The 71,189-nt window shown below is 45.7% G+C and overlaps 4 protein-coding genes across 6 annotated transcripts; 1 reads left to right on the plus strand and 3 right to left on the minus strand.

The window, feature by feature from the left end:
• The first annotated feature begins 33,740 nt into the window (after nt 1-33,740).
• Nucleotides 33,741-35,597, plus strand: LOC120660263. Its single transcript, XM_039938684.1, has one exon. The coding sequence runs from the start codon at nt 33,847-33,849 to the stop codon at nt 35,335-35,337; it is 1,491 nt and encodes a 496-aa protein (XP_039794618.1). The 5' UTR covers nt 33,741-33,846; the 3' UTR covers nt 35,338-35,597.
• A 3,722-nt stretch (nt 35,598-39,319) lies between these two features.
• On the minus strand, nt 39,320-40,520 carry LOC120660264 (WAT1-related protein At5g64700-like). Its single transcript, XM_039938685.1, has 3 exons — nt 40,113-40,520; nt 39,843-39,994; nt 39,320-39,714 (listed from the first exon to the last, which is right to left on the minus strand). Exons 1-3 carry the CDS (start codon nt 40,239-40,241, stop codon nt 39,531-39,533), a joined length of 465 nt encoding a protein of 154 aa, XP_039794619.1. The 5' UTR covers nt 40,242-40,520; the 3' UTR covers nt 39,320-39,530.
• A 10,797-nt stretch (nt 40,521-51,317) lies between these two features.
• Nucleotides 51,318-53,014, minus strand: LOC120662549 (WAT1-related protein At5g64700-like). Its single transcript, XM_039941676.1, has 4 exons — nt 52,485-53,014; nt 52,308-52,370; nt 52,100-52,216; nt 51,318-51,984 (listed from the first exon to the last, which is right to left on the minus strand). The coding sequence occupies exons 1-4, from the start codon at nt 52,661-52,663 to the stop codon at nt 51,318-51,320; spliced, it is 1,026 nt and encodes a 341-aa protein (XP_039797610.1). The 5' UTR covers nt 52,664-53,014.
• Nucleotides 53,015-63,260: 10,246 nt separating this feature from the next.
• On the minus strand, nt 63,261-66,196 carry LOC120660265 (WAT1-related protein At5g64700-like). Of its 3 annotated transcripts, none has more exons than XM_039938687.1 (8): nt 66,050-66,196; nt 65,731-65,899; nt 65,572-65,634; nt 65,315-65,431; nt 64,730-64,982; nt 64,496-64,654; nt 63,768-63,919; nt 63,261-63,656 (listed from the first exon to the last, which is right to left on the minus strand). In XM_039938687.1, exons 2-8 carry the CDS (start codon nt 65,844-65,846, stop codon nt 63,464-63,466), a joined length of 1,053 nt encoding a protein of 350 aa, XP_039794621.1. In that variant the 5' UTR covers nt 65,847-65,899; nt 66,050-66,196; the 3' UTR covers nt 63,261-63,463. The 3 variants fall into 3 exon arrangements, with proteins under 3 accessions (XP_039794621.1, XP_039794622.1, XP_039794620.1); XM_039938688.1 differs by having other exon boundaries at nt 65,731-65,861; nt 66,050-66,188; XM_039938686.1 differs by lacking the exon at nt 66,050-66,196 and having other exon boundaries at nt 65,731-66,043.
• Nucleotides 66,197-71,189: the final 4,993 nt, after the last annotated feature.

Consider the following 71,189-nt stretch of genomic DNA (forward strand, 5'->3'; position numbering starts at 1 on the left):
CACTTCTCATAGACTATGACCAATAGTCAGACTCATATAGGTGCATTTCTTATAGATGTTTTGTAGGACAACATCTTTGTTTCAAGAAAACAACTCATTTGTTTTAAAGAAACCACCTGGAACACATTAAGGTATAGGCCAACCTGCCATACAGATAAGAAGAGAAATGCACCTTATATACGGAATGAACCTTTTTACAATGGTTCTCTTCCCTCAGTCAGACATTAGTTTGTTTCACCATCCTACTTCACGGGATCTCCGATTACATAGGACATGTTACCACTATAGAATGACTCACGTGGGTTTCAAGCCCAATTCCATAGATGCATTGTCTATCACATTCCGTGAGAGACCCTTTGTAAACTGATCTGCCAGATTTTTAGCTGTCTCAACATTCCGTGAAAGACCCTTTGTAAACTGATCTGCCAGATTTTTTGACAGATTTCAACCGCTTTTTCACATGCCTTGAAGACTTCATGTTATCCTTTAAACTGTTCACCTTGACAATCACCTTTTGATTGTCACAGTTCATTAAAATTGCTGGTATCATTTTTTCAACTATCGGCAAGTCCATAAGGAGCTCACGAAGCCACTCAGCCTCAACAGTGGCGGTATCTAATGCTATGAGTTCTGCTTCCATAGTTGACCTCATTAAGATGGTCTGCTTGAAAGACTTCTAGGAAACAGCTCCACCACCAAGTGTAAACACATATCCACTTGTGGCCTTTATCTCATCAGCTTCAGAAATCCAGTTCGAATCACTATACCCTTCTAGTACCCTAGGGTACCCTGTGTAGTGAATTTCATAGTCCATTGTGCCTTTTAGATAGCGCATTACTCTTTCAAGAGACTTCCAATGATCATCTCCCGGGTTCGAAACAAACCGGCTCAGTTTGCTCACAGCAAACGCGATGTCAGGTCTTGTTGCACTAGCTAAATACATCAATGATCCAATGATCTGAGAATATCTCAGCTGATCTCGCATTATCCTTTTGTTCTTCCTTAGAATTAAACTGGCATCGTATGGTGTTGAGACAGGTTTATAGCCACTATAACCAAAGCGACTTAATACCTTCTCAACATAGTGAGACTGTGTAAGAATCACCCCACCATTTCTCTCTTTTACCAGCTTTATATTAAGGATAACATCAGCTTCTCCCGATCTTTCATCTCAAAACTTTGAGATAAAAAGTCTTTGACTTCCTTAATCACATTAAGGCTAGTGCCAAAGATCAGTATGTCATCCACATACAAGCACAAAATCACTCCTTCAGCCAAACCAAAGCGATAGTACATACATTTTTCAGCTTCATTCACAACAAAGCCAGCTGACGTCAATGTTCTGCCGAACTTTTCATGCCACTGCTTAGGCGCTTGCTTGAGACCATATAAAAATTTCAACAACTTACAAACCATTCCTTCTTGACCCTTTGTTGACATCTCTTAGCGAAATCACTAGGAACGGGGGTGTCCCTAGCAACGGCGCCAGAAATGTCGGGTTGGTATGTCTTAACGTTTACAGAAAGATCCACAAACGCATGGATAAACCGTTGTCGCATTTCACCCGAAAGTATTTAGGGTATCGTTATTTATATTTTCCCAAGGGAAGGCGGGGTTGTGTAAAGATATTTACTAGTTCCATAACCATGACTTTATGAAATAAGGTGCAGACTACTGATTATGCAGGGGTAAGTGATAAATAAAGAATAATCAGGGGTAATGTGACACACAGAACAGCCAACTCTCATGAATAAAGAATAAACAAGCACACCTAAGGTTAGTGGGAGCATAGGCATAGATCCTAATATACTATTCATGTCAGCAGATAAGTTATGTTATGATGTAGACACGGCCCGATCTTCCGAGAGGTAGGGTAGATTCGATTGATGGAGTACGTGACGTTGGCGATCCGACTTCTAATCAGACACGAATTCGAAGCTTGCAACCGTTACACCACCGCTCCGCTGGTTATCAACCAAGCACAACTTGATTGACCTCACCGAGAAGGCTTTTCCTGCAAGCGAATCGAAGAACACTAGCAAGAAAGGATAAACATGCAATCTGAAATTGCAGATGTGAATGAAGCGAAAATCAAAGTGGGGTTCAAGAACTCGATTCCAAAGGACTAATCGACACAGTGGAGGAGATCAAGAACGGGGGCCCTGGATCAATGTATAAGGACTTGTCGCCACAGATACAACGATGCAATGTCTGTTCCTCAAAGGAAAACTCAAGACTAAACAAAGCCCCACTCTAAAAGGCAGCGGCTACTGAGTTTATATCCTAAGGAAGGTCCTAGGGTTGCTGGTGGAGGCCAAGGGGGCGTCCACCACTTGGGCCAACATGGTACACGGGCCAACAGCCCAAAAGTCGGCGGCGCAGCGCCCTGACAGATTCTGGACGTCATATTGTTTCGGCGATTCCCGTTGACTCCGAATGAATTTGGGCCTCAAACCAGTGCCATTGGAAGCTCCTTGAAATTATATTTCCATCCATATAAAGAGCATCCAAAACGGACTCTGCATGCAGCATGGGCGTTGATTTTGGTGCGGACTGTTCCTGTACTCCGAAGCAGACTCAAACTCGACTTGGATTGGGCCTCCAACTCGGCTTGGCTGCCCTTGCTGGTCCACCATGCCTCCAAACTCCTCCCCAACGTCCTCTTCATCATCTCCATGGTTTCTAATAATAATTAAATCATTAGGTAGTAATTTATTCTCAAATCTAGATGACAAATTTATTTGGAACGAGCTCACCTTATAATCAATGGTCATATCTGAAGGTGTCGTGCTCTCATCATCCTCCCCTTCTTGAAAGAAAAGCCGTCCTCGGCGCCGATTGTACTCGAAACTGATCCTATAGGCTCCTTGATCCGAATCCACATGAGCTTGGTCAATACTATCCTGCAAAAGATTAGTACTAACAAAAGGCAGCATAGGAATACATGGCGTATGAATATCAATAGTGTCGGATCCACTTAGTTGATTACAATCTTGAACAACAAAAGAATAATTCAGATTTGCACAAATGTAAACCCGACGTATCAAATATTGTCCTTTATTGTTATATTTGCCAATAACATGATATGTATGTCTAGACAACCATGGCCAATCAGCACACATAAAAAGTTTCTTCTTTAAATTACTTAGATTACACAAAACATCAAATTCAATATAGCCCAAGGTATGTAAACAAGACAACAATTTCATCTCATCTGTATCACTAGCAACATGAATCACATTTGTAAATTCAGCAAAAATGTGTGGTTCAGTGCTCTCATGTTCATGACCACGTAAGTCATCTTTATCACAGGGAATATGAATCAAATCATGTTGTGACAAAGGTAAATCAAGAGTTGGTCCCACTAATAGTTTCTCTATCATAGCATGATTGGTGGAAGAATTTAACACATCAAAAGAAACCTCACCATCCATGAGTGCAGCACCATGAGCATTACCTTTGCTCTCAATTTCAGCGAGAGTAATAGGTGCATTGTGAAGTGATGGCTCTGAATTTTCACATGAGGATGGGAGCTCCTCGTTTTTGTCCATGTCGTCCTTGTCCTCTTGCTTTTGTTCAGCATCCTGCAAAAGGTTAGGCGTAGCAAGAGAAATAACAATGGACTGGTCCTCTATGTTTTGCACCTCATTATATGAATTCAAAGCAGGAGGTGGATTAACAAAGGTTTCACGCATAAGAAGTTTCATATCTATCCAAGTTTGGGGTTTATCTGAAGAATTTAAAGAATCCCACCAAACTAAAGCTGAGTGTCGCAAAACACTAGCTGCATTTTTTACCTTTCTCCTTGGACACATGCAACGAGTTGCAAATATATTATCTATAGCAATTTCCCACTCCAAGTATGCATCAGCACCCACACCATCATATGTTGGTGGATATGAAGAACCTGTCATTGTTAGAAGACAGCGAAAGACAACACAAAAGTATTATCCCTATCAACTAGCAACTACTAGGTGGTGGTGAAAGTGGAATGCAATATCTCAAGCGGCTTACCACTGTCTTGCAAGTGTTCTTACCAAAGCCAATAGGTGGCACAATCAGTTGTCAAGCTTAGGTGTAACAGTTGCAAGATGAACCTGTGCTGATAGAAGTATATGTGTAGCTTTGGGTAGGCACAATATAGTAGCAAGGAATATCAATATTTCAATTCAGAATTGCAAAACTGAAAATTAGTCCCAAGATTGTCTATGTCGCCGGCCTAAACTCGTCTCGAACCTAGTTCAAGCAAGCAATAATATAACACTGCATAGGGACACAAAGGATGCAAACACTTCTGATTTTCTTTCTCTCTTTTTTTCTTTCTTCTTCTTTTTTTTTGGTGCGGCTCTTTTGTTTTCTTTTTTTTATGCACCTTGCCTTTTACTTGTTTTTTTCAAATACGAGAAGGCACCGCAATGTAGAGATATATATTCTACTGAGATCAACTCAAAGTGACAGACTCGACTGCAGCAAAATAGGAGACCTCGGGGAGATTCACCTGCACGTTTTTTAATTCAACACAAAAGGACCAGGCGAGACTAGCAAATAACACACCCAGCGAGGAATAAAGTACAACAAGAAATTCGTATCTCAACTGGCTGGACGTCTTTAGAAATTGGAGATCAAGATCAAGACTTAGACAGGACGAACACGACGACACGGCGAGGGACAAAAATTCAGAAAAGCAAACTGAAAAGAAACATTGTGGGGCACAAACGGGTTATAGGACAGCGGAAACAAAATTTTTAGGGCTTTTTGTGGACTATGGGTGATGAAAAAAAAGCGAATCTAGAGGGGAAAAAATACGATAATACCTCACGGACAACCTGGAATCCTGATACCACTTGATGTAGACACGGCCCGATCTTCCGAGAGGTAGGGTAGATTCGATTGATGGAGTACGTGACGTTGGCGATCCGACTTCTAATCAGACACGAATTCGAAGCCTGCAACCATTACACCACCGCTCCGCTGGTTATCAACCAAGCACAACTTGATTGACCTCGCCGAGAAGGCTTTTCCTGCAAGCGAATCGAAGAACACTAGCAAGAAAGGATAAACATGCAATCTGAAATTGCAGATGTGAATGAAGCGAAAATCAAAGTGGGGTTCAAGAACTTGATTCCAAAGGACTAATCGACACAGTGGAGGAGATCAAGAACGGGGGCCCTGGATCAATGTATAAGGACTTGTCGCCACAGATACAACGATGCAATGTCCGTTCCTCAAAGGAAAACTCAAGACTAAACAAAACCCCAGTCTAAAAGGTGGCGGCTACTGAGTTTATATCCTAAGGAAGGTTCTAGGGTTGCTGGTGGAGGCCAAGGGGGCATCCACCACTTGGGCCAACATGGTACACGGGCCAACAGCCCAAAAGACGGCGGCGCAGCGCCCTGACAGATTCTGGACGTCATATTGTTTCGGCGATTCCCGTCGACTCCGAATGAATTTGGGCCTGAAACCAGTGCCATTGGAAGCTCCTTGAAATTATCTTTTCATCCATATAAAGAACATCCAAAACGGACTCCGTATGCAGCATGGGCGTTGATTTTGGTGTGGACTGTTCCTGTACTCCGAAGCAGACTCAAACTCGACTTGGATTGGGCCTCCAACTCGGCTTGGCTGCCTTTGCTGGTCCACCACGCCTCCAAACTCCTCCCCAACGTGCTCTTCATCATCTCCATGGTTTCTAATAATAATTAAATTATTAGGTAGTAATTTATTCTCAAATCTAGATGACAAATTTATTTGGAACGAGCTCACCTTATAATCAATGGTCATATCCGAAGGTGTCGTGCTCTCATCATGTTAGCCACATGCTTAGAACTGCATGTGCCAGGAAATTAGGGACATCGGGGAGAATGACCCGCACTGGAGAACATCTAGTCCCATTTCATCTTTGCATGAACTCCAACACGATACCCGAACGTTGGGGAGTACGCTAACCGAGAAGCAGCTTCCTGGCGGACCGACAGGGCTGTCACCACCTGCGGTCTACCCCAGCCAAACCGTGGAGCACCGTCATATCTGAAGGATCCCGAATACCCGGGTACCATGCCCACATATGAGGTCACTACCCTAGAACCTCCGGGTCCCTCACCCTTCGGATGGACAGGTAAAATGCTAAGGCAAGCCCGAAAGCACAACGAACCGATATCCTTACACAGATCATCTGGTCTAAGCAAGCAACTAGTATAACTTGATAAAGCATAGATCAAGGATAAGCAAGCTAAGAACATAGCAAGATAACCAAGAACGAACTCAATATGAATAGCATAACGAAAGTCGGAATACAAAGCCATACCAGAGGTCGAGGATTGCTCGCCGACCCCGAGGACGACTGAATTTGCTAAGAAGATGAAGTACTAGACTAGCTCCACTATCCTAAGGAGTACAAGTCACAAGACAGTGTGAGAGAGAGAGGCCTTCAAGTGGTGTGTGTGGTGAGTGGTATGAGAGGCCCCTTATATAGCTTGTGGAGGTCGGTTCCCGCCATCTTCATACATGGACAAATGCCAAACCGCCATCAGGAGGATAAGATCAGCCTTCCTGCCAAAATGCACCTGGACGGGCTTCAGAGGCGGTTCGGCCGGCCAAACCTTGCCGCCTCTGCCCACCGTCCTTCTCTGGTACACTGCCTGGTGGGCTCTGGTGTTGGTGTGTCGGTGCCGGGGCTTTGTTGGTCTGTTTGGTCTGTCAAGTGGGCCTCTTTTGCATGTGTTACGCATTACGCGATCTTCTGCGACTTTACCTATGTATTCTTCATGTTTTCTTCTTATTCCAGACTTATGCTCCTGAAAAAATAAATCTTCGAAAACAACTGTGGAGCTAGGTTAGTGATACAAATATGCAAGTAAGGGGTATGATTTTTCTTCTTTTATGAGTATAGTTGACGGTCATATTTCGCACTTAACAACCGTCAACACACCCCCAAGCTAGCCTTTTGCTCGTCCCGAGCAAAACAAGGCGCTTGTTGTTGATCAGGAGTTGCTACGATGTTGAATTTTCAACTCATACTTAGGCACAACCAAATGTTTCTTACCTTGATTTTGAATAAGTTGGCCTTTGTTCTTACCTCTTACCTTACTCCTGTGGAGCTTATAGCTTTACCTCATCTTTGGCAGTTGAGAGTCATCATAGAGTGCTCATATTTCTTTCTCCTTAGTTCAACCGTCAATCCGGAGGTTTTGTAAAGTTTTTCAAAAGAAAGTTATAAAGTTCCTCGGATGATCTCTCAGATCGCTCAATGTGTATTATTCCTTACCAAGGTTTTTTATTGTGCCTCTCTTCCTCAACCTATCTCTAATGACTATTTTTGTGGAGCTGTAGGTATGGAGGATTGAAGGCATATCTGCTTCTCATATTTTGCTGAGTCAAAGACTGGATCCAAAGGAGAAACAAGTCATAAACCTTAATCAAAATGTGCAAGTGTGTGGATAAACCTTAATCCAGTTGGGGTAGCTGAGGGAATGGACAAGTTGCGGAGAGTCTTCTCAGCCATGGGTTCGGTGATTGTTGATGGTGCTTGGGAAGCTGGTTCGCTTGTCGACTGCGAGAGCGAAGGAGGGATGATGCGAGGTCGGACCTTTCTCCCGAGCTTCTCGGGATTTTCAACGAAGTTTGTTGGCAAGGAGAAACCAGACATACACTACCCTGTTTTCATCCAATTAGGAGAAAACAAAAAGATAAACATATTAGCCTGTATAAGAAGTAGCTACCTCTTACTCATATTGCAAGGTTTATGTGCTTAGTAAAATCTTTACACCTAGTGTCATCCCCGGCAACGGCGCTAGAAATGCTTGTTGACATTTCTTAGCGCAATCACTAGGAATGGGGGTGTCCCTAGCAATGGCGCCAGAAATGCCAGGTTGGTATGTCTTAATGTTTACAGAAAGATCCGCAAGCACATGGATATACCGTTGTAGCATTTCACCCGGAAGTATTCAGGGTATTGTTATTTATAGTTTTCCAAGGGATGACGAAATTGTGTAAAGATATTTACTAGTTCCATAACCATGACTTTATGAAATAAGGTGCAGACTACTGATTATGCAGAGGTAAGTAATAAAAAAAGAATAATCAGGGGTAATGTGGCACACACAGAACATCAAACTCTCATGAATAAAGAATAAACAAGCACATCTAAGGTTAGTGGGAGCATAGGCACATATCCTAATATACTATTCATGTCAGCAGATAAGTTATGTTAGCCACATGCTTAGAACTGCAGGTGCCAGGAAATTAGGGACATCGGGGAGAATGACCCGCAATGGAGAACATCCAGTCCCATTTCATCTTTGCATGAACTCCTACACGATACCCGAACGCCGGGGAGTACGCTAACCGAGAAGCAGCTTCCCGGCGGACCAATAGGGCTGTCACCACCTACGGTCTACCCCAGTCAAACCGTGGAGCACCGTCATATCCGAAGGATCCCACATACCGGGCACCATGCCCGCATATGAGGTCACTACCCTAGCACCCCCAGTTCCCCCACCCTTCGGATGGACAGGTAAGATGCTAAGGCAAGCTCGAAAGCACAACGAACCGATATCCTTACCCAGATCATCTAGTCTAAGCAAGTAACTAGTATAACTTGATAAAGCATAGATCAAGGCTAAGCAAGCTAAGAACATAGCAAGATAACAAAGAACGAATGCAATATGAATAGCATAACAAAATGGAATACAAAGCCATACCAGAGGCCGAGGATTGCTCGCCGACCCCGAGGATGATTGGATTCGCTAAGAAGATGAAATACTAGCCTAGCTCCACTACCCTAAGGAGTACAAGTCACAAGAGAGTGTGTGTGTGAGAGAGAGAGGCCTTCAAGTGGTGTGTGTGGTGAGTAGTATGAGAGGCCCCTTATATAGCTTGTGGAGGTTGGTTCCCACAATCTTCATACATGTAAACATGCCAAATCGCCATCAGGAGGTTAAGATCAGCCTTCCCGCCAAAATGCACCTGGACAGTCTTCAGGGGGGGTTCGGCCGGCCCCACCTTGCCGCCTCTGCGCACCGTCCTTCTCTGGTACACTGCCTAGTGGGCCCTGTTGTTGGTGTGTTGGTGCTGGGGCTTCGTTGGTCGGTTTGGTCTGTCAAGTGGGCCTCTTTTGCATGTGTTACGCAGGACGCGATCTTCTGCGACTTTGCCTACGTATTATTCATATTTTCTTGTTATTCTAGACTTGTGCTACTGAAAACATAAATCTTCGAAAATTACTATGGAACTAGATTAGTGATACAAATATGCAAGTAAGATGTATGATTTTCCTTCTTTTATGAGTATAGTTGACGGTCATATTTCACACTTAACGACCGTCAACACCCTTTGACACAAACTCATCTGGCTGATCCATATAGATCTCCTCTTCTAACTCTCCATTGAGGAAAGCCGTCTTAACGTCCATCTGATGAACGAGAAGACCATAAGAGGCTGCCAAGGAAAGTAACACTCGAATTGTGGTCAATCGGGCAACCAGTGAATAAGTGTCAAAGAAATCCTCTCCTTCTTTTTGGGTATAATCCTCGGCCACAAGTCTAGTCTTGTACTTTTCAATAGTACCATCTGGTCTAAGTTTTTTTCTTGAACACCCACTTGCATCCAACAGGTTTACATCCATAAGGACGTTCAACAACCACCCAGGCTCCATTAGACATAATAGAATCCATCTCACTTCTTACTGCTTCCTTCCAATAGTGAGCATTAGGAGATGAATATGCCTCTTCGATGGTTCTGGGTGTATCATCCACAAGGCATATAATGAAATCATCACCAAAAGACTTTATAGTCCTTTGTCTCTTGCTATTTCTGAGAGCATCATTGTTATCCTTCTTAGGATTTTCCACAAGTGTAGGTTCATTATGTTCTATCGGCTCAGCAGAGCTATCATCCTCGATAAACTCTTGCCTAGATGAACTTGTTTCATCTCTCATGGGAAAAAAGTTTTCAAAAAATGTAGCATCTCTGGACTCCATTATTGTACCAACATGCATGTCAGGTACTACAGATTTCACTATTAAAAATCTATATGCAACGCTGTGAATAGCATAATCTAGAAAGACACAATCCACAGTTTTAGGTCCAAGCTTACGTTTCTTGGTTATTGGCACACTCATTTTGGCCAAACAATCCCATGTATGTAAGTATGAAAGTGTTGGCCTTTTCTTCTCCCATTCCTCGAATGGTGTTATCTCTTTATTCTTTGTAGGAACACGGTTTAGGACATGACATGCAGTCAATACAGCCTCATCCTACCATTCCTTGGAAAGTCCCGCTGTATCTAATATGGCATTAACCAAATCAGTTAGAGTGCGGTTCTTTCTTTCGGCAACCCCATTTGACTGAGGTAAATAGGGAGGCGTCCTCTCATGAATAATACCATGTTCCTCACAGAATGAAGTGAATAGATTTGAGAAGTACTCGCCACCACGATCTGACCTAACTCTTTTGATCTTTCTCTCAAGTTGGTTTTCTACTTCAGCTTTATAGATTTTAAAGTAATGTAAAGCTTCAACTTTTGACTTCAACAAATAGATGTAAAAAAAACCTAGTGCAGTCATCGATCAAAGTCATGAAATATCTTTTACCACCTTTTGTCAACATGCCATTCATTTCGCACAAATCAGAATGAATTAATTGTAAGGGTGCCAAGCTCCTCACTCCGCGGACTTATGAGGCTTGCGAGTTTGTTTTGATTCAATACATACATAGCACTTAGAATTTTTGACAAAAGTAAACTCTGGAATTAAACTCAAATTAGCTAAGCGCATCATACAACCAAAATTAACGTGACAAAGCTTCGAATGCCAAACATTTTACTCATCAATGTTAATAACAATGTACGCAACTTTATTACAAACATCTGACAAAGAAAGACGGAACAAGCCTCCGCTTTCATAACTTTTTCCAACGAAAGTACCAAACTTAGACAAGATACATTTATTGGACTCAAAGACTAACTTAAAACCATCTCTACACAATAGAGAGCCGCTGACTAGATTCTTCTTGATGGTGGGGACATGCTGCATGTTCTTCAGCTGCCGGTCTTCCCCGAAGTAAACTTCAGATTTACCGTACCAACATCAAGAACACACGTATGCAATCTGTTCCCCATCAGCAAGGAGGAAGTCACTCCGACCTGGTAAGAAGAAAATAAAGAAGCATCAGCACAACATGAGTATTAGCACCTTTGTCAACCCACCACTCGGGTGAATAAAATACTGAAAGAACTGTAGGTAATGAATTACTGTACCCCGATGTTCCTCCAGGCTCGCTAATTACCATGTTGGTGAACTTCTTGCCTTTGCGGTCCAGACACTTTGCAGCAAAGTGATCCGTACTAGCGCACACATAGCAAGCTCCTTTCTTCTTCTTCTTCTTGAATATGGTTGCCTACTTAGCCTTTGATAGGTTCAGTGGTGGCTTTTTCTTTTTCTTGTGGGAGTTGTTCTTTTGAATAAAATTGGCGCTTGAAGCACCGACAACTCTTTTCCCACGTATGTCCTTTGCTCTCGCCTTTTCCTCAACATCAAGAGTCCCAATGAGTCCATCAATCATGAACATCTGTCTCTTGTATTTCAGTGAAGTAGCAATATCCCTCCAAGAAGGTGGCAGCTTAGAGATAATACCTCCAGCCACAAACTTATCGGGTAACACACATGGAGACTCTTTGCTACAATTTCTAAGGTCTTTTGCCAGAGTATGTATTTCATGAGCCTGTTCCACCACAGAACGGTCTTCGACCATCCTATAATCAAGGAACTGCTCTATCACATACAACTCACTGCCAGCATCAGACACTCCATTTTGAGCCTCAAGAGCATCCCACAAATCTTTGCCAGTTGGGAGCCGGATATAGGAATCCACCAGGTTTTTAGCGAGAACACTAATGACGCAGCCTCGAAAGAGGTTATCAGCCTCATCGAATACACTCCCTTCCTCTGGAGTGTACTGTTCGGGATTCCCCTCTTTTACATGCATCATTCTCAGCGCTGTCAACCATAGTATAAGCCGCTCATGCCAACATTTGTAATTGGAACAATCAAAAGGTGGTGGTTTGATTGTTGCAGCAAAGCTAGATACCAAAAGCCTATTAACATGACCAAGTTTTTGGATTATTAGAAAACTAGGCAATTTTCGGTATATTTTAATTCCAAATATTATTATCAATTTCATCGCAGATATTGTGCTAACAAAATATGTGCTCATGTTCATGTTATTCTCACTAATAAACATGAACGAAATAATAAACCATAATTGGTTTAGAGTATACCCCAAGACGGGATCAGTGCCAGAGGCACCGGGTGCGCGGTTCCCATGATTGGACATTGTGTCGGTCAGGACTATTTGATGTAGCCCAACTTAGTCATTGCAGTGCAGATGGCCGTCGGGAAGTAGTCGAAACGATCTTGATGCTCACTTGGGGAACACAGGTACGGCCACCGGGATGTAGAGGACGTAGACGTTCGGCCACAAGAAAGTAGAGGACGTAGACGTTCGGCCACCAGGAAGTAGAGGACGTAGACGTTCAGGAAGCGAGCAGTCGTATCAAGACGCTCCCAAAAAACCTGATTGCCCCGCTATCCGCCTGTCCCGAGCAGGATCTTAATGTTGCAGAGGTTTCGAAGGCCTGCTCTCGCCAGAACTATGCGCACAGTGCTAGCGATGGGAATGCAGAAAACAGCTGAAGAAGAAAAGAGAGGTCTCCTAAGCAGAAGTACCTGAGATTGTTTGAGAGTTGTGTTGGAATGAGAGGGGGCTGGTCTCCTTTTATAGTGATCCTAGAGGAAGGGAGGATGAACATGACATGGAAACCTCTAGGTGTAACAATGGCCATCAATTTGCACCATTAACCAGTCATTAATCCTCTATTTTAATCACTATTTACTACCCAATCATCACTCTCCTCAATTACAACATGGTATTAACATTCTCATGACTCCCTAACATTAGTAGTGAGATTTAATTCTTTTCCATTGAATTATTGAATAATTGGGCTAAAAAGCCTTTATATTCCAACAAAATCATTGTCTAAAAATAAAAAAGGCAACAAATATTACCGATCTGCACTTTGAGACATCGTAGTTTCTCCAAGGCCAGCTAACAACCAATTTCGCTAACTGTTAAGCATTGAGCTTCGTACGAAACTGAGCACCCCTTGAGAATCCACAAGCATCCAAGAACAAAAGGTTATTACTTGATGGTTCTAAAATGGTTCCGTTGTCTGCATAGGGATGTGCTACTTAAGATTACAAGGTCGCTTCATACAGCAATCAACTTAATGACAATATCTGGTAATTGCACTTGCTTGTTGTAACAATCCAAAAATTTGGATTCAAATAAAGAAATTTCCTTACACGTGGACCCCACCTGTCATACACCCACCTCCCTTCTCCCTGTGCTGCACGTCGCAGTAATGGCGCCGAGCTCTCCCGAAGCTCCCCACCGCTGTGCTTGCCGTCGTGGAGGCCGATCCCGGTTTCCCGGCCGTCGGTGGCGTCGCCAAGTCGACCACGCCCCTCTCCCGAGCTCGCCACCTGCCTCGCTCCCTCCTGCGCCTCGCCTGGCTCTCCTTCTCCTTCCTCTGCTCTCCATGGATGGCGTCTGAGCAACTCGCGTTCATCGATCGAATCCGCGAGCTCCGCTCCACGGATTTCAAATCCACCGCAACCGAAGCTTCTTCACCTTCCTAGCTTCCTTCCGAACCCCACCAAACCTATCCCTAGGTCCCCTCTCGCTGGGAATCAGAGGTTCCTCGGCCGCCGGTCACCAGTGAGCTCGAGCTCCGCCTCAACGCCGACAACCCACCTCCGGTCCCCGTTCTCTTCGCCCAGCAGCTCAAATCGACCCTAGGTGATGCACTGAAGCTCATGCTCCCCTTAAATTTCCACGTTCACCAAGTTTCCACGCTCATTCTCGACCACGCTGCCGTCGGCCGAACTGCATCGCCGCCGCCACACGCTGAGCGCCCCGCTCGCGCCGCCTCCCGCCCCATTTGCGCGCGCACCAGGGCCGCCAGAGCCCTCTGCTGCTCACCCCGCGTCGCACCGCCGCCGCCTGACCCCGCCGCCGCCGGCGCAAGCGCGCCGCCGCCTCCCCTGCCCTAGCACCGCCGCTGGCGCGACTGCGCGCCGCCGCCGCCGCCTCTGCGCCACCCCCCGCGCCGCACCGCCACCGCGGGCCTGGGCGCGCGAGCCAAGGACCCCGCCGCCGCCCTGCTCGCCGTCGGCCGGCGCCGCCGCCGCCGCCGCGGCCTCGCCCCAGCGCCGCCGCGAGCCGCGCGCCTGGTCGCATCGCCCCCCCACCCTCTGTTTTGGGTCACTGGCCAAAGGGGCCCATGGGTCAGGGGTTAAGGGGATTTTTCTTTTGTTTGTATTTTATTTCGGCTGTAATTTGTAAATTCCATATAAATTCAAGGAAAAATGCAAAAAATATGAAATAAATTTTGTTGGATTTGTTAGAGTAAGATCTTTAGAGGAAAAATATCCACAGTGGCAAAATGACCTTTTTACCCCTGCAAGAATTTAAAGTGTGTTTAGCCTTGCTTAATTAGTTTCTATAGATCTGTTAATCTAAAAATTGTGAAATTTTTGCAGTAGCTTACTTTAAGCATGTGTGATCCACCATAAAATTTTCATACTCATAGGACCTAGTTAATATATGAATATAATATGTAACCAAACTTAATTATGTGTATAGGTATAATAATATTTATTTTACATGTAGATTTTTATACAAATTATAAGAGGCAAATAATAATGTCTTTGCTATTCATATTTTATTTTATAATAAATCATACTCTAATTGATAATTTGGCTTCTAATTGTTACTAACACTTAGGGTTAAAGTTAATTATCACCATACCTGCGTCATTCTATGTAAATTGTTAATTTGTTTAATGTTTATCTTCTAGTGGCAAAGTCATGTTGGCGTTTACTCATTATCTCATATGCATGGCATTTACGCATTGTCTTATGTGCATACATATAGAATCCGCGACCGAGGAAGTCGTGTACCAGGTGATCGCGGAGCCGCAGGAGCAGACGGAGCAAGCCCCACAGGCGTTTCGTGACAACCCGGCCCAAGGCCCAGTGGACCCTAGCTCTGAGCAGCAGCCCGCAGGCAAGCCCCGGTGCACATCCTATGATTTCAATTTATGACATCTATATATGTTTCTATTATTTGTGCATTAGGTTTATGAATTATTTGGAACTCTAGTTGCATGATCCCTAGGTTCCCTGTAGTTATACTAGTATGTATAGGACGATAGAAATGCTATGCTTAATAAGATCTCGGTAGAAGTCGAGTGATTTCTGGTCACTCGCGAGATATAGGATGTATCGTTGTTTTGAGTATATGAAATAATGGAATAGGTTGGAGAAAGAAAAGAAAATGGAGACCGGGCGGGGAAAGGCTAGCCCGTCTGTGTCGATTAAGGACCGTTCGTTGTCTGGCCCTGTGATCGAGTTTGAATTGTACTAACTGCATGCCGGGAGTAGGAGGTAGTCGAAACCGGTAAGCCGAGTACTGCCTTGGTTTGAAAGTACAGGACTCCAACTCACCTCCTGGGGTAATCGAGTAGTCGCGGAGAAATGGGATTGCATATATTTACTTTTGGTGGTCTCACGTTGAGCTCGGCTGACCATATGATGGTGGGGCGGTCCTGTAGTTCGAGGCGGGGAGGGGAATGGTTGGTATGTATAGTCCGACGGGGCAAATACGTGCCGTGTTGGTTAGGTCCACCTTGCAAGGTTAAATCGGATCGATTCGCCGACAGTCGCTCTCGGATAAGAGCACCTTTATCACAACACTGCATCGTAGTAAGGATATGGAAGAGAATAAGATGATCAGTATAGTTGTACCTAATCAATTATTTTTCCACACTGATTGGTATAGAAATGCAAACCGTAGAAAATAGGTAACCATTCCTAATCTTGAGCTAAAATATTGAAAGTCAGGGCTCACTCTTAAATGCTTTCCGCAAAACAACCCACAGCCAGAAAGCCGTGCATGTCTAGATAGTGGGCTATGTATACCTATAGTCGGGTAAGTCTTGCGGAGTATTAGTATACTCAGGGTTGTGACTCAAACTATTTCAGGTCAGTATGAGGTAGACTTCTGCCCTTGTTGTGCTAAGTTCATCCAGCTTGGCACGGATGGTTGGGAGGTGGCCGGACCAGATGCTTAGTCATTGCTAGTTTCCAAATCACACACCCGTGGGCTGAGTGTGTGATTCGATACGGCACTTCATGTATTATAGACGTCAGGTTTCCTATATCGGGCTTTGTTTTAAAATAAAATCGCCCTTGTATATTGTTTATGTAATTAAACCAGGGTTGTAGAACTTAATGTACTCTACTCGGTATTGTAATCGTATTTTTATGTATTCGTCATATTTGTACTGCCTGCGCTCACCTTCGCGTGGGACTACTGGTGTTTGTTTCGATCGGAATGTCGGTTTCGAAAGGACTGTCAAATTAAACCGTTAAGCCAAATGTGCCTGATGTGTTCAAATGATGGTCATTTAGCTTAATTTGAGTTTTAATTTGGCGTTTCTGTCACACTTGTTTTCACGGTTAACATTACGTGGTTGTAGCTGGTATATGATTCGTTCCTATGCAACCAATTTCTATTTTCAACGGGATCCACATTATCACTGTTTAATGCTGCATTTCCGTCTATAGATCATTTTACAACGTATTAGAAACAACAGGCCATGAAAGGGTAACTCAAAAAACTTTACATATCACCTTTCCTTCTTTTACGGGCTTCACGATGTTTCTTATTTATTTCCATCCTTTTCTCGTTTGACATGGTTGCGTATTGGGCTCTTTCTCTTTCACGTTTACGTTCATTCGCATCTTGGATTTGTGTCTGGAACTTATCACATGATTCCTTAGTGCCCTCACTGTCTACACAAGGTGTTGTGGACATATCTGTATTATATAAAAACAAGCAACATGTGAGGATGGCTTCAATCCGCAACATATGAGGATGCCCTCACTAAAAATGATTGGATGAATCACCATTCTTTCTTTGCCATGATTTACGATGTTTCTTTTTTTTTTCATTCCTCTGGTCGAGAGACATTGACGCATATCGGGCTCGTTCCCTTGCTTGTTTACATTCATTAGGGTCAATGAGTTGGCAACCACTAGTCAAATCTCCCAACGGAGTGTGATCACCACTCGTTTCAAATGTATCCATTTATCAGCCTGATATGTGGAGAAAGGATAAATTAAGTTGCAGGAGACATTTAACCAAGCAATGGGCTCTAGGTAAAAAAAATATGAAAGGAAAGAAATGTAAAAAGAAACTATGGAAAGAAATGTAAAAAGAAACTATCTGCTCCCTAGGCAACAAAGTTAGTCAGCCCATTTGAGTTTAATAATGTTGGCTTGTCTGAAATTTTGATTACAGGCTGCTGGTACATTTGGTGGCAGCGACGACGAGTGGTACATGGGGGCGAAATTCAGATTCCACCAAGAGCAGCCATATCGATAGCGGCAATCCCAACAAATCATGCACTAGCTCCTAAAGCTTCGAATGTGATCAACATCGAATGGAAGAAGCCGACGGAGGGGTTCCTGATGATCAATGTTGATGGATCATTTGCAGAAAATACCGTGGATGGTAGTACTGGTGTAGTCATAAGAGATGCTTCGGGAGGCCTCATCGCCGCTTCTCATAGCTATATATCTCATGTGCTAGACGCAACCATGGCGGAAGCCTCTGCTTTGAGAGATGGACTCTTATTGGCACAACAGATTGGTTCCAATCGAGTGCAAATCCAAGCTGACTGTATAGAAGTGCTTGACACAATGCTTGATGGAGGGTTTTCAGCTACGGCTTCAGCGGCTATCTATGAGGATTGCAATCAACTATGGCTAGGCAAGCAATGTTAGAGAGAAGCTCTTGTGTGTGGATAGATGACCCCCAGCATCTATTCGACAGTTACTGGTAAACAATATAACTATTAGAGTAAAGTCCACCGCCGGTCCCTAAACTTGTGTCGCTGTGTCTTTCTGGTCCCTAAACTCACAAATCGACCATTTAGGTTCTCAAACTTGTCCATCTGTGTCATCTCGGTCCATAAACTTGTTCTACTGTGTCATCCCAGTCCCTAAACTAGAAAATCAAATGTTTATGTCCTCAAATTTGTTCAATCATGTCATTCCGGTCCCTAAACTTGATTTTGAGTCTCATATGGGTCAAAACAAGGCGATCAAAAATCTATATATCAAAAAGTAATTCATAATTTTTTCATATGAACTTGAATGAAGATAAATTTTATATCAAAATGGTAGCCCTCAACGTAATCTATAATTTTGTAGTTGAAATATTTTTGAATTAAAACTATTTAGGGTCTCAAAATATTATTGTAAGTTTATAGATTTTGAAATTTAAAAGTTAAAATTAAAATTTGGAATGCTAAACAATTTTAATTCAAAAACTTTTCAACTGCAAAGTTATAGTTCACGTCGAGAGATACAATTTTGATATAAAGATTGTCCTCATTCGAGTTCATATAAAAAGTTATAAATTATTTTTTAGATTGTATATTTTGGACTTAGATGATACTCAAAATTAAATTTAGGGACTGAGATGATACGTTTGGACAAGTTTGAGAATCTAAACAGATGGTTTATAAGTTTAGGGACCGGAATGAAGCATCCAAACAAGTTTGAGGACCTAAACGATCTATTTACGAGTTTAGGGACCGGGATGATACAGTCGAACAAGTTTAGGGACTGGTGACACACTTTACTCTAACTATTATGTCAAATCAATAAAGCTTGCCGAATGGCACTACATGAGAAACACAGATTTGTAACGGGCACGGATGGCCCTTCCGTAACGGGCCTAGCAACCGTTACTGTTATCGGATTACAAATGACAGTATAAAGGTAACGGGCGCATGCCCGTTACATACAGCACATAATCGTAACATGCTCTAAACCTGGCCCGTTACAAAAAAGCTGTGACCCGTAACACAAACTTGAGTTTTCTGTGGGCCCACAGAGCAAAATTGTAATGGGTGTCTGTCAAACACTGTTACAAGTACTTATATTTTGTAACGCCATGCTAACAAAGACCGTTACCTTTTATAATATAGGTAATGGTAGTTGTACGAAGCCCGTTACAATATGTGGTTACCCATGACCAAAGCGTGTCTTACATGGTCCCACTTGTCATATTTGGTAACGGTCAACTTGTGAAACCCGTAACCATAGATTTATATAGGTAACGCGCATTTAGGAAAGCCCGTTACAAACAGGTGTTACCCATAACCAAAGCGTCTTTTTCTGGTCTCACTGGTCCGATGTGGTAACGGTTGTCAACATAAGCCCGTTACTGAAATAGAATATATGTAACCATTGTTTTGTAATACCCGTTACAAATAGATGTTACCATTGACCATGCATCTCTATCTGGTCCCACTTGTCAGTTTCCGTAACGGTTTATGTTTAACACCCGTTACCATAATATTATATAGGTAACACGTCCTTTTGGTGCCCATTACCTATTATGTTTTAGGTAACAGGTTTTATTTGATGCCCGTTTCAAGCTAGGTGGTGTTTGTAACTCGCTTTAGTTAATGCCAGTTACACATATATCTGCCACCCCAGCATTTGCCGCTTTTCTGGCTGCATCCTGAAACCAATCAGGATTTGGCAGCCACCAGCAGACATCAGAGATCACACAACAAGCACATACACATCAATCACACATATATATACACATCAAGCACATATATAGATACACATGTACACATCATCAAGTTACACATGTACACATGTACACTGCTGGTTACAAGTTACAAGTATCAAGTTTAAAGGACACAGATTCTGAGCATCTAGAATGAACTCACGCGGCGGCATCTGCTGTAGGATCATAGAAGCAGCCCTTTGGGTCGATGATCTCCTTAAGAATGAATTCGGCCAACATCCCTTGGACCATCCTTAGTGCATTTTGATCTGCCTGTTTGCTTGGTTTGTAATCCTGCATAATACAATTATTGAGAATACAATTAAATATCTATTTCTGAATTGAAATGCAGAATGTGAGCATAGACAAGGCTAATCAGTATATATACTTACAGAAGCCTTTTTCACATTGCACATGTCACACAGTAGCTCGTACATGTTAAATGCAACAAAGAATCCACACGTCGTGCTCCCCGACGGCTGCTGAGCGCACTGCATGAAGAAGGTACAAAAATGACAAAGTTAAGGCGGTACAAAACACATATGAAGGCACTTTTAAAGAAAAACCGGGCTGTTACCGGGATATCTGTCTTGTGTGTGAGTTTAGGTTTGTTTTTTTTTTTCATCTTAGGATCAATGTACTCAGAATAGGCCCTGCATGATCAGCAGCGATATTGATTAGAAACATTAAGAGATGGAATTTTTGTGAACAAAACCTACAATATACTTACCAGTTGACAATAGTTACTACATCCTTGAACTTTCGCAATGGAAAACCTTTAGAAGAATCCAAATACCAGACCACATTACACTTCATCGCAATGATGACCAGTACGCAGTGGCTACCGGTGTTGAAGGCACTGACCATGTAGTCGTGATTCATAGCCTTTTTAATTGCTTGAATCACATCATTGCTCTTGAATTGAACCACTGTAGCCGAGAAAATTTGTGGGTCCAAAAAGCCAACATTGCATTTCATCTCCTCAGCCAGTTTCATCATTTTCCTACAAATAAACAATTTTTTAGAATGAGCTTGTTTGTAAAGAATTAAAGAATTTTTTTTAGATTGAAGGGACTTACAATGTCCAACACCTCAACAAGCCAACATCCAGACTTTCCAAGTTGAAAAGGTCATACAAGTCATTGAATCCTACTGTCAATTGCAATTCACCGTCAATATCAAAGCAGGATGCAGGCACATTTGCAGAAATTTCAGTAGTACCATGCAGACTTTTTTGCATAACAAAAGCATGCAAGCCTTCACAACTTTCCCCAGCAATCTTTAAAGCCTCTTCTGACAACATAGGCTCACCAGGCTTGTATTTTGGATTAGCCATAGTCCAAGTAGTGCCAACGTCCATTTTTCTAGTCTGATGTTGGTCCATCTGCTGCTGTTGTTGTGGCTTGTGCAGCTGCGTTGTTTGGTTGAGCTGCTGGGTTGGAGTTTGGCTGAGCTGCTGCTGATTGGTTGGAGTTTGGCTTTCTATTAGCTACTCCGACTGTTTTTCAGGCTGATGTGGCCCCATTTTATTTTCAGGCTGTTGGCTGAGGTGCGGCTTCTGCTGAGCCTCCTTTTGCTGACGCGGAGCTAAAGTAGCTCCATCTGAACCTGTACAAGCTAATGTTGCTGCAGAGTTTGGATCTCTAGACCTGGGTGGTACAAGAATTCTCTGTCTTGGCCACTGTATGCGTTGCAAGAGAGAATCACCTATTGTTATGATTTCATCCCCTACTGGGATAGGAAGTTTGATGTGCCTTGCATTGGGCCACACGTAAGTAGGTTGCACCACTGCATACCCACTCTGCACCGGTACTATATGGCAAGTCTGTTGATTTGGATAGACAGTGGTTAATGCGAGCTCCATGTCACATCCGCTGCAATCCACAAGACTGCACTTAGTTGGCTCTGTTAGCTGCTCTATTGTGTCCGGCTCATCAGGTGGTGGACCATCATTTTGGTCCTCGTCAATGTGCAAATCCTCCTCACACCTACTGTTGTTTCCAGTTTGGGTGAGGCACAGACCATCCGGTATGTGCACGCCTACAACTCTCAGCAACTCCATAACTCTGGTGATTGCTTCACCAACGATCCCTTCCTTGTCCACATCAGACCTCCTCCTCTTTTTCTTCCTGTACATTCTAGCACACTCTTCGCCAAACCCTTTACCCCAGCCAAGTGAACTTGACACGCCTCGCACCCGACCTCTATGCTCTGGATTCTCAAGTGCCTCAGTAAGAACATCATTCTCCCTAACCCCGGTGAAAGAACCATCGTAGCTTGAGCTGCAATTCTTTTCACCTTATCTGCTACTTCCGCCACCAGAGGGGAACCGAATGTTATGTTCCCGCTTTCACTAGTGGCCTTCCCTGACCTTGCCCGCAGATATGGCCTCGAACGTCCAGGAAATTGCTCCCAAGGGTTCTCCTTTCCTTCTGCATCAAGCTTTGTATCCTCCTCCTCCCACTCTTTCCTTTTACCATGATAACCTTTTCTGCCCATCTTGTGTGGCTTATTGTGCTTGGCTCTCTTCTCTTTCATCTCCTGCCTCACATGGTCAAACAACGGAGAATTGGTTGTCTCCACAAACTCCTCCCAGTCTTCCTGCTTTAAAAAGGGGTGCTTCTCATAGGGAAGCTCGTCTTGCCGAACAAAATCTGCTCTTAAATGCGACTTGAATCACCGCTGCAAACTCGCAATCTCTTTCATAGCTGCCTTAAATGCTTTATCACGAGCAGATGTGGACAGATCAGCTGGGTACTCTAGCTTTTCCTCCAAAACAGTGAACAGATCTCTCCTCTATTCTGGTGTGAGATCCTCAGCATTTGTGTTGATTGACACCCTCTCCCGGGCAATGAGGCCACAGACCGTAACGAATCTTTACCTCGCAGCATTTGGGGTAGGCCAACCATCATCATCAAGTCCAGTTGCAGTCACTTTGTCCTCTGGCCATTTGGTTTGTGTCCGTGACTTGCGTGCTCGAGTGCTACTCCCAGCAGTTTGTGAGGAGTGAGCCTGTGAAGCAGCTGCACTGTTGAAATTTGCATCAGTTGACTCAGGTGCATTATTGCCCTGTGTACCAGGTTCACTATCACCAGTGGAACTTGCTGATGAGGCCAACTGCATAGATTATATACAAGTGTGTCAGTAGAGCAACATAAGTAAGGTTGCAAAGCATCAATAATTATATAATAGTTGGGGATAAGTACTAATCATTTTGACAGTGGCAAGCAATGCTTATATATCAAAGCAATGAAGTGTAGATTCTATGGCTTTTTGGCAAGAATAGGATAGAGCAATCAGTTAGTATAATTATGACAGGAAAAAAACTATAAATCTAGACAACAGCAAAAAGGTGGTGAGATATGAAATAAAGAGACACCCCTAAACAACTAAACCACAACCAAAAAAATTGTTGTTCTTTTCAATTGCAGATGAGGCATGTTCTCTTGAACATAAAGATATGGCAGACAAATTAACTGTGAAACATGCTTTGGCCTAAAAATTAAATTAGCTTAGCTCACAGTTTTGAAAGGACTGCTAATCCTATGTGAAATGACCCTAAACAACAACAAAATAGCATGTCTCCCTAATAGCATAAAAATTGAAGTGGCATTTCTCTCTAACATACGCAATTTCTAGGTTCTGTAACCAAGGCAATTTCTACCCAAAACCACATCAAAGTGGCATTTCTCCCTAGTAGCACAAAAATGTCTAACTAGTTCGTGTAACTAATATAGGCAATTCCTACCCAAATCCACAACAACGTAGCATGTGAGAGCAGAAACTGTGAACACGTTCACTAATGCATCATCCCTAATCATTCAGTAGGACACTTTCACTCCTCAGGAAGTTACTGCTCGGTAGTTGGCCAAATTGGATCATTCTAGACTCTAAAATTGGAGGAAGGAGCCCTTACCTCTGTCGCGAGGTGGCTGTGTCGCGTCATTGCCTAAGGTGGCCGGGTCGCCGTCGCCGGGATGCGTCGTCGTCGGCAGGAGCCGCCTCGCCGTCGTCACGGCAAGAGCCGCCTCGCCGTCGTCAAGGCAGGAGCCGCCTCGCCGTCGTCACGGCAGCAGCCGGGTTGCCGTCGTCACGCCAGGTGCCGCCTCACCGGCGTCGTGTCAGGTTAGGGTTTCAAACCCTAGCTGCGACGGCTCGAGGAGGAACAAAGTGGAGAAGAGGCGCCGGGAGGAGAAGGCGAGTGGCGCGGAGGAGTAGGGCAGGAGGCGAGTTGCGCGGAGGAGGAGCGCAGGGCCAGAGGAGGAGAGCAGCGGCGCCGGAGGAGGAGGAGAGGAGGGCGGCGGAGGAGGAGAAGAGAAGAGGATTTGATTTGGTTCGGCGGCGGAGAAGCGGTTTGTTTTGGGCTACAGACGCTGACGCGTGGGCCCGTGGCCAAGGCACGCAAGGCGGTTCCAAAATTTCGGCCGGCTGGCTCCTGCGGTTTGATTTGGCCTGTGACGCTGACGCGTGGGCCCGAAATCATTTTTTTCAAACTAAAATTTGAACCTTCAAATGCCTAAGCTACTTTAGTACAAAAATTCAACAAAAAATATTTTTGGAAAGATAAAAATAGAGGTAATAATCGAAGATATGGATCACCCTTGGATCTGCTATGTTTTGTTCACAACTCAAAAAGAAAAACAGCCCAAATTGAATGTTCCATTAATTTTAGAGTTCAGAAAACAGCCCCTAAAAATTCATTAAAAATGTCAACAACTCATCATTTGACATATAGTATTTGAATAAAGTAACATAATTCATAGTTGTGTACTAAGAATGTAACTTACTTTACAATATGATGCATCTTGTATAAATTAATATGATATAACAATTTTAAAAACATCTTAACTTGGTCTAAAAGTTCTACAAATTGATGTGGCAACATAATTTGGGTCCATAAGCTTTACATAAAAATTTCAAATGGATTCGATGAAGGAAGAATACGCATTGTGTACAAATGCCTACATCTTCCATATAGTTCCATGCAATGTTACTCCAACATTGAAGTTTTCCATACTTTACCACATGTTTGAACTTGTATGCATGTCAAATTTCAACATAACCTTGTCCTCACCTTAATATTGCAAAATACGATGAAGTACAAGGTAATGGTAGTGTCAAACAAATGTGTTTTCTAATATCTATTTAGGTCAAACAAGGTCAGGTATAGAAATAGAATCTGATAAATTGAATATGTACTTGAAAGCATCATTAAAGGAAGGAGGGTGATTTTAGAAAAATTTAGGAAAAAAACATCGAATTTGGATTCCGTATGACCGAGTAATACTAGTTACAAATTTTAATTGTAGATTAAAAGGACAAATGGCAACCGGGGCAATAGAACTGGGCCAATCGCGCGCTGCCACCTGGCCCCGAGGCAACCGCGCACTACCACCTGGCCCGCAGCGTAGAACTAAGTAAAAAAATAGAAAACTCAGTACAGTGCAACAAACAACGAAGTGGCGGAGTGGTAGTGCTTGAACCTCATGAAGTTCTGGTCTCGGGTTCGAATCCCCCCACTGACACTCTTTTTTGGAGGTTTTTTTTCGGTCGACAAAACATCAAAAAATTTGGGCGCACTGCCCTGATTCGAACCGCGGCCGACCTGATCCACACTGAAAAGCCTTTCCGCTGCGCTATGTGAGTAAGTTCATTTAGTCAGCAGTTTGAAATGTATCTACACAAATAGTAACTGTATTGGTAATGGTCACATTAATGCCTGTTACCAATGCTCCAGGCCAGACTCTATAACCAACACCCTGCAGCCTCTGGACCCCTCTGCCTCTTCCTCTTCCTCTTCGTTTCCCTCGATCCCTCCGCCTCTTCGTCTTCCTCTTCCTCTCCTCGTCGTCTCCCTCTTTGTCTCCGGTGGCGATGTCTCCCCGCAAGAGGCATTCTTTGGTCGCCCTGCAACTCTGGGAGGACGGCCGTTGGATCCCGGGGAAGAAGCCAGGCGTGGCATACTCGAGCGCGGGGAAGAAGGCCCATGCGGGGAAGGCGCCCGCGGCTACGAAGGCGGCCGCGGGGACGGCGGGCACGGGGACGAAGACCCGCGCGGGAAAAGCGACCGCGGCTACGGCGGCCGCGGCAGGGACGGTGGCCGCGGGGACCCCTCCTGCCCTAACCCCCAAAGTGGAGGTGACCGAAGAGGAGCCGGCGCCGGGACCCCTCCCGCCCTACCCGCCGGGCTTCGGGCCCAAGGTGGAGGACGGCTGTGCTTCCCACTCCACCTCGCCGCCGTCGCTGCCTGCTGCGTGGAAGGGCCCTTCCAACGTGTCTCAGGTAATCCTTGCAACGAATCATCAGAATCTGTCCACATTTTAATCTATGAAAAAGAATAGAATAAATAGACCATGAATGTTCTGGTAGTTTAGTTCAGTGGCTAGGCTTGATTTTTGGGTATGCTAATCTTAGTGTTGTTAGAAACACCTGGTAAAAATATGAACTCTATTTGAACTCGTTTACTTACTTAAATGGTAAAGATTCTTAAATCTACTAGTGAACTTCATATATTATTGCTGGTAGACCTAGTCATAGTTTAGCTCTGAAATTTTTACTGGATGAACATGTTACTGAGATCTTGCTGATATATAAGTTAGAGAATTTTTAGATCTTGTTTGCCATATATTCTGTTTAATGTTTGTTTGATGAACTTAATTCATGGTATTTAGTTTCTGTGTATGAAAAAATCTAGATTTAATTCATGGTATTTAGTTTCTGTTTGATAAACTTTGTCTTGCAGGTACCTTTTGATCAAATGACCATCATGCAGTTGCACAACACCTTAGCAGACTCACATGAGAGGGTGGTGGCACTTCAAGATGAGCTTGCTGGGGAGAGAGGAAGGAAGAAGGCCATTGAGCGTGCACTGAAAGCAGCGATCAAGGCTCAGAGAGGTGGCAGAAACATCTAATCCACCAGGCCTGTTTTCATTTTGGTTTGGATTCCAATGGTCATGTCTGATTTTGGTAGACTGTGTAATAGCCATGTTCTTAGGCTAGAGGTTGACCAAGGCACACTGAACTGGTCCATGCCTGTGTGTGCCTCATATACTTTCTAATTGCCCATGTTCTAAGGCACACCGATTTTGTCCATTTCTGTGTGTGCCCAATTGGTCATGTGCTCCTGCTAATATATATATGTACTTGTGAAAAACTGAAGAGTCTCTGTGTGTGTGTGTGTATATGTTATGTGATCTCTAAAAATGAGCTGTGTCATGTGTCATTTGTTCTGTGTTCTGTGCTCTGTGATCTATGTTATGTGATCTGATCTCTAAAAGCCCGTTACGTATGACACAGATTACTAATGTGCCCGTTATGTGATCTGATATGTGCTCTGTGCTCTGTGATCTGTGTTCTGTGATCAGATCTATAAAATCCATACTGGGAATTGTGTCATACGTAATAGGCACATTCGTAAGGCCCGTTACGAATGACTAATTTGTAACGGGCACATTCGTAATGCCCGTTACCAATGACCAACTACACAATGCAACAGACAGAATGTAACAGACTTAATATTACCAAGTCAAGCATGTGATCTGAATATTACCAAGTCAAGCATGTCTGAATATTACCAATCACCAATCACCATGTCTGAATTTACCACATCATATATTACAAATGGATTCATAAATCACCAATCCACATCATATATTACAAATGGATTCAAAAATCACCAATCCACATCATATATTACAAATGGATTCAAAAATCACCAATCCACATACAAATACATCAAGCTTGCTTTTCCTTGCTTTATGGACTTTGATGGTTTCCCGATGGTCGCGTCGCAAGTATGGTGTTTTTTCATCTGCCAAGAGTCGGGGCACGTATGGCATGTCAAAGGAAGGAATTTCATCAAATTGGTTGTATTCCTCCTCCTCAACAACATTTTCAACCCCAACAATCCTTTTTTCCCCAGGCATAACCACATACCAGTTTTTCTTTGCAAGGTCGGGTACATAGAACACCTGCTGCACATCCTTGGCGAAGACAAACGACATCTTTGTAACCAAAAACTCGTAGATCAACACTAACAAACCCATATTTGTCCTCGGTCACACCTTTCTTCCCATTGATCCATCGGCACCAAAACAGGGCTACCTTCAATCCAACATAGTCAAGTTCCCATATCTCCTCTATCTAACCATAATATGTGTCTGTCTCCATATTGTTGTCGACGGCATCAACACGCACACCACTATTTTGATAGATGCTCTTGGCATCCTGGGCCATGGTGTAGAAAGTGTATCCATTGATATCATATGCTTGGTATGTTGTAATAGTGAATAATGGCCCCGCTGCTAGTTTTCTTATCTCATGATCGGTTATAGCAGTGCTGCCTTTCTGGACATAATCTCGAAACCAAGTGTTAAAGCCTTGCATGTGCTTCTTTGCAACCCAAGCCTCATTTCGATTAGGATTACCTTCATGTAGGTGTCGCAAATGCTCGTTGACATACGGTGTAACTATGTCGGTCTGTTGTAGCACGATGAAATGAGCCTTGTTGAAGGAATCTTGACCAAGAGTGATTGACTTTTTGCCAAGGTCGCAACACCTGCAAGCCTACCCTCATGCCGTGAATGAGGCACACCAATGGGGTTTTGGGGGTCCATATAACCCATGGCCCACTCCACTGCTTCGATGGTACCATAGCCACGAACCATGGCTCCCTCAGGAAAAGACCGGTTATGTACCAAAGATTTGAGGAAGCCATAGAACCTCTCATAAGGAAACATTTGATGAAGGTAAGATGTGCCTAGGTAGAAGATCTCCTTCGCAAGATGTGCTGTTAAATGGACCATGAGATCAAAGAATGTTGGTGGAAAAGTAGCCTCAAGCAAGCATAGGGTCTCAAAATGCCTTCTTTGTAACCTCGATAGTGCATCCACGTGAATCACCTTCTGTTCTATCGCATTGAAGAAAAAGCACAAGTTCATGACAGCCTCGCGAACTAGTACTGTCTTGATACCTCTAAGTGCAATCATGAGATTTCATCAAGTGGAAATTCATTTTCATGTCCTTCACCGACACTAGCCTCTTGAAGTTCGATGAGTAACCTGAAGGTACTTTCAAACCATGCAAAAACTCGCAGAATTATTTTCTCTCCGTCTTTGACAATGTGGTTGCAGCTACAGGAAGGACCATCCCCGTGTCTGTTTCCTCTGCATAGAGCTCCGACCTAATGCCCATATCTTTTAGATCCTCCCTTGCATTTTGATGATCGTTTCCTTTGCCCTCTGTTGTAACAATGTTCCACACATGCTCTCACACACATTCTTCTTGATGTGCATGGTGTCAATCGAATGACGTACATCCAATAGCTGCCAATACTCTAGCTCCCATAATATTGATTTTTTGTTCCACATCCCCTGCTCCTCTTCTTCTTCACCATCTCGCTTCTTTCTTTTGCCAAGGATAGCATCCTTAGGTAATTCCACAATAGTTTTGATGTCTTTGACTTGCAAGTGGACCTCCATTCCAGACACATGCTGAGGCGCCATTCGATTCTCCTTTTCCCCATCAAACTGACAATCCATGTTCCGGTATGAATGTTTCTTATGGAGGAAACGATGATGCCCCAAAAAGACGAATTTCTTCGACTTTCTCAACCACAATGAGTAGGTTTCGTCTAAGCAGTGGGGGCAAGCTTCACCTTTCCTTTTACTCTACCCGGAGAGGTTGCGATGAGCCGGGTTGTCGTTGATGGTGGTGAACAACATGGCGTGCAACGTAAAGTCCTTACGCTCAAACTCATCCCAAACATCCTTCACACCAGGCTTCCAAAGTGTCTGCAGGTCATCAACCAAGGGCCTCAAGTACACATCAATACGGTCACCGGGTTGCTTTGGCCCCGAGACCAAGATTGACAACATCAAGTATTTACGTTTCTTGCAGAGCCACGGTGGAAGGTTCAACACTGACAACACGACAGGCCAGGTGCTATGCGTTGAACTCTGATTACCGAATGGGTTCACCCCATCTGTGCTCATAGCAAACCGAATGTTCCTGCAATCTTCTTCAAACCAAGGAAAGTGGGCATCAATGTTACCCCACTGTGCTGCATCTGCTGGGTGCCTAAGCTTGCCATCCCCGGTCTTGTTACGGCCTTCCTTATGCCAACGCAAGAGTTGGGCCTCCTTTCGTGTGGCAAACATGCGTTTCAAGTGGGGAATGAGTGAAAAATACCATGCCACCCTCACAGGACCCCCTCTGTTACCCTTCCTGCCTCTGATCTCCACGGGCTCGTTCCCGTCCTCAGCATTATTATCTCTTCCATCTTTTGTCCTCTTGAAACAACCAAACCCACACTTAGGGAAATTGTCAAGGTCCTCATACTCTCCACGGAACAACACACAGCTATTCTTACATGCATGTATTCTTTCCACCTCTAAACCCAAATGACAGATTATCTTCTTAGCCTCATAGATAGACCCGGCCACTTGGTTTCCCTCTGGTAGCATGTCTTTTAGCAGATCTAATAGTTGTTTGAAACTTTTGTCGGTCCAACCATGACTTGCCTTAAGCTGCAGAAGTTTGAGATCACCAGAAAGCCGAGAGTACTTGTGACAACCAGGGTACAGGGGTTTCTTTGAATCTTCGACGAATTGCTTCAGCCTCGATAATTCTGAAGATGTGTACACGCCCTGAAACTCAACATCTCTCAACATTTGATCAACATTGTTCACACAAGGCAGTAAATCATCATAGTTGAAACCCGTAACTTCTTGGTCAGTCATTTCCTCAAGCTGCATCACGCCCGGTGGGAATGCTTCATCTTCCTCAAAGTCATAATTGCCACATTCTTCTTATCCTATAATAATGACAAATCAAAGAGTTAATCCATTATGCTCTACCCTGTAACAATGAGAAATCAATGAGTAAAGTCAATAGTTACTCATTTCACCTTCATTATGGACTTCAGCATGGCGTCGCGCTACATCTTCATTAAGGCATCCATCTTCGTCTTCATTAAGGCCTTCCTCACCATGCTTGTTCCAACACATGTAATTCTTTTTGAATCCACGTGTGATCAAATGATGGAAAATGTTGTCCCGTTGTCCAAACTTCTTCTGGTTCAGACAGTCAACACAGGGGCAATGCATTGAAGGCACACCCCGATTTCTCATGTTCGCCTCTGCTTGAGCAAGGAAACCATTAACCCCAATTAGGAAGGTCTCCCAAACTCGGGGCTGACTGTACATCCAAGTCCGATCAACCGCCATCTGCGAGATGTTTTGTTCATTTCATATTGGTCAAATTTGTACTATGAAACAAAGTGTTACAAAGGCTTTAGCAAAAACTTGAAAACATGGATCAACAAGAGTATTTTTGTTGTATTTGATAAATATTTATTCTACTAGAGGTTTGCCAACTACTTGGGAGGAACAGGAGGCTCAAATTACATACCCTCTCAATGTGCTGCTGTAGGAGCGGCGGGGAGGGAACACGGTGGCGCGACGGAGCCATGTGGTGGAGCCAAGCTACCGTAGGGGTCGCCGGTGGAGCCAAGTGGAGCAGAGGTGCCGGCAGGGTCGCCGGTAGAGCCAAGTGGAGCCAACTCGCAGTAGAGGCGGCTCGAGGTCGCAGCAGAGGCGCCGGCGGCAGTCGCAGAGCAGAGCAGCGGCGGTCGATGGTCCGGGCGAGCAGAGGCAGCGCCGGCGGTCGCAGAGCAGAGCAGAGGCACTGGCGGGCGCAGCAGAGGAGCAGTGCGGCGGGCGCTGGTGGTGGTGGAGCCGGAGTGCGACCAGTCGCAGCAGAGACACCGCCGACGGGCACAGCGGCGGCAGTCTCAGTGGCAAAGGACCGCCGGCGCCAGGTGGACTACGCCGGCGATCGAGAGGCTACAGTGCTAGAATGATGACGCACGTCAATCATTGCTACAGTGCTCCACCTCAATCATTGCTAGACAATTTGTAACAGGCGTTGAGAAACATACGTAGCGGGTTCTCTCCCACGTTATGAAAATAAGACATCGGTAACGGCCATAGCAGACCGTTACTCATGTCTGAGCCATTCGTAACGGGCATTGAGCAACATATGAAACGGGTGCTCTCCCACGTTACGAAAACAAGATATCGGTAACGGTCATAGCAGACCGTTACTCATGTCAGTGCCATTCGTAACGGGTGTTAAACCAACCGTTATGCATTTTGGTATTTTTAGTAACGGTCTTTAACAAACCATTACTGATAATGTCCTCATTCGTAATGGTTGCGTGCAGATACCGTTACTATTGTTGATTATTAGTAATGGGCATTGTGGTGGCGTGGTCGGGCTGGGCCCTGCTAGGATTATTGGTAATGCGCATTGTTTGTGGTCCGTTACAGTTTTACTTCTTTGTAACGGGCGTCTAGAGCCCGTTACTTATGCCGTGTTACCTATTTGAGGTTTCCACGTAGTGCAGCCCAAGTAACCCACTCTCTCTCCGAATTGTCAGCCTGGTCCGCAAAGGCCCATTTTGGCCCACGCAAAAACCCAAACTTCACCCAACCCTCCCCATTCCGACAGATCCAACTCCAGCGGCCAAATGCTACCCCCCACCCGGCGGGCCCCCACTCAGCCTCTGTGTGTGTGTCATGCTGGCGGCGCAGCATCCTCATGGTCCTAGCTGCGCAACCCCACCACCACCACATCCTCCACCCAACTCAGCCACTCCCTGCTGCACAGACCAACGAAACGGTTGCATCAGCGTCCTGGTGCTCCCCTAAAAACCGTAACCCCACCCCCATCACCATGCGGCGCTGGACTTGGCTTCGACCCATGACACAACCCACACCCCCTCGCCCCTACAAGGCGTCGTCGAAGGTGCCTCTGCTGGCGGCGGCGCTAGACTTGGTTCCGACCCTCACCCAAACAACTCCTCGACTCAGTTGGCGGCGTACCTAGATTTTGGGGGGTTTTGTAATTTTGGGGATTTTGTATGGCACCGAGTCGATTTCAAGGATGTTGCCGTGGAGTTAATGCTCACCCGCTTAGTGGCGGCCGCAGATGTCGCCGTTCTCGCGGGTGGAGGAGGTCCTCCTCGCCGTAAGGCGATGACAGAACTCTGTGCGATGGAGGTCCTCCCCCGTTTTGTGATGCATGCTGAGGAACGCAAAGGTGTGAGGAAGAGGGGGAGATGTTATATGGTGATTGAAAGGAGTTCGGTGCCTTTTGTAGGGAACAATGGAGGATTTGAATTTTGAACGATGCATCTCGATTGGGCAGCGGCAAATGGTGGGTGGCGGTGGATGGGGTGCTCACCCACCATCGTTGTGCCAGTATAGACATGATGGCAGCTGAGGACACTATAGGCTTTTTAGTAGTCTAGATATTGCTAAGACTTGAATTAGAGTTCATGGCTTTGCAAATGGCATAGGTTTAGGAGGGTCCGATCCGAAACGGTTTTACTGGCGACGCTAAATCCCGTGAAGCTAAAAATATTAGAATTTATTTTTTTCTATTTTGATTCATCCTACTATGTGTAGCTCAGTATACAGTACGTATAAAGTATGCGAAACCAGAGCCGGCATAAATCATCCCAATTCTCAAATGTATCCTTAATCCTTATGGAAGCTGTTATCGTGCGGCAATAAATGTCAGGCTGTTATTTATATTCCAACAATAGTTTTGACCGCAACTGGTCATTTCTTAGTGTGTTATTGGTGTTTATATTTTAGAAACATTTGTTTAACACGTGTTCATGCACGAAAACCAAATTCCTTTTCCTTTTTAGTGTGCTACTCCCTCCATTGCAAATTATAAGTTATTCTAAAAATCTTGAAGAGCCAAACTATTTTAAAATTTAACTAAAATTGTAGAGAGAAATCCAAAAATTTATGACATTAAATAGATATACTATGAAAATATAGCTAATAAAGAATATATTGATATTTAACTAGTATCATAAATGTTAATATCTTGTTATATAAATTTGATCAAATTTGAAAGATTTTGACTTTCTAAAAATTTTAGAATAATTTATAATTTAGAACGGAAAAAAAGAACATTGGAGTAGGTAGTACAAATCAAATTAATCTCTCTCCCTACTCTTCTGGCAAGACTCGCACCTGCGCACATCGGTGTGGCTCGCCGCCGACTCGCCGTCGCCGACGATTGAGCTCGCCGCCACCCAGATTCGCAGCCAGCCACCATGCCAGGCCCACCCCCCACCCAAACAGCCCAACCAGACCCAAAACCCAAGAACCGCCGCCGCCGCCTTCTCCTCCTGGCGCCGCCCCTTCTCGCGGTCGCCGTCGCCCTCCTCCTGGGCGCCTCCACGAACCCGCTACCCCGTCGGTTCCTCCGCCTTCTCCTCGGGTCGAAGGCCTCCGTTCTCCGCCCAGAAGAACCTCGTTCTGCGGCCGACCCCTCCCCCGACGCGGGACGCCCACCATGTGTTCTGTGGATGGCCCCATTCGTCTCCGGCGGCGGATACTGCTCCGAGGCATGGTCCTACGTCGCGGCGCTTGACGCGCACGCCGCCGTGGGGGCGGGCAGGAACTTCACGCTCGCCATCGCCCACCACGGCGACCTCGAGTCGCCGGAGTTCTGGTTCGGCCTGCCAGAGCAGTCCAAGAAGCTGGCGTACAGGCTCGCCGCCACGCGTTGTGAGCTTGCGCGCGCCGTGGTCGTCTGCCACAGTGAGCCCGGCGCGTGGTACCCGCCAATGTACGACGCCTTGCCCTGCCCGCCCACCGGGTACGACGATCCAGCGTTTGTCATTGGCCGGACTATGTTCGAGACTGACCGTGTCTCGCCGGAGCACGTCAGGCGGTGCAACCAGATGGACGCTGTCTGGGTGCCGACTGACTTTCATGTCTCCACATTTGTGAAGAGTGGCGTGGATCGTGCCAAGGTTGTCAAGGTGGTGCAGGCGGTGGATGTCGAGTTCTTTGATCCAGCGAATCATGTGGCGCTTCCTCTACCGATTGGTGTGCCTGTCATGGTGCCTGAAGGTTCGAGATTGGAACATGGTGACCCCAAAGGCAGAGGCTTTGTGTTTCTTAGTGTATTCAAATGGGAACAGAGGAAGGGCTGGGATGTGCTGCTGAAGGCATTCTTGCAGGAGTTCTCTGGAGCTGATGATGTGGTACTCTACCTCCTAATCAATGCCTACCACTCAGACACGAACTTCATTGGGAAAATCCGCAGATTTGTGGAGGAATCCAGCATTAAGGAGCCTGTGGAAGGATGGGCTGAAATCCGGGTTATCGATGAGCATGTCCCACAGTCTTCACTTCCAAGTTTGTACAAAGCCGCTGATGCATTTGTTCTGCCAACCCGCGGTGAGGGGTGGGGCAGACCGGTGGTCGAAGCCATGGCCATGGCTCTGCCGGTGATTGTGACGAATTGGTCAGGCCCAACGGAGTATCTGACTGAGGAAAATGGGTACCCATTGCGCATTGACAGCCTGACTGAGGTCACGGAAGGACCATTTAAGGGCCACCTGTGCGCTGAACCATCAGTTGATCATCTGAGGGCTTTAATGAGACGTGTCGTTGGTGTTAGAGAGGAGGCAAGGAGTAAAGGGAAGAAGGCGAGGGAGGACATGATGGACAAGTTCTCTCCAGAAATTGTTGCAAGGATTGTTGCTGATAAGATACAACAGGTTCTTGTCAGTACTCACTTGACAGAAGGTTGAACAATGGCCACAAAGTGCGACTAGAAGGTTGATACACCATGGAGGCATGGAATGCTATGTATGTGTTCTGCTGACCTTAGTCTTTAATTTTCCTAGGATTCATACATACCATCTTGTTATGATTTGAGAGAATTATGACTGCTGTTCATTGCCTTATGTGATACTGAATTAAATGTTCTTGGAGCATATAATGCCATCAAATCTTATCTCATTCGATTCACTTGCTGTTTGAGTTAGAAAAACAAAACATTTGGGAGTGACAATTTAGCCCAAGAAATTGCATGGGTTTGCGGCTTATACAACACTTTTCCACATCCTAAATGAAGACTGTTGGTTTTGGAGCTCTGATTCATCCAAACATTGTGAATATGAGAGGGAGAAAGAAGAATTACATTTGATCTGCATAGCAGGGTCATCTGAGCTAAGTGATGAAATTGAGTTATACGTGGATGAAATTTAGTTAGTATGTAATCATATTGGTCAAAGTTTGAATATGACCTGAACCGAATTCGTTCCCAATATGACTTAAAATTATATTGAGTTGGTTGTAGGTGTTGACTTAAAACCTAAAAGTTATGGTATATATAGGCATTGAGCTACGCCATGGTACAGACGTGGAGTTGGGGTTGCTATATAAAAAGTCCTAGAGAAGAGTTCTATTGAATTCTGCAGGTAAGCTTTCTACTATGAAGTTTGGTACGAAGTTTATGGAATTTTTTTAATCAGAGAAGTTCCATATATAAGTTTTCTAGAGAAATTGTCTAGACGAGTTCCATATATAAGTTCTGTGTAGGAATTCATCCCAGTGTCATCCTTGGGGAGCACCGGGCACGCGAGACGGAGGTGCTACTTAGCTACGACCGTTTTTTTAATCGGTACTGCAGTAGCTCTTTGGTTAGGTATTGGAGCAACATTACCCATTGATAAATCCTTAACTTTAGGTCTTTATTAGGGATTTTTCGAGTTGATTCATTCAACCGAAACTTGAAAGGCAGCGGTACCTTTAATTTGGCTGGTGGTGTAGCAATACACGGGGGATCTTGGCCATCCATTTAGACTGATCAAGCAAGTTGTATAAATTCGCGTGCCCGTTGACTTCATGTTAAGCTATCATTAGGCACAATCACAGGCACAAAGGATGATCGATAACCCATGCCTAATGTCTGTCGAAGATAACATATAAGAGGAAATTGGAAAATCAGAGAATTCATGTTCTCTGCTGCTTGAGAAAGCAAGAAATCAGTCAGGTACTCAGGTGGGATCACACTCGTTGGATCGATACTGACGACACTAGCTAATTCATCAGTCAGTAACAGCGCTGCTGCTGCTGGCCTTGAACTGCATGATTCCACACTACTCGCAGTCGCAGAGCCCGTCATAGAAGCGGAAGGAGGGGCGTAGACGGGCCGGCCCAGCTCCCTCGCCTACCACCGCTTCTCCGGCTCCGGCGCTCACTGCTAGAAAAATAAGCTTTTGTCAATTCGGTTAGTGCCGGTTAATTTTAGTCCGGTACTAATGTTGCACCGGAACCATTTTTACTAAGTCCAAATTTGAAAGTCCTCAAAACTCTTTTATTACCGAGCCAAGACACCGGTCGATACTAAATATCGAATTTTAGTATCAGCTGGTGTTTGTGCTTGGTACTAAAATGGTGTGGTCATTTAGTACTAGTCAACGACACCACCCACCGGCCGGTGTCTTGGCCCGGTATAAAATGATCCTCTATGGGTTACTTCAAAAGGGATGCATCTCCCACCCAACCATATGTGATACATAGGTGGGATAACAAGGAAGCTATATTGGAGAGATCGTGGGTTCGAATCCACATTTATGTGTGAAAAATTTGTGGGTTTGTATTATTTTTTTTATTTTTGTAGGTGGCGTGTTTAGTACCGGTTGCTGCAATGGGTACTAGACGGCCCTCCACTTAGTACCAGCGAGACGGTAACCGTTAGCCTGACCGGTACTGAATGTGCCATCGCTAATCTTGTTCGAGCTCCACGCCTCTGCCACCATCCCTGCTCGCCCGTCATCTCCCCACGCCCAGGCGGGCGGAGGCGGGCGGCGCGCAACCGCCCTACTCGCCGCTATTTCGACCGACCCCATCGCTGATCTAGCAGCCTCCGGCAATCCTCTCCAAGTCACGACGGTGCGACGACTGCATGAGGTCTTATATTCCAACACTTTCCTAACCTGGAGGCTCCGTCAAGCCTCAAACGTAATAGACGTAATAGGAGCGAGCAACAATTATTTTATTTAATTGTGCTAATCAGTATTCGAACACGAGACATTTGGCTTTGATACCATATTGAGTTGCATGCATCAACCAGTTCAACCCAAAAGCTTAAGCAGATGGGGAGAGATGGACAATCCACCTATATTCCAACAACTAGTAACAAACGCACGTTTGATGCTCACGTTTGGTGCCTTAGCTTATGTTACAGTATCTGCCATTTTAGATGCAGGTTTTGTTGTGCACACTTATATGTAGTTGAGAGCGTCACAGGACGTCGCTGGCATTAAGCATGTGCGCTCGGGGCAAATGTAGAGATATTGCCCTGATTGGACTCCAGCCTTTGCACGTGTCCAAGCCAAGAATTGAGGACATCTATAGCCATCAATGATGGAAAAATCAGAGCCGCCAAGCCAAGCGAAAATTCAGAGCACTTGTACAGGCCCTGTATACGTACATCACATTACAAATACAAATTTTATTTCTGAATTCTATATTTGTATGTATGAACAGACTTAGGGCCTGTATGTTGAGCTTCTTGACAGTTTCTCAGCGTGAAAGCTAGAAACTCAAACAAACAACGAACTTCTGATGTGGCATTTGGAAAGCTGGAAGCCCAGAGAAGCTAAGTTTATATGCAAAGCTGAAAGCTTCAATTTTTTTAGCTTTTCATAACTTTTTGAGCTTAGAAAGTTAAACATATCTTCTAAAAGTAATTACTGGATTTTCAGAACTAAAAAGTCAGTAACAGCTTTTCAAAAAAGCTCAAAAGCTGTAGCTCAAACAAACAGGACCTAAGTATGTGAAGACTACCCAGAAAAAAAGGTAGATTGAGCTGCCAAGCTAGATCAAGAAGGAAAACACATCAAGAGGATCTCTTAACCTTTCTGGTGCACTGGCGTTCCTGGTGCCACCCAACTCTAGTTATCCACACTCTCCAGCATGCATCAACTAAATTCTATATATTAGCGCTCCGGTAGTGCTCGCAGCCCGACGTCTGGTAAGTCTCCACAACCATAAAACCACCTCTTTTGCGCCTCAATTGTAAAAATTCCCGAAGCTCCGATGACATCATTGATAGTAATTCGTCAGCAAATCCATCCCACAACCATAAAAATAAGTTTCAACAAATAATATTCAGCATGTGCTCCCGCTTTTTGGGCGGAGCTCTCCGAGGAGAACTCTATATAACTTTTTACTCCATTTTCATCACGAGTAGTAAAAGTCATGCAACCTAGATACGATTTTCATGCAATGCTCATTTTAATGTCGGGATGTCATTACTATCAATTACACTGTCACCTCACCACTGATGTGAAGTGGATAGGCGTGGTCACCGCGCTCCATCTCATGATTGTCCAAGGACTGATGATCAATTAAACCGTACGTGCATGACTTTTTCCTGCAGGCAGTGTGTGCCCTTTATGGAAGTTCATTGAATTTTTTTTCTGCATGCAGTGTGTGCCCTCTATGGAGGTTCGTTGCAGTTAATTAAAATTTCGAACAAGAGGGAGCAATTAAGGCATGCTTGCGTATGGATAGCTGCATGCATTCAACACTTAAACGCATGCAACAGTAAAAAACTGATGAATTGGTATCCGCAACCATAAGAAGGCAAGTTTAGTGATTCAATTATCTTTCGTCCCAATGGCTAATTTCACCACCAAGATGGCATACCAAGATAACGTTTTAGGGAATTAGTCAAGGCAATGAGTAATTTGCAAAAGTTAGTCATGGCCGGGGAACAAAGGAGTAAGTTTGCAAAAGTTGCTAGGAGTATTTATTCATAGAAAAAAAAGAAAAATACTCGAGCACCCTTCTTAATTATCCACATGACCGCATTTATGTACTATGGATGGTGGTGCATTGCACTAAGTATTTGCAATGGTCTAAGGGCTCGGGCATCTCCCACAACAAAAAGGTGTAAGGTAATCAGCACGTCAACTGCTTCGGCGATCCATCAGACTTGTCCACCTGCTGCTGCTGATTTTGCTTCCATATCTGCGTCAGGTTTGCTGTGCTCCTGCACATCTTGTGCACCATCTATCGTATTCATGCCGCTGCATGATGCAAACTCACTCTCCTTGCTTTTACCCCACAACACGCTGTAAAGTCCTCCAATCAGCAGGATCCCACCCAACATACTGCCCTCAGAAAAAAAAAATAGAAAGGAAGAAGATAGAAACGAATTACTATTTCTCCCACGATTTATGATCAGTCAAACGTACTCCTTTGTTGCTATTTTCGTAAGTTTTGTGCTTGCATTGGTTACCTGCCGAGGTGAACAATCTCTCCCAGGAAGAAGGAGGAACAAAACATAGTGAAGACGGAGTAGAGAGGGAGCCAGGCTGAGAAGAAGACGGGGCCCTTCATCTCCACACACCACGCTTGCAGGTAGTACGCCACTCCAGTGACCAGAAAACCCTGTTTCATTGATTTATCCATCCATGCACCACCAATGCAAGCAGCTCATGCATTAGCAATCATCCTTGGAAACGACAGTAAAACACCATAGTAGGCACAGCAATCATCATTAAATTACATTGTAGGCGATGGCGACCAAGCTGACATCCAGCCGGAGCTTCCACCTAGAGAAGTCCCTCTCGGCCACTGCCGCGATGACCAACGACTGCAGTGCGCTGAACACGCAGAGTGAGACGGCCACAAGCATCCTGTTAGGGAACTCCTTGAGGATTCTAGCCTGCAGGTGAAATTAACTCATGCATAGATGAACAAGAACTGAATTAGAAATTACTCGCTAGCACAGAGCACACCATCACCGCAGGATAAAAATGGCATCACCGCCAAGTCTAGAACATGTGGTGATGCCATTTTCACAAAACAAAACAAAATAAAAAATGATGCCGCTTAGCGCCGGCAAGCTCGAGCTGTGGCTTGTCCAACTATGTAAGAAAGTAAAAAAAACACCTTCATCAGAGATGCGGAATTAATACGCATCTGTGAGGAATGTTGAGTACTCTATCCTGCTTGTGATGAGTGAATTGTCAACCGTGCGGTGTGATCGTGCGCTTGGTCTTTGGATTGCAGGTACACGGACGTCGAGTGTCGACGGGGAGCTGCCGTGGAGGTGCTGTGGCCGATGGACCGTGCGGTGGACGGCGATGAAGGGCAGCCGGGACCGGAGCCCGGACCGAGCGGCAGCTGTGGCGTCCACTCCTGGATCGAGGGCGCAAGCGGCGACGGAAGGCGGATTTCTTGGTTTGCGCCACAAAACCAAGGAGGCGGACGGCGGTTGAAGACGCCGAGTCGTGGAGGTGACGGGCGTCGGTCTCGGGACTGACGGAGGCGACGGGCGTCGACGGCGTCTAGGGCCTCGCTGCGGGTGAGGAGGTGACGGGCGTCGGGCGGCGTCTAGGGCCGTCAGAAGGCCGAGGCGGGAACGGCGTCTAGGGCCACGGCGCGGAGGCGGGAATCTTCCCGCGCGTGAGGTTTTGGCGGTTTTCTCAAAACCGGCCACATAACCGGGTTTCGCGGACCCTCCAAAACCGCGGACTAGATCTTCATCAAGACGGCGGCATCGCGGAGAAGACTTCGTTTCGAAGAAAGAACCTCGGCCGTCGGATGAGATCGTGTACAGGGGGTGCTGCAGGCCAACCGGTCTGACCGGTCCCTGGCACCGGTCTGACCGGTCTAACCAACCGGTCTGACCGGTCCAGCATACCGGTCTGACCGGTCCCGCGGGTATAAATACCCCTTCACTTGTGTTAGGTCTAGTGCGGCTTTTGTATTGCGTCCGTGAATTATTCTGTTCCCCAGGTCGCCGCCCCTGCGTCTCTCTCTCCCTGTTCATCTATTTAGGGTAGATTTGAATGTTGTTTGTGTGAGAACTCTTGTGGATTTGATTGGGAAAGGAGGCCCTAACCTCCTCGTGCCCTCTGGGCGGTTGAAATCAATCCATCTCCTCGTTTTGTGCCTTGTTTGATGAGATTTCGATTTTGTTTTTGGTGCACTTGATTGCGAGGAGGTTATGAGTTCTTTGCTGTGATTCCCGTGCTTCTAACCCAGTCTTAAACCCTCTGGAACCACTGGCTGGTTCGAATTCGAGTTCCTGAGTTTTTGAGAAAACCCCAATCTCTTTTGATCTCCCCATAATTCTCAAGATTCGTTGATCTTTAGGCCGAGATCTCTTGGGGATTTGTTCACGGGATAGGGGCGAAGCAATCCCCCAAGTTTCACCGATTTTCGTGGTCGTTTGTTCGAGATTCACCGTTTGAATCCAATTTCTCGGGAGTTTTCTGGGTGCTACCGGTCAGACCGGTAGGCACGACCGGTCAGACCGGTCCACCGCACCGGTCAGACCGGTCCAGGCAGATCAGTTCTGCAGTTTTCCCAATTCGCTTCCGATTTGCTTCGTGGTTTCGCTCGCTCGTTCGAGGCCTTTTGTGTTGGTTTAGCTTTTCCATAGCTATTCCAAACTTTGGCCATAACGCTTGAGGGCTTGGGTGATTTTCGGGATATAGGCCGACGGTTTGAATCTCGGAAGAAATTTAGATCGGCTCCCATTCACCCCCCCCCTCTGGTCGCCGGCTTCGGTCCCACAATTAGTATCAGAGCTTGGTTGAGGTTTTCAGTACCTTAACCGGTTCGAAAACCACTTGGCGACCATGGCGAGTCTTGGTAAGATCCCGGTGTTTTCCGGCGAGGACAATGCCTACTGGAAGGTTCGCATGAGAGCCTTCCTGCAGAGCATGGGAGCCGATGTCTGGTAGATTACCACGAACCAGCTTTACGAGGTGCTGGCTGTTCGGACCACACCTCATCAGGTGACCCAGCACGAGGCTAACGCCAAGGCCGTCAATGCCTTGTTCGCTGGTGTTTCTCGTGCGGAGTTCTCACGCGTCTAGGGTTTTCAGGAAGCCCACAAAATTTGGACGTGTCTTGAGAACTACCACGAGGGTACACCTCAGGTGAAGGCCAGACTGTTCGAGACTCACCAGCGTGAGTACGAGAACTTCACACAGGAGCCGGGTGAGAGCATTGACCTGATGTTCAGTCGTTTTCAGTCGATTGTGAACAAGGTCAATGCGAACAGATCTGCTGGTGCCCTTGAGTACACAGAGCACGAGAAGGCCCTCAAGTTGCTTTACGCACTTGATCGCTCTGTGTGGGATCTCAAGGTGAACACCATCATTGAGTCTGCTGGCTATGAGACTCTGACGGTGAACGAGCTTTTCAGCAAGCTCAAAGCCACGGAGGTGGATAACCAGACACGAGCCAAGCTCAATGGTGCCCCTCCCTCCAAGAGCGTCACTCTTGTGACTGGCCCAGGTGGATCGAGCTCTAACGCTAACTCTGCTCTTGGCTTTTCTCTTGCCTCTTTGCCTTCTGTTTCAGATGAGCAGCTGGAGACGTTGGGCGACGACGACTTGTGCCTCCTCATCAGCAAGTTCCAGCGCGTCTACCACAACAGGCAGAGGAAGAAGAACCCCGGGTGCTACAACTGCGGCGATCTGAACCACTTCGTCGCCGATTGCCCCAAGAAGTCCAGGTGGTGGCCAGAACAACTCCTTCGACTACTACCGCCACCGCGACCGTGACAAGGGAGGCTCCAACAAGGAGCATCGGCACCACAAGCACCGCAGTCGTGACCGGGGAGGACGCTTCGACAAGGAGTCACTCAAGAAGCGCTTCCAGTACAAGGCCAAGAAGCGGGAGAAGGCTTTCCTGGCGCAGCTCAGCGACCTCGACAAGAGCTCCGACACCGACCGCTCTTCTTCACCGACCTCCGACGACGACGACAAGAAGAAGAAGAAGCGAGACAAGGAAGCCACCGGCTTCATCGGTCTTTGCTTGGCGGCCGGTCGGCGCAAGAGCTTCTGCACCATGGCAGGCAAAGCCAATGGTGCTCGTGCGTCTTCGGGTGGACACGCTACACCGACACACTCTGGCTCTTCTCCTGGATCCGAGAGCAATTCAGAGGTAAACTCCACGATTGACCTGCTTGATACAGAGGTTAGGGAGTTGTACGCCGCTCTCGACAACCAGAAGAGGCTGCTTAAGGAAGCAGCTAGAGAGCGTAGAAAGCTTAGAGCTGAGCTGGCTTGTGCTAGAGAGAAGTCTAGTGAGGATGAGTGCGCTGGCTGCATATCTCACATGAACGATCTTGTTGCCCTCCGTGCCAAGCATGATGAGAATGTTGCAGACTTAGATGTTGCTAAGATTTCGCTTGCTGACGTGTCTCATGAGCTCGCTAAGGCCAAGCATGAACTAGAATTGGTTAAGGATGCTCCTATTGTTAGTGATGTGTTTGAATGCGAGGAGTGTCCTATCTTTAAGTCTGATCTAGCTTCGTTGCAGTCTAAGTTTGCTACTGTTGTGTGCGAGCTAGAGGAGATGAAGTCTAGGCCAGTTTTGCTTGGTGCTTGTAAGATTTGTCCCACGCTTAGGTTGGAGCTAGAAGAGAAGAACGCTTTGATCAAGTCTTTTGGAAAGACTAAGGTCATAGAGTCTAACCCACCTATTGACTGCTCTGTTTGCCCTGGTTTGATCTCTGATTTGGATAATCTTGCGATAGAGAAAGCCAACCTGGAGAATGAGAATACCTATCTTAGGGCGATTCTTAGTTGGGTTTCTGCTAGTGAGCCGCAGTTGGGCATGATGATCAAGCAGTTCAAGCGTGGTGATGGGTTTGGGGTCGGTTATACATACACGAAGTCAGACTTTGACAGGTTGTATGGTAAGATCGGCAAGACTGCTGGAAACACTGCTAGCACGAGCACGCAGCCTTCGCTTGTTGACCCCGCGGATGGTGTGCTTAAAGAACCACCGAAAGCACCTCCGCAGAAGCAGGTTTGGGTTCCAAAGCCCAATGAGCTGAGGAACTCCCTCGACACGCTCCCTGCTACCACAGCCCAGGTTGCCCAGAAGAAGAGGGCTGCTCCTCCCCGTCCGCAGGCTAGGCCTCCACCTCCCAAGCGTGAGGTGAAGTATCACTGCGAGTTCTGTGACAGGGAAGGTCACCTGGAGGAGTTTTGCTTCAGGAGGAAGCGGGCTATGAGGAGAGAGCAGGAGAGACGGAACGCGGACATGTACTCTGCTCGGGTGCATGGTCCTTCTCGGCGTGGTGATAGGCGAGATGCTAGGGCGCGCCGTGTAGGTGGAGGTCAGGGAGACGGTGGTGGTTACCGTGCTCCAGCGGGTGGTCGCTTTGCCGGCCGTGCTCCTGGTCATTTTCAGTATGGCTATGGACCACGGGACCGAGGCTTTGGAGGAGGTTTTGAGGCTCCACGCTTTCCTCGCGGTGGTGTTCATCAGTCACGCGGTAGACGGGATGGGGGATACGCTTTGTCTGGTTTTGCTAACCCTTCTGTAGAGCAAATGGCTCGACACTGGTTTGCTTCTCACTTTGTTAACCCCAGTGTTGAGACATTTGCTCATCCCTTGTCTCACTACTGATGTGCAGGTCGGAGGCTTGGAGAACAGGTGGATCATGGACTCCGGTTGTTCGCGCCACATGACCGGAAATGACAAATGGTTCTCCAGCCTCACCCCGATGCGCTCAAAGGAGTACATTGTGTTCGGGGATAATGGAAGAGGAAATGTACGTGGACTTGGAGCTGTTCGAGTTTCTGATCGCTTTACCCTGAGAGAAGTTGCTTTGGTTTCGAATCTTGGCTTTAATTTGCTCTCTGTTTCGCAACTTCTTGATGAGGGGTTTGAGGTTCGCTTCAAGGAGGGTTGTTCGCGTGTTTTGGATTCCAGAGGAGATTTGGTTTGCCGGATTACACCTCGCGATCGAGTTTTCTTAGTTGACTTCTCTGGAACTCCTTTTGGCCCTTCTCATTGCTTGATGGCTGGTCCTTCTTCTGATTTGTGGAAGTGGCATAGGAGACTTGGACATTTGAGCTTCGATTTGTTGTCGAGACTTAGCTCACTTGGCCTAATCCGAGGATTGCCCAAATTGAGATTTGAAAAGGACCTTGTTTGCCATCCGTGTCGCCATGGGAAGATGATTGCCGCTTCTCATCCGCCTGTTAATCAGGTGAAGACCGCTTACCCTGGAGAGTTGCTACACATGGACACAGTGGGTCCTTCTAGGGTGATGTCTGTTGGTGGGAAGTGGTACGTTCTTGTGATTGTGGACGACTTTTCTCGCTATTCTTGGGTCTTTTTCATGAGAACCAAGGATGAGGCTTTCGAGTTTGTTCGAGACTTGATCTTGAGGTTGAAAAACGAGCTACCACAGGCCATGCGAGCGATTCGCAGTGATAATGGCACAGAATTCAAAAACACTCGTTTTGACGCCTTTTGCAGTGATCAAGGGCTTGAACATCAGTATTCTTCTCCCTACACTCCACAGCAGAATGGAGTTGTAGAGCGGAAGAATCGGACGCTGGTTGAGATGGCGACGACGATGCTCGATGAGCATAGGACTCCTCGTAAATACTGGGCTGAGGTGGTTAACACCGCTTGTTACGTGTCCAACCGTATTTTCTTGCATGCTTTCATGCACAGGACTTCTTATGTGTTGCGGTTTGGACGCCAGCCCCGTGTTGACCATCTCAGAGTCTTCGGTTGCCGGTGCTTTGTGCTGAAAGATGGAAATCTTGATAAGTTTGAGTCTCGCTCGTCTGACGGTGTCTTTCTCGGTTATGCTTCTCACTCTAGAGCGTACCGTGTGCTTATTATTGATACTAACATCGTCAGAGAGACTTGTGAAGTCACTTTCGACGAGACTGCACCGTGCAATTCTTCTGTCTTTGAAGTTGCAGGAGATGATGAGCTCGGCACCTCCATCTTTGAAGATGAGGAGGAAGAAGCTGCAGATGGCGAGACTGAGGCTACCACGCGTGTTGTGGACCCAGCTATTTCTGCCACGAGCTCAGACAATGACGACGGCCCCGACCCGACTACGTCTACTTCCCGGGGGCTGTTCGAGGAGGTGACTCAGGCTTCACCAGCTGCATCTGAGGAGGCACCAGCTTTGGTTGAGGAGGAGGCGACTTCGACACGGGAAGCACCGCGACACATTCAGCGCCGCCATCCACCTCAACAAATGCTAGGTGATCTCAACGAGCGAGTCACCAGGTCCAAGGTAACAAGTATCACTGGCTTTGCTCATGCAGCGTTTGTTGCCTCTTTTGAGCCCAAGAATATTGGACACGCTCTTTCTGATTCTAATTGGGTCAATGCCATGCATGAGGAACTTGAAAATTTTAAAAGAAACCAAGTTTGGGTTTTAGTCGAGCCTCCACCTGCTTCTAATCCCATCGGAACGAAGTGGGTTTTCAAAAACAAGCAGGGTGAGGATGGTTTGGTTGTTCAGAACAAGGCTCATCTTGTTGCCTAGGGGTTTTGCCAAAAAGAGGGTATTGATTTTGAGGAAACTTTTGCCCTTGTTGCTCGTTTGGAAGCTATTCGAATTTTTCTTACATTTGCTGCTTCCAAGGGTTTTAAGGTTTTCCAAATGGATGTGAAATCTGCCTTCTTGAATGGTTTTATCGAAGAAGAGGTTTATGTGAAGCAACCACCTGGTTTCGAAAATCCCAAGTTTCCAAACCGTGTTTATAAACTTCAGAAAGCTCTTTACGGTTTGAAACAGGCACCTAGAGATTGGTATGATAGATTGAAAACCTTTTTGCTGGCTTAGGGTTTTAAAATGGGATGTGTTGATAAAACATTATTCCTCATGCGATCTGGCAATGACTTTCTATTAGTTCAGATATACGTGGATGATATTATCTTTGGTGGCTTTTCTCATGCTCTTGTCTCCAAGTTTTCTGAGCAGATGTCTAGGGAGTTCGAGATGAGCATGATGGGTGAGCTGCAGTTCTTCCTCGGGCTGCAGATCAAGCAAACTCCTCAGGGCACTTTTGTCCATCAAGCCAAGTACACTAGAGACTTGCTGCGGAAGTTCGACATGAGTGACTTGTCTCCTCAGCCGACTCCGATCAGCACATCTACGGCACTTGATGAGGACTTGGACGGCGAGGCGGTGGACCAGAAGGAGTACAGGAGCATGATCGGCTCTCTCCTGTACCTGACGGCGACGCGACTGGACATCCAGTTCGGCGTCTGCCTCTGCGCGCAGTATCAGGCTTCTCCGCGCACCTCCCACAGGCAGGTGGTGAAACGCATCTTCAGGTATCTGAAATTCACCCCTGAATTTGGTCTTTGGTATTCTGCGGATTCTTCTCTGGTTTTGGTGGGCTTTTCTGATGCCGATTTCGGTGGGTGTCGGTTGGATCGCAAGTCGACATCCGGCACTTGTCAATTTCTCGGTACATCTTTGGTGTCTTGGTCCTCTCGCAAGCAGGCTAGCGTAGCGCTTTCTTCCACAGAAGCTGAGTATGTTGCCGCTGCTAGCTGCTGCTCCCAGATACTTTGGATGAAACAAACCTTGCAGGATTATGGATTGAGTTTTGGTAGGGTTCCCATCTTTGTAGACAACATGTCCGCTATTAGCATTGCAAAGAACCCTGTCCTACACTCCAGAACCAAGCACATAGACATCCGATTCCATTTCCTGCGAGACAACCATGAGAGAGGACACATAGACCTGATCCATGTCCCTTCAGAGAGGCAAACCGCAGATATCCTCACCAAACCGCTAGAGCAGTTCACCTTTGCTCGCTTGCGAGGGGAGCTTGGGGTTTGTTACCCCTTTTGATTGCTGACTTTTCTTTGGTTAGCTCTGTAGATTTTATTTGCTTCTCTTTGTTTTCTAGGTTTGGTAGTTGCATTGTGCATATGCATTGTACATGTTTGCATTTTTTATTGTCTCACTTGCACTAGCATTCTTGTATACATTGCTATGATCTTCTAGTGCCTGCTAGTGTGAGTTGATAAACTTGATCATGTATAGCTTGCTCCACTGTGTATATGACATCATCTGAGTTAAGCTATTTTGATTTGAAAATCTGAAAACATGATCACCCTGTCTTGGCTACTAGCATGTTAGGGCGTGTTGATATGCTTTGCTATCTTATTCATGCTAGTGTGGCTTTTCGTTCAGCAATTGAAATATTTGAAATAATCTAAACCTGATAAAATTGCTTGAACTGTTCTTGAAATGGATTGAAAAGATCCAGGTGGGATTGCTTGTCGCACTGATCGAGCTTTCGGGACGGCTCACTTTGCACTTGTGAGAACCCGGGCAAGACTGTGCATGACTGAAATGAGTGCTTTAAGCTTCTGATTGTCTTTTGGCATAGGCTTGGCCTCGTTGCTAAGTAAAGCATGATAAGTTTTCAACCCCTGGCATTAAGAATTGATTGCCATAAATTTGATGGAAAAATGAATGTTAACAACATCTTTGGCTGGTTTGGCTCACCTATATGAGTATGATTAGCACTGCTTTCTATTCCCTACTTGTTAGTGCTAGATCATGGGTGATGCTTTTATTTCTCATAAACTGAACTTGCCTAGCTCTAGACTGATATGATATACCCTGTTGAGCTAGATGCAGGTCTTGTTTATGGATGCACACGAGCTTGTGACTAGATGTTGTTCATATCCTTGTATCCCTGAATGCTTTCACTTACACCTCCTGCATTGCATTCATTGCATAGCATCTGTTCAGGGGGGTTTCAGCTTCAGGGGGAGCTTTAGGTCTTTTTAGACTTGATGTGTGCATGTGCCAACAAGGGGGAGAATTTTGGGAGAAGTGATCGAACAAGGGGGAGACTTGTTTGATTTTTTGAAAAACTTGTTGTGCATAGTGCTTTGAGAGTGCATCATTTTGTGAGAGTTGCACTTGTGAGAGGGAAAAGCTTTGCTTGGGGAGTTTCTGCTTTGGTTTTGGCTCCTGGTTTTCCTCGTTTTCCCTCTGCTTCTTGCATGACTGCGTCGTGCGTTACCTCTGTCTTTGAGGAGTCATGTTTTGGCTTTTGATCGATTACGTCGAGCCTTTGCCCTTGTCTTAGGGGATCGATCTGTGCTTGAGTAAGTGACTGTTCTTGCCTTTCTGAGCTTTTTGTCACTTGCTTGAGTTCTTCGCTTTCTTGCTTCTCTTTTTATCACTTCTCTGGTTTCAGGTGGTGTGTTGACAATGCACTCATCAAGGGGGAGATTGAGGAATGTTGAGTACTCTATCCTGCTTGTGATGAGTGAATTGTCAACCGTGCGGTGTGATCGTGCGCTTGGTCTTTGGATTGCAGGTACACGGGCGTCGAGTGTCGACGGGGAGCTGCCGTGGAGGTGCTGTGGCCGATGGACCGTGCGGTGGACGGCGGTGAAGGGCAGCCGGGACCAGAGCTCGGACCGGGCGGCAGCTGTGGCGTCCACTCCTGGATCGAGGGCGCAAGCGGCGACGGAAGGCGGGTTTCTTGGTTTGTGCCACAAAACCAACGAGGCGGACGGCGGTTGAAGACGCCGAGTTGTGGAGGTGACGGGCGTCGACGGCGTCTAGGGCCTCGCTGCGGGCGAGGAGGTGACGGGCGTCGGGCGGCGTCTAAGGCCGTCAGAAGGCCAAGGCGGGAACGGCGTCTAGGGCCATGGCGCGGAGGCGGGAATCTTCCCGCGCGTGAGGTTTTGGCGGTTTTCTCAAAACCGGCCACATACCCGGGTTTCGCGGACCCTCCAAAACCGCGGACTGGATCTTCATCAAGACGGCGGCATCGCGGAGAAGACTTCGTTTCGAAGAAAGAACCTCAGCCGTCGGATGAGATCGTGTACAAGGGGTGTTGCAGGCCAACCGGTCTGACCGGTCCCTGGCACCGGTCTGACCGGTCCCGCGGGTATAAATACCCCTTCACTTGTGTTAGGTCTAGTGCAGCTTTTGTATTGCGTCCGTGAATTGTTCTGTTCCCCAGGCCGCCGCCCCTGCGTCTCTCTCTCCCTGTTCATCTATTTAGGGTAGATTTGAATGTTGTTTGTGTGAGAACTCTTGTGGATTTGATTGGGAAAGGAGGCCCTAACCTCCTCGTGCCCTCTGGGCGGTTGAAATCAATCCATCTCCTCGTTTTGTGCCTTGTTTGATGAGATTTCGATTTCGTTTTTGGTGCACTTGATTGCGAGGAGGTTATGAGTTCTTTGCTGTGATTCCCGTGCTTCTAACTCAGTCTTAAACCCTCTGGAATCACTGGCTGGTTCGAATTCGAGTTCCTGAGTTTTTGAGAAAACTCCAATCTCTTTTGATCTCCCCATAATTCTCAAGATTCGTTAATCTTTAGGCCGAGATCTCTTGGGGATTTGTTCACGGGATAGGGGCGAAGCAATCCCCCATGTTTCACCGATTTTCATGGTCGTTTGTTCGAGATTCACCGTTTGAATCCAATTTCTCGGGGGTTTTCTGGGTGCTACCGGTCAGACCGGTAGGCACGACCGGTCAGACCGGTCCACCGCACCGGTCAGACCGGTCCAGCGCACCGGTCAGACCGGTCCAGGCAGATCAGTTCTGCAGTTTTTCCAATTCGTTTCCGATTTGCTTCGTGGTTTCGCTCGCTCGTTCGAGGCCTATTGTGTTGGTTTAGCTTTTCCATAGCTATTCCAAACTTTGGCCAGAACGCTTGAGGGCTTGGGTGATTTTCGGGATATAGGCCGACGGTTTGAATTTCGGAAGAAATTTTGATTGGCTCCCATTCACCCCCCCTCTGGTCGCCGGTTTCGGTCCCACAATCTGTAATTCATTATTAGAGTGCACTTCAACTACACGCATCTCTAATATGATGGTCGCCCTAGACTATACACGTGACACATCTCTAATATTTAAAAAAGAGACGTGTAAAGAAAACACATTAGTGATTACTTGGGAAGTTATCAAAAAAGCAGTTTATCCACCCGGGTCTCAGATGAGAACCCAGTCCATCCTCGTCCCGAGCTGTGCTACCTCGACACCGCCAGCCAGGAGTGGGGGAGCTGGGAAGGGGAAATGCGGCTGGGAGGGGAGGAGCAGCGAGGGATGGGCGGTGGGGGAGGGGACCGGCGGGGGAGAGGAGGTGAGGAGCGGCGTGGGAGGAAGAGAAGGCGATGGGAGAGGAATGAAAAGGAAAGGAGGGGAGGGAGAGGAAAAAATAATATGAGGATGTTGTTCTCGTAAACACTGGTTCATATTAAGAATGTTGATTCGTAATGTGACCCAGTGGTAATGTCTACTATCAACGTCAGTTCGGTTCAAACCAGCAGTGATGAAGTCTTTAGGATGTACTATTTTGTAGTAGTGATCGGATAGTGGGGAAGAAAAAACAATATTTCGATCAACCTGCCACACGGCGGTTAGGGACCACGCTATGTTATTGATAACCATGAGGAACGTTCCTATGATCCACGCCGCCTTTGAGGTACTCGCATGGGCTCCGGAGCCCCGAGCATGGGAGGTGAAGGCACGGTGGTGGCTGACAGGGGTCAGCCCTGGCCCCGCGTAGATGGCCATGACCAAGACGCCGGCGAGGCAGAACGCTGCGCCGCTGACCTTGGCAATGCCAGAGGAGCTCCTCAGGTTCACCACCTCCATCCTGTTGATCGATGTATCAGTTAGGATTTAGGACTCGTCGCAAGCATGCGTTGGAATAGTACAGATCGATGAAATTTCAATTATCTAGATCTTCAATGCATTATATCCTACTGAACCTGAGTAGCAAGGCCATGCAGAGGGTGACCGCTGGCACGGCGTTGCCTGCTGCTGCCACCAGGGTTGCAGACGTGAGCTTCAGGCTAACATTGTACACATTCAAGCTTAATGTATTCCTGGAAAGCAAAAAAGACGAAAAAAAGATTTAAAACACCTAGTACACAACTGAGGGTGCTAGGGCAAAGAACCAAGCATTTGTATGTATACCCGAATAAGGCACACAAGAAGAGCTTCAGCAGCAACATCAACGGCATCGACGTCACATTTTTCCTGCAGGTTTAATCTGGGAATAATTAGAATTAACCAACCAGTTCAGCTCGTTCTCTCGCAAACACTTGAGTTCATCAGATGCCTTGCCAGTTGTAGAAGCCTAGTAGCTGTTACCTTTGGAAGAGGAGGGCGACGGGGACCAGGAGAAGGGAGCCGGTCGCCTGGCGGTAGAAGTTGAAGACGAAGATGCTCATGCCGTCGTCCAAGGCGGCCTTGGATAGCACGGAAAACCCTGTGTAGACCACCTGCAGAACTATGGCAATCACGTAGGCCTTCTTGCTTGCCGCATCCATTACCACGTCGATCAAGCTCAGCGCAGAGTCTGTGTGGTGAGAGTAAGGGCCGGGTGCGAGAGCTAGTGAGTACGTGCGTGAGCCGGCCTGTGAGAGGCTCTCGGTTGGTCTTTGTCATCTTGTGGAATCCGATGTCGTCCGTCCCTTTTTCGAGCAAATGTCGTCCGTCCCTTTTTTTTTTTTGCGGGTGTTGTCCGTCCCTTTTTCGAGCTGGGCCTCCCCAATTTGCAGCTACAGACGTATGACTGAAGCACCTGATAATTTCTTAACTAATCGGCATATGATGCCATCCAAGCACTCAAAACGAGAGGTGCATAACTCCATCAGTTCATGGATCAGCAGGATCTAAGTATTAAATATTCAGAAAATTTGGCCACATTTCACACAAAAATTGGGATATTCATTTCGATAATAAAATTAGCATGTTTAAGTACTCACAAGCAGTACAAGACAAGCCACTATTTGCTAGAATTTTAACTAATAAATGGCTGACAGCGTCTAGTATTTTTATGCACGCATCATTATCCCGTCGATTATTTTGGTCAATAAGTTGCAGCTGCTTGCCGTTGATACCAGTGTTCCTTCAAGGCAAACACTCGTACTAGACCTAATCACTTTCTGCCATTAGGCAAACAAATGAAACGATAATAAATAGTACCCATCCCGTCGGCCATTTATAGATTATATATATGGTCCGAGCGATCAGCTACATGAAAGGTCCCCCCGTACTGGTAACAACGTACATCGCTGTGGGTAACGCACATTTATTCTGTTATCAAAGAGGGAAAATTAGTTCTGTAGCATCGAAAAAACATTACTTCCAGAAAATACCACTAAAAGATCACTGTTACATAAAATGCCATCGAAAGTGACAATCTGTCCCCAATTAAAATACCATTCTGTTAACTGTTCAGTGAAAATGATGTTTCGTCGGACTGTCGGGCTGCTCAAGCCCTCGAGAGCTGGAGCCCAAAGCACGTTGGCTCGGTCCGGCTGCAGCTTGCTATTGCAAAAGAAATTGTTTACAGGCTTGATTTGGCCCAAGACCACCGTACCGCCTACTCACTGCGAGCGAGCTCGGGTTGCGCCGGATGGCAAAGCTTTGCTCCTTGGGGCTTGCCTCGCTCCAGAGGACTATCCTATGCCAGCGTGCTCAGATTACATACTTGGCGGAAGGTGATGCAACACGAAGCTCTTCCACTTACAAGCAGGAGCCGGAAGAATGTCATCAACAAACTTAAAGTGGATGGAAATTTCCTCATGCAGAATGAGCAAATGGCAGATGAGGTTTTCGACCATTTTGTTGGCATCATTGGCAGTAGAGGGGAGCAGCTTTGCACTATCAGTTTTGCCGAGCTTGCCTTCCTTCGGTTCATTCACCCTTGCTTGACACATGTTTCACTGAGGAGGAGGTGTGGCAAGCTATTCAAGACATGCCGATCAACAAAGCACCGGGGCCTAATGGATTCACTGGCCTTTTCTATAGAACTGCGTGGCCGATCATCAAAGCTGACATCTTGCGGGCGTTTCATGCCCTATGGTCGTTGGATGGTTGCAGCCTTCATCTACTAAACCAGGCCTATATGGTACTCTTACAAAAAAAAGCCTGATGCTAAAGCAATCGGTGATTATCGGCCGATTAGTCTTATTCACAGCTTTGCGAAGCTTTTCACCAAGGTGTCGACAAGGAGATTAGCACCACAAATGTCCAGTCTGGTACAGCCGAACCAAAGTGCGTTCATTCAAACAAGACTGATCCACGAGAATTATAAGGCGGTCAACTTGACAGAAAAATTCCTTCACCGGCACAAGGTGTCCTGTGCCCTCCTTAAATTGGATATCACCAAAGCTTTCGACACGGTCAATTGGAGATTTCTACTGAGTATGCTTACTGAACTTAGCTTCTCTAGGCGTTGGGTCAATTGGGTCTCCTTGATACTATCCACTTCAAGCACTAAGGTGATTCTTAATGGCACTCCTGGTAGAAGAATTTCCCATGCCTGGGGTCTGCGACAAGAGGACCCATTGTCACCACTTCTTTTTGTCCTAGTCATGGAGACTCTAAATTCCTTGATCAAACTGGCGGATTTAAATGGTTTTCTCCAACCTTCGCATGCACAAGTCAAGGAAAGGGTATTTATGTATGCTGATGATGTCATCCTGTTCTCCACAACTAGCCAACAAGATCTGATCTTCATCAAAGGAATTCTTGAAATCTTTGCCCGAGCCACGGGTTTGAGAACAAACCTGAACAAATGCCGGATCTCTCCAATTCAGTGCGACCTGGACTCCACGGTGACACTACTCACCTACTTCCCTGGCAAAGCTTTCCTATCACTTATTTGGGCATTCCGCTTGCAATAAGGAAGCTGCGGAAGAATGACATGCAACCATTGATTGACAAGGTCGCTAAACGTTTACCGTCGTGGAAATCAAACCTACTTAACAAAGCTGGTCGCACGGTTTTGATCAGGTGCACGCTGTCTGCCATTCCTACACACACTGCACTAGCCGTGAGGATCTCTCCTTGGGCGATCCAGTGCACTGACAAGATTCGTAGGGGCTTCTTGTGGCCGGGAGCTGCATCGGCAAAGGGTGGTCATTTCTTACTCGCCTGGCCACGAGTCTGTTACCCCCTAGAGCTTGGCGGCCTGAGCATCATGGACCTTGAACGTTTCGGTTATGCTTTAAGGATGAGATGGCTATGGCTACGAAAGACTGGCCTGTCTAGACCCTAGCATAATGTAACTGATGAGAGGGAGCCACTGGTCAAAGCCATATTTCAGGCCTCCATATACATAGAGCTGGGTGAAGGGTGATGGATGCACGACATTGTTTTGGTCTGACAGTTGGCTACAAGGGGCATCACTTTTGGATTTGGCTCCTTGCCTTTGCAATGCAGTTGGAGCACAGGGTTCGGGCAAGACGCACGGTTGCCCAAGCACTGCTGAATGGACAATTGTAAGGAACATGGCCCCTTTAGGCCATTGTTTGTGATTTTGGTGATTGTGTGACAACATAATCAATGAAACTAACAAGTTTGTAAGATCATATTTGTAGGATTTTTAGGTCCCATGGATGAAATCCAATGTGTCCAATTCGCCGTAGAGATGTGTCCAATCCACCGCCGAGACGTTAAACCATAGTGAAAAGGCAGAGATAGAATATTTATGAGGTGTCCAAATGACCGCAGCGACAAATTGGACAAGTGGATGCAAAGTTAGTTGCACCGGTTTAATCGGTGACCAAGCACCGGTCTAACCGGAGGTCTCCGGATAAACCAACGCACAGGCATCGGTGCATTGGACAGAGCACATGAAGGCCAAGTCAAGAAATCTCAGTAGCACCTGTTACACTGACGACCCCAAGATCAAGCACCGATCTAATCACCATACTATTCTTCAGAGATAATGTTTTTGCTCAGCTGAAGACTTCCTTTAGCACCGGTTACACCGGTGCTCCACCGGAGCAAGCACCGGTGCAATGACGTCAGCGTTGCAGGAAACTGTGAAGAAAAAGCTCAGCACCGGTTGAAACGACGTGGCGTCGGTGCAACGCACCGGTCTAACCGGTGGCTTCTGGAGTGTTGTGTCAGAAGGCCAACGGCTAGTTCAGAGTCATGAGAGACCGATTACACTGGTGCCCTATCACCGGTTCAACCGGTGCCCTCGCAGGAAATTGAGTAACGGTTCTCTTGAGTTGAAGGCCTATATATATGCCATTCCCCCGGCATTTCAAGGTTGCTGGAGTCCAGGAACATCACACCCACACCCAAGAACATCTTCAAGCCATCCAAAAGCTTAGTGATCATATATTTAGTCCTTAGCACATCCTCGAGAGTGTTAGTGCTAGGTTAGCTCTTTAGTGAGTGAGACAGCAAGGTGCTGTGCCTTGTGAGCTGGTTCTAGAGTGAACCATAAGATCTCGGTGCGCCGACCCCTTGGAGCCTTGTTGGCTCATCAGCAATGTCAACGACCCTCCGACTTGGTGTGGAGCCGCGTCGACAACTTTGTGCGGGGGACGTGAAGACCCCCACTTTTCTTGGTGAAGCTCCTTAGTGGAAAGCGGGATCAAGGTAACCGTGATTGTGTTTATGGAAGAGACTTAATTGCCGTGAAGCAATACTCTCTGTGAGTGCTTCGACAACGTGGATGTAGGTGTGCCTTTGTGACTAACCGAACCACAAGATAATTTCTCGTGTTAAAGAGTTTGCTTCCTCTCATCCCTCCTTTAAGCTTCCGCATTTCATACTAGCAATCTTTGTGTACCTTTACTTTCATAGAGTAGTATCTTGATAGGTTTGGCTATAGGTTGCTAAACTCTTTTGGGATGGGAGTTTTACACTAGAAGAACCATAGTTTAAGTTTTGTGCAAAACTTGTTGGAGCCATAGGTTAAGGTTTTAAGTTGCCTAATTCACCCCCTCCCTCTCTTAGGCTAGAGCACCCGATAGCTTTCACAAATGCCCTAACTGTGCAGATACTACTTGAATACTTGCAAATTTAGGAGACATTACAGCATGTCCAGTTGCATCAACAACCTGGCAGAGTTTGCTGGAGATGGACTCCGGATCGGACTTTCACCACGGCTTCAGCATATCGATCCTTTTTCATTCGACACCATCCAGTTAAGGGGGCTAAACTACTGTGCAAAACCCGCGCTCCCCCAAAGTGCAAATTTTTCATTTGGATGGCCATACATGACCGCGGTTGGACGGCACATCGTCGCAAGAGACGCAACTTACAAGATGACGATTCCTGTATCCTTTGCGATCAGTCATCAGAAACCATTGATCATCTCTTGATCGGCTGAATTTTTTTCAAGGGAACTATGGTACATGATTTTTCTGATATGCTAGTACTCATTTCGGATGAGGTTGTTTGTTGGTGCCAGGCAGGGTTTCGTCACTTAGCTCCGGTTGCTGCTGCTTTTGGTAGGTTGGTAGGTCGCGAGATAGTTCAAGTGTAATAGATATGGGAGGCCGATTCCCTTCTCTGTAATCGGTTGATGTACAAAACTTTCTTCTACCCTTTTAATGAAAAACGAGCACGTTCACGAAAAAAGAAAATGATGTTTTCTTCTCCTGGATAGGGAATTGTCATCTTTGCCCTTCTTCAAGGCAACAACAGTTCAAGCCTACTCCATTTATCTTAGGTGCTTCTCCACCGTACTAATCACAAGTAGCGGAAGGTCAAATTGCCACCTCCCTCCTCCCAAGGAACAGTTGCAGCTTATGTCCTTCTCTTATTCTCCACGAGCCGAGCTACACATCCCCAGTCCACAATAGCAGCATGCTACACCTCCATCGTTTCTTGCGTTACCACAAAAATCCATTAGCTGGAGCTTCAATCAACAACCACCAGAGTAGATCCACAGCAACCAGCTTCTCCAATCGGCAAACACGAGAGGGACCATCTTCCTTTACCTCGATTCCACCCCCATGCCATCCAACTGCTCTGCTCCTCCCCTGCCTCACGAGTAGCAGGGCGGAGGGGCCACGGGCAGCAGGGCGGAGCCGCGGCACGGAGCTGCACCGGCGAGGGGCCGCGGGCGGGTGGAGCAGGGGCGTCTATTTAGGGCCATGTGCGATTTGCGGTCGAGCTATCGCAGCTTCTTCTTCCTCCGCCGGTTCTCCGCCCACCCACCACCTACCACCGTGCCGTCCGCCCGCCCGCCTAGCATGTCCTTCTCGCCTCCGCCGCCGGCCACCACCCACTGGAGTCCAACTCCGCCAGCGGCGCTCCCACGCTGCATCGTCTCCGCCACCAGCCGAACTGTCACTACCGCCGGGCCGCCGCCACTACTAACCACTCCTCTAGGACAGTTAGCCATGGAGGCACCCCCACCCCAGCAACTCCAGAAAATAAGGGACCGTTCCCCCCACCAACCACCCCTTGCCGCCCACCCTCTCCCCCTCCCCTAGCTCGCAACCCCGCGCTCGCCGCCCTGGTTCGAGGTGGCACTGTGAAAGACGATGTACAGTGCCATCACGGGTGGACCCTTCTGTGATAGGTTCTCTACTTCTCTCCCAAAAACATGCAGGAGGAATATAAATTACCAGAGGAGCCGTGGCGCGAGGGATTGCAGCGGCAGCACTAGCCGCGGTGTTGAGCAGAGTGGAAGAACTGTCACACCCGATTTTAAGAAGAAAACTGAATGCATAACTATATGTATGCCAGGATCAAGTTTCATACATATAGAGACATCATAATTGAATAATCAGTAACAGTATCACGTAAAAGAGAAAATAAAACAATTAAAAGACTATCAGAGTTATACAGCTTATCCTGGAAACGGAGGCTTCAAACTTCACAGGCAATCGACTGGGGGTTGCGTACACCTAGAACTCAGCATCATCTTCAAAATACTTCTCACACCTTCTCCTTCTGAGCAGCAGTAAGTAAGGGTGAGTACACTTATGGTTGGTACTCAGCAAGGCCACAAGAAATAACCAGAATGTGATTTATATCCATCTTTAAGTTTATTAATATGTGAGGGTCCAAGCCGCTCTTGACCGTGAGCACGGCTAACCGGTTAGTTTTAACTCTGCAGAGGTTGTACACTTTCACCACAATTCGCGTAAAAGTTCCGAAGAACTTTGAACCCAACCACGCAATGTGCTAGCTAGGCACAGTATCACACTTCCGAGGTGTGATTGCATAGGGATGCTATGAGGCCTTTACAAAGATTCCCTAACCCATGACAATCCGCTAAGGTTTCCAGTCAAAGTGGTCATAACACTGTCCTAATGAGGTGGTACCTTGCCAAAGGACCATTAAACAATACCAATTGCCCCAAGAGGACCGAGCTATACCCCATCGATGCATCCCCTCTTGCCCTTTCGGTAAGACTGTCACAAGCTAGAGTCTCTAATTAATCAGCCAAGACCAGAGCCATATAGTATTGTGGTTGTACGGTTTTCTTAGATGGTTCTCCATGTTCCAATTAAATCAAGTACTCTTGTAAATAAGCATAGATAGAAAGATGGTTAGAGTCACTTGCCTTTTCCAACAATAAGCTACTCTTACTGCTCTTCAGCTTTAGCTCATCTGGAACTCTTGATCTTCAATCTTCAAACAGCGATCATTCTACTCGGAGCAATCATGGAGCAAACATACAAAGCAAACAAGAAGATACAACTAAGAATAATACACCAAAACAGAAGAAAGACTTTAAAAAGAGCGTACTAAAGGATAGAGCTCGCTGCTACGGTTACGAGAGCGCAAGAAACATGGAAAACGGAGCTAGGACGTGGAAACTATGGGATAAACAATGAGTAAGGATTTAGTCGCGATTAACCAAAGGGTTAAGGACTAATGGAAAAAAATATTTGTGAGACACAACAAAGTGTGCTCACAGAGGATAAAAAGGTTATAAAGCTATTGCACACGTCACAAGGATCACGTGAGCGCAAGAATCGATGAAAACAGAGCTAAAACGAAGAAGTTATAGCTAAAACAATGTTCCAAGGACTTATTTGTAAGAGAACAGAGCTTCTAGGGGCTAGATCTGACGAAATCAAGGACTAAAACAAGATTAAACCTAAACTACAGGGGTTAGCATGCAAAACTCTATCTCCTGGATGGTGGGTTCTATTTTAGAAAAGTCCAGGGGTCTAAACATAAAACCAAGAGCTATTTTGTAATTATTTTTGAACTGGAGGGGACCGCGGGTTGATTTCCTAGAAACTGGGGGGCTTCTTTGCAAAACTGACTATGGTTGACCGGTATTGACTTGGGTTAGATCTGATTTGATCCATCGGATCACGATCCGACGGCGGATAGGCAGGCGGGCGGCACCGGGAGTCGCCGGCGGCGAACGGAGCGGCAGCGTGGGCGCCGGCGGCGAGCAGACCGCGGCGGGGGCTCGCCGACGTTTCGCGATAACGCGATTCCGGCTCGGTCCAACGCGGGTTTTGCACGGGGAGGTAGCGCGCGATGCCAGGAACGCGATTGCGGCCTCTACATGGCGGATTGGCGGCGGTGAGGCGGCTCTGTGGCGAGTGGCGGCGGAGCAGAGCCGTCGGGCGTGGGCGCGCGCGAAGGAGCGAGAAGGGGAGGGGCAAAAAAGGGTCGGAGAGCTCCCTTGCTACCTTGCGAAACTTCTGGGGCGGTGAACTTGTCAAGGAGAAGGCACGGAGTCGACGGCGAAGTGGTGACGACTCGCGAGAAGGAAGACACCACGACGAAGAGGACGACGAGCTGAGCACTAGGGTGGTGTCGGATTTCACCGGAGATGTACGGATACAGAGGATGGTGGGATTCTGGGGAAAAGATTATTTTAGGGATTCCCAAACAAGGAGCCTCCCTATGGGTAGTCTATATTTTTGTGTGGAGTTGCCATGAGAGATTGGTTTAATATATAGGGAGAAAAGTCTCATCATCCCACATCAACTAGCAATGTGGAACTAAACCTCCCTCCCATGCTAATGAGTTTTACGTGCCTTTAACCCATTAGGGAACAAACGAATGGGCCCTTGAGGTCCATTAGAGATTTATGTACTTTTGATAGACTTAGCCCATTTAAAATTCGGAATTAATTATTTTCGAAATTAAAATAATTCTAGAAAAATCTAGAATTCATATTTAAAGTCCGAAAAATATTCCAAATGGCCCGAAAATTCTAGGAAAAATCCTAGAAATATATTGGGACCTAACGAACTCAAATAAAATATTTGGAGCTCATGAGAAGATTTGGAAGAGCCTCTAAAAATTAGAGTTTGCTCTAGGGAAAATGGAAAAAGAATCCAGAAAATTCCGGAAAATTCCCGGGAAGAACTTTTGATGATAGAACACGTTTTGAAAGTTTTTCACACTCAACAACACTATGCATGTGACATGAATGCATCACCAGAAGAACAACATCATTTAATTTGAAAAACAATCAATATTTATTTTCTTTTACACTAAATTCTCTGTGAAGAAAAATAAATGTTAAGAAAATTTTAAAATTGTAAGAAAATTGTTGTTTTATTTTTAATTTTAATCACATCCTGAAATTCAAAATTTCAGGGTGTGACAAGAACCTCGTTATTGTTTTCTAGAAATAGCATCACCACCGATTCTAGACCCGAGGATGATAATCCAACCCATCATCGCCAACTTAAATTCAATGAGGATCCAAACAGTTGATGATGGGCCTTCTGAACTGGCGATGATGACCTTGCATGTAGTAGTGTGTTACCTACTCCTTTCGTCCCGAATTACAATTATTCTTTTTGGCTCTCTAGATACATAGTTTTTGGAGTAAAATACATGGTGGTCCATAAGCTTGTTTGAGGTGTCATCTAAGTTCACTAACTCTCAAAATGCATTCTCAGGCCATCGAACTTGTCCTAATGTATCACCCAGATCACTAAACTCTTAATGCATATTTGTATCCCTAAACTTGTCCTAGGGTGTCATTTAGATCCTTCAACTCTGAAATACATTATCAGATCTGCAAACTCATCACATTCACCATTACATGTTGGGAAACTAAAAATATATGTTTTAAGAGTTTAGGAATCCGATAACATCCTGTGATAAGTTCAGAGATTTCGATATGCATATTGAGAGTTTGGGGGCCTGGAGACATACCAAGACAAGTTTAAGGATCAAGGTGCATTGTACTAAGATGACACCTCCGCAACAAGTTTTGGGACTGACAATGCATTGTACTCTAGTTTTTGATATATATATATAGACATAGCGTACTTCTAGGTGCATCGTAAAAAAATATATATCTAAAGAAGCAAAAACGAATTGTAATTTGGGACGGGGTAGCAATCTTACTATTACTAATTGGAGGCTCTTTTGGAGCCTACACATGAAGCCACCTAGTATCCTAGGTGGACACTCTAAAAAGATAGAAAATTTCTAGGAACCTCCACATGAAGCCACCTAATATCCTAGGTGGATGCTCTAAAAAATAGAGAAATCCTATAAATTCTCACAAAAATCAGAAATATCTAGCCATCAATCCAACAACTCTAATTATAATAACCATCGGATTTGTTCTCTTTCATAACAAATTACCCACCTCTATCATTATGAAAATAGACTAAAGTAATCCCCCTAAACATGTATCCTCTGCCATAATAAAAAAATCTAAAGTAACCCCCTAATATTTGCGTAAATTTCCCACCTATGTCATTATAAAAATAATACAAATACCCCCCTAAATTTGCATATACATTATCTAATTATATCATTATTATTAAAAGTTAAATTACTCCTAAATCTGAATCTAAATTATATAATTATAATAAAATATTAAAGTACACCAATATAAAATTTTAAATTACTATTTCTATCATCATTAATATGTTATTTATATTATTATTTATACAAAAAATACTATCCACAATATATGTCACCATGTATTCATGTATAATGGAAGAGATAGGAATACCAATTCACAAATAAATAGTTCAACTAAATATATATCGAATACATATGGAGGTGTGATGCAAAATGAAAGTTATTGTAACTAGATAATGATAAATATATATTTTAGAGTATGTGTTAGAATATTTAATAGATAAAAAAGATGTGAGATAGATAATTATAGTTATTGACATTATTCTTATATTAATTCTAATTAGCCCGTGCGGGAGCACGGGTTGATAGACTAGTAGTTAATAATCATAACAAGGTATTCTGATGATAAACAGGGACGTACTGCTACTTATTTTTTTGAGAGGGATTAACCCTTCGTACATACATATTACATAGTAAGAAACAATGAAAATTAAATACATGCATGTTCCACCCAGTGTATGTGAGCACAAGGTAGAAGGCACACTTGCTTCAGTGATACATCAGACGCGTTCACCTGCCGGTGCTGATGTTGCTTCCTCCAGCTCAAACGTGTTTGGTTTGTTATGCTCCTCTTCATCATGTGCACAATCCGTGGTCATGTTCAGCTGACTGCAGGACCCTACCTGACACTCCTTGTTTTTACCCCACAGCACGCCGTAAAGGCCTCCAACGAGCAGGGCTCCACCCACAACACTGTCCTCAACAAAAAGGGGAGAAAATAGGACTCCTTATTCGTTCCGTGAATCCATTAGAATTATGATCTACGCATCTCATCCTTTGTTGAGATTATTAATTGTTAGTTACCTGCCAAGGTGAACTCTCTCTCCCAGGAAGAACGATGAGCAGAATATCGTGAGGACGAAGCATAGCGGGGTCCAGACGGCGAAGAAGACAGGACCTTTCATCTCCATGCACCAAGCTTGAAGGTAATAGGACACTCCGGCCACCACAAACCCCTGAGAATTTTTTTTGACCCATCCAATTACGTAGAAAGTAAGTTAGTGCGCATTGGAATTAAAGTACAGAATAATCTCGCAATTGCTATAGATCCCTCTCACACTGAACCTAATTATCTTATCCCATTCCCGCCTACTATGTGGGTTGAGCTTAAGTTTTTTTTTCTTTCTTGATACTGATGGAGCTAAGATTGTGAGCTCCCAAACAGAGGCTCTAGAGCAAGTATTATAGTTGGCTGTAAACCGGCTAAATGATGATGTGAAGGAGAGAAGAGAAGAGAGGGAGGAGAAGCGGGCTGTAAGCTTATAGCCGGCTTGGGTAGACATGTGGGTCATGTATTAATTGTGAAGAGCTAACTATTGTACAGATGGGCTGAGAGAAGGCTGTAAGGATCTTTACAGCTGTCTTGTTGGCTGTATTATTAGTCTTGCTCTTACCAGAGTTAAAAACTATAGGGAAAGGTAGAGGCTAGTGCGGGCCAAGGTGGCTATAATGGGGGAAGAGTCGAAATGTGTGCCCATGAAACCACCACTACAACCTAATAATAATGTGCGCAAGAAGACGATGATTGTTACGGCATAGACGATGGCGAGCAGGCTGATGTCCGGCCGGAGCTGCCACCTGGAGAAGTTCCTCTCGGCCGCCACTGCGATGACGAACGATTGCACCGTGCTGAACACGCAGAGGGCCGTGGCCACCAGCATCCTGTTCGGCAACTCCTTGAGCAGCGCAGCCTGCAAAGGTTAATCCTTCGATCACCCACGGAAAGCGTACGTAGCTTTCTGTCAGTGAAATTAATTGGTCGAGACCTGCCAGACGATGGATAGGGCCCACGCCACGTTGGCGAGGAGCATGAGGAAGGTCCCTTCGATCCATGTCGTCTTCGAGGAGGCGTTTGCGCGGCCGGAGCCGGAGCTTTGGGCGGCAAAGGCGCGGTGGTGGTTGACAGGGCTAAGCGCTGGCCCGGAGTAGAAGGCGATGACGAAGACGCCAGCGAGGCACAGCGCTACACCGGTGAGCTTGGCTACGCCGGAGGCGCTCCTGAGCTTCACCACCTCCATCCTGCCGCCACGTAAAAATCATGTGGTGGCAATAATCCAAAAATATAAGGTACTTTCACGTATTTTTATTTTGAACTTTTTTCTAGCCATTGATTTATGGAAAAGATTTATAAAAATTAAATTAAATTAGTATTCGATCACACTTTTTGGTATTTAATCCCACATTTTGGAAGTACCAGATATTTTATCATAGATACTTTTAGATACTTCATACCTTCACCACCATAGGATTTTATCAGATATACGACTCCTATTTTTTTCAATCATTGTAAAATTTCTCATATACCAAGGCATGCAAGTCAACTATCTAGCAGCTTTCCATTTCTTGTGTACCTGAGTAGCAGCGCCAAGCAGAAGGTAACGACTGGCATGGAGTTGCCTGCTGCCGCCGCCACGGTCGCCGACGTGAACTTGAGGCTAACATGGTACAGGCTCAAGCTCAGCGTGTTCCTGGCAATCAGAAGCATTGCAATAAGTTAGATATATATGCCACTCATGCATGTGCATGCATACTTTTAAATTAAACTTCAAAGGAAGTAAGCTATATATGCCACTAATGCTAGCTTGGGTACCAGATGGAGGTTACATACCCCACTAAGGCACACAAGAAGAGCTTGAGCAGCCACGCAAATGGCATCGACCACGCATTCTTCCTGCGGAGGATCAGATGAGAAAACAGGTTCTGCATGCACGTCCCGCAGGCAAATCTTTGGCTTGCTAAAGCTGTAAATGCATGGTTGTCATGTCACCTTTGGAGGATGAGGGCAAGAGGCAGCATGAGGATGGAACCGGCCGCCTGGCGGTAGAAGACGAAGACGAAGGTGCTCATCCCGGAGTTGAAGGCCGCCTTGGACATCACCGACATCCCCGTCAAGATCACCTGCACCACGATGGCGATGATGTAGGCCTTCTTGCTTGCTGCATCCATGGCCACTCGTGGTCAATCAAAGCTCTGTAAGCGAGAGTGAGAATGACTCTGTGCAGCCAGTGAGTACTGTGTGTATGTTCCGTATGTTGTTGAGAGCAGAGAGAGAGAGAGAGAGAGTAGTGGGAAGGAGAGTATTTTACTTGATACGAATCTGTCTCTTGTGGGAAATCTGATTCATGCAATAACGTCGTCCGTCCATCTTGGGATGTCCCCAGTCAGCCTGCAACTGTGAGCTTTCCCAGATGAGCTGATGAGAGATTGGTTTGCTACTACTAGACTAAGTAGGGAAATGTAGTGATCATCATCAGTGTATGGAATATGGAGTGTGACTCGATCAGCATGATCTGATAACATATTTATTGTTTTGCGCACTAGAAATTGGAATGTACTGTCATTGCACTATGTTGGGAATTGCCACCGATAGGCACTGCGCGGAGGTCACACAGAGCATTTAGATGCATTAACATCATGGCATAGTAACCTCGGATCAGTGATAAAGCCCCATCGGAGACTGTTTTTTTTTCCTTATTTCTCGTTACTGGATTGAACCCGCCCAGGATCGGAGGTCATTGGTGAACTCATCATAGGCAAGAAAGGTCTTCCTGGAACCTCCGAACCTGAAGAGGAAGCCCCCGGCGCTGCCCGGAGACTCAGTGGAATGATTGTTAGAAAATTAGGATCACTAGAACATAGATCAGTGGCGGTTTCTTTCTCTTAACTTTATTCTGAGTACAAGATTTCCTAGATCTACGGGAAATACACACAGAGAGAGAGAGAGTAGAGAGACCTTTGGCGCCACCAGAGGAGCTTGAGCCGGCCATCCCTTGTTCGTTGATGGAGATCCGCTCAAAGGCGGCGACGAGCGGTGCAGTGATGTCGAGGCCGGCACGGCGACGTCGAGGACGGTGGCGACGCAGAAGGAGTGACGGCGGCGGCGGTGCTTCCCGTGACTCCAGCGCCCCCTAACTAGATCGGACTAGTGTTTCTGTGGGTGGGGTGCTTGGCGGCGCGGTGAATCTCGTACCGAGTGCCCCGGCCCCCACCTCTATTTATTGTTGCGTTGTGCCACGGGGGCCCGCCAACCAGTGAAGGGTTGGGCGCCTCCGATCAGAACGCGAGGGGGAGTCCGAGCTGGGCTTTGCCATTGGGCAAAAGCCCAGTCCGAGATCAACTCTAACATTCTCCTCCTTGATCTCACTTTACCTTTCAACTTTATACTTTATCTTCAATACTTTTAACTTTATTTGTTCCATCACAGATTAGCGCATAGAGCATGCTTCATCGTCACAGCCAGTTGCCGATAGATTCAACAGCTACCAGACACTTCACTGTTCTGAAATAATTCTTTAACCTTTGGGACCTATATTGTCCAGGAATCACATGCTTTCCCTTAAACCCATGCCGGCTACGTGTTCACTAAATGCACTGGGTGGTAAGCCTTTTGTGAGCGGATTCGCAAGTATTTTCTTTGTGCTTATATGCTCAAGAGTAATGGAGTGATCCTGGATTTTCTCTTTCACAACATAAAACTTTATGTCAATGTGTTTGGCAGCACAACTTGACTTATTGTTGTGAGCATAGAACACTGCGGGTTCATTGTCGCAGTACATTCTGAGTGGTCTTTGAATGCTGTCTACCACTCTTAAACCGGGTATAAACTTCTTTAACCATTCAACCTGCCCCGAGGCCTCATAGCATGCTATAAATTCAGCGTACATCGTCGATGACGCGGTGACACTTTGTTCCCCCTGTGAGCGTGAACACATAACCGGACATGGACTTTCGGTCATCGATGTCCCCCGCAAAATCCGCATCTGAGTACCCTTCTATCTCCAGAGTATCGGATTTTCTGTATGTCAGCATGAGGCCTTTTGTGCCTTGCACATAACGTAAAACTTTCTTTACCATGATCTAGTGTGCTTGTCCCGGATTACTTTGATATCTGCCAAGTATCCCGGTAACAAATGCTAAGTCAGGATGTGTACACACTTGAGCATACGGTAGGCTTCCGACAGCTGAAGCATATGGAACCGCTTTCATTTGATCGATCTCATACTAGTTCCTGGGACATTGAAATTTCCCAAATCCATCGCCCTTGACTATAGGAGCAGGTGAAGGCTTACAAGCATGCATACTGTATTTCTTCAGAACTTTTTCCAAGTAAGCCTTCTATGACAATCCTAATACCCCATTTCTTCTATCTTGATGAATTTCAATTTTCAAAACAAATGACGCTTCACCGAGATCTTTCATATCGAAATTTGAGGACAGAAATTTCTTTGTTTCCAGCAGCAGACCGACATCACTGCTAGCAAGTAAAATGTCGTCAACGTACAGGATAAGGAAAATAAATTTTCCACTTTTAAACTTTTCATAAATACAATTGTCCTCATCATTCTCTTTAAACCTAAATTTCCTTATGGTTTCATCAAACTTTAAATACCACTGCCTAGAGGCTTGCTTTAATCCATAAATGGATTTCCTTAGGCGACATTGTTGGCATTTCTTAGCGTTGCCGCTAGGAGTGGTTAGTTCCTAGTAATGCCGCCAGAAATGCTGGTGTGGTATGTCTTAACGTTTACAAAAAGATCCGCAAGCGCAAGGATATACCGTTGTAGCATTTCACACAGAAGTATTCAGGGTATCGTTATTTATATTTTCCCAAGGGATGGCTAAGTTGTGTAAGGTGTATTTGTTTAGTTGCATAACTATGACACATATGAGTAAGATGAAGACCACTGACTATACAGGGGTAAGTGATAAATAAAGGATAATCAGGGGTAATGTGACACACACAGAACATCCAACTCTCATGAATAAAGAATAAACAAGCAATCCTAAGGTTAGTGGGAGCATAGGCAAAGATTCCTAGTATACTATTCATGTTAGCATATAAGTTATGTTAGTCACATTGCTTAGAGCTGCAGGTGCCGGGAAATTAGGGACATCGGGGAGAATGACCCGCACTGGAGAACATCCAATCCCGTTTCATCTTTGCATGAACTCCTACACCGTACCCAAATGTCGGGGAGTACGCTAACCGAGAAGCAGCTTCCCGGCGGACCGACAGGGCTGTCACCACCTGCGGTCTGCCCCAATCACACCGTGGAGCACCGTCATATCCGAAGGATCCCGCATACCTGGGCACCATTCCTACATATGAGGTCACTACCCTAGCACCCCCGGGTCCCCCACCCTTCGGATGGACAGGTAAGATGCTAAGGCAAGCCTGAAAGCACAACGAACCGATATCCTTACCCAAATCATCTGGTCTAAGCAAGTAACTAGTATAACTTGAAATAGCATAGATCAAGGCTAACCAAGCTACGAACATAGCAACATAACCAAGAACGAACTCAATATGAATAGCATAACGAAAGTCGGAATACAAAGTCATACCAGAGGCCGAGGATTGCTCGCCGACCCTGAGGACGACTGGATTCTCTAAGGAGATGAAGTACTAGCCTAGCTCCACTACCCTAAGGAGTACAAGTCACAAATGAGAGTGAGAGAGAGGCCTTCAAGTGGTGTGTGTGTGAGAGAGAGTGGTGGGAGGCCCCTTTTATAGCTTGAGAGGTCGGTTCCCGCTATCTCCTTGTATGGAAACATGCCAAACCACCTTCAAGAGGATAGGAACAAGCTTCCCGCCAAAACTCAGCCTCGGAGGCTGCCAGGTGGGTCCTGATGTCAGATGGTCAGTGCCGGGGTTTGGTTGGTCGGTTTGGTCTAGTTTGTGGGCCTCCTTTGCTCATGTTACGCAGGACACGATCATCTGTTTCTTCTGTCTACGTATTCGTCGTGTTTTCGTCTTATTCCGGACTTGTTCTCCTGAAAACATAAATTCTCGAAAACAACTATGGAGCAAGGTTAGTGATACAAATATACGAGTAAGAGGTAAAGTTTTCCTTCTTTAATGAGTATAGTTGACGGTCATATTTCGCACTTAACGACCATCAACAACACCCCCAAGCTAGCTTTTTGCTCGTCCCTGAGCAAAACAAGGCGCTCGTTGTTGATCAGGAGTTGCTACAATGTTGAATTTCCAACTCATACTTAGGCACAACCGAATGCTTCTTATCTTGATTTTGAATAAGTTGGCCTTTTGTTCTTACCTTACTCCTGTGGAGCTTATAGCTTTTACCTCATCTTTGGCGGTTGAGAGTTAGAATGGTATTGTAGAGTGCTCATATTTCTTTCTCTTCAGTTCAACCGTCAATCCGGAGGTTTTGTAAAGTTTTTCAAAAGAAATTTATAAAGTTCCTCGGATGATCTCTCAGATCGCTCAATGTGTATAATTCCTTACCAAGGCTTTTTATTATGCCTTACTTCCTCAACCTATCTCTAATGGTTGTTTTTGTGGAGCTGTAGGTATGGAGGATTTGAAGGCATACCTGCTTCTCATATTTTGCTAAGTCAAAGACCGGATCCAAAAGAGAAACAAGTCATAAACCTTGATCAAGATGTGCAAGTGTGTGGATATTTTTGGTGGATGGTGTATGAACTCCTTTGTATGTACCATTTCTCTCTTTTCTTTCTTTTTGGATAAGGGGCTATCTTTTCTTTCTCTTTTGACATGCCTAAGCATGTGGCATACCTTCTTTGGGTATGCATTTTTTATTCTCTCTTTTTTTTTCTTTTGACATGCCGAAGCATGTGGCATACCTTCTTTGGGTATGCATCTTTTTTTTGCATAGCCCCATATCCTTGATGTATTTTTGAGAGAGAGGTGTCATACATGGACTTAGAGTTTTATTTGGTGGATGGATGGAATTTTGCTTACTTCTAGTGTAGAAGCATAGCATGTGGTGGAAATGTGTACATGATCTTGATCATGGGAGTATGAAATGAATCTCACTAAGGGTCACAATAATTTGACAAAGCTCAATGAGATAGCAAGTTGCATATGTGGATGGTTTTGCAATGAAAAACAATATATGGCATTGGATAGGAGTTTTATATCATCGAGGAACTTTATTATATTTTTGTGTTTTCAAAATTCAAATACTCCGGATGTCAAGTATCACATAAGAGAGGATCATAGAAACTCTACTTAACCATATCATAGCTCACAACAACTTAGATTTGGATCATGTTTTTCGCTACCCACAAGTTTCAAGTTTAAGATTTGAATATTTTAGCCACCAAACCCAAAACTAGATAGAGCATAAAGTTGTAATTAAGCATATGAAGGAAATTAATAGAGCAACTATTCATCATCTCAACAAGGAAAACTTACACCATGCTTACTACACATATTAAAAGAAAACTATTTTTGGTGTT

The sequence above is a fragment of the Panicum virgatum genome, chromosome 2N (genome assembly GCF_016808335.1).
Source record: "Panicum virgatum strain AP13 chromosome 2N, P.virgatum_v5, whole genome shotgun sequence".
Lineage (NCBI taxonomy): Eukaryota > Viridiplantae > Streptophyta > Magnoliopsida > Poales > Poaceae > Panicum > Panicum virgatum.

Bases quoted from the DNA above. Each gene is read 5' to 3' on its own strand.
- LOC120660263 (XM_039938684.1), top strand. From the start codon at position 33,847: ATGCCAGGCCCACCCCCCACCCAAACAGCCCAACCAGACCCAAAACCC.
- LOC120660264 (XM_039938685.1), bottom strand. From the start codon at position 40,241: ATGCTTGTGGCCGTCTCACTCTGCGTGTTCAGCGCACTGCAGTCGTTG. The intron at 39,995-40,112 runs GTAATTTAATGA...TCAATGAAACAG, and splicing joins TGGTCGCCATCGCCTACAAT to GGTTTTCTGGTCACTGGAGT. The intron at 39,715-39,842 runs GTAACCAATGCA...TTCTGAGGGCAG, and splicing joins GAGATTGTTCACCTCGGCAG to TATGTTGGGTGGGATCCTGC.
- LOC120662549 (XM_039941676.1), bottom strand. From the start codon at position 52,663: ATGGATGCGGCAAGCAAGAAGGCCTACGTGATTGCCATAGTTCTGCAG. The intron at 52,217-52,307 runs GTATACATACAA...TTTGCTTTCCAG, and splicing joins TTCTTGTGTGCCTTATTCGG to GAATACATTAAGCTTGAATG. The intron at 51,985-52,099 runs GTTCAGTAGGAT...ATCGATCAACAG, and splicing joins TGCATGGCCTTGCTACTCAG to GATGGAGGTGGTGAACCTGA.
- LOC120660265 (XM_039938686.1), bottom strand. From the start codon at position 65,909: ATGGATGCAGCAAGCAAGAAGGCCTACATCATCGCCATCGTGGTGCAG. The intron at 65,432-65,571 runs GTATGTAACCTC...TCTGATTGCCAG, and splicing joins TTCTTGTGTGCCTTAGTGGG to GAACACGCTGAGCTTGAGCC. The intron at 63,920-64,495 runs GTAACAATCATC...AAAAATTCTCAG, and splicing joins TGCTCGCCATCGTCTATGCC to GGGTTTGTGGTGGCCGGAGT.